This window comes from Equus przewalskii, chromosome 9 (assembly GCF_037783145.1).
Source record: "Equus przewalskii isolate Varuska chromosome 9, EquPr2, whole genome shotgun sequence".
NCBI lineage: Eukaryota > Metazoa > Chordata > Mammalia > Perissodactyla > Equidae > Equus > Equus przewalskii.
The window spans coordinates 19,702,656-19,767,536 of NC_091839.1; the positions used below are offsets into that span (position 1 = coordinate 19,702,656).

Here is a 64,881-nt window from a genome sequence, read left to right on the forward strand (position 1 = left end):
ACTGAGGAGCCAAGGGAGGGCGGGTCAGGGTCAGCTCCGGATGTAGAAAGACTCCTGGGAGGACGGGAGGAGAGATGGAGGACCGAGGAGAAGCCCAGAGAAAGACCCGCCATCAGGCATCAGCTTGACGCTTTTGCGAAACCGACTTCCTCCAGGAGCCGCGGACCGACGGGAAAATGGGCCAGCACCGCCCCCGCGTGGCGGCTCCGAGTTCTGCACCCGGGGCTTCCCGCGAGGGAGACCGTCCTCTGTCCACACGCAGGAGGAGGGACCAGGGCGTCTGCAACCCTCCAGCGAAAGTTCCAGCGACGCCGTGAGTCTGTTCCTAACGGACGTTCGCGACGCCTTCCCCGGAAAACGCAAGAGTTCCCGTCATCCTCTTCAGAAGCTGCCTTTTCGGATCGTGAGCGAAATGAAATTGTTTCTCATCAGATGAGAAAGTGGGTGAAACTCAACCAAAGGCTGGGGTGTCACCCGGGGCGTCTCCCACCTGCTGGGAACGGAGGCAGGGGGTGGGGAGGAGCGAGGGAGCTGGTGACAGACCCTCTGTCTGGGGGCCTGGATGTTTCTATAAGATGGAGGCATGGATGATGGTATTGAGGGTTGAATAGGAGTTTGCTAAGAAAAGAGAAAGACGTGTTGATATGATATAACGGTGAAGATGATAACGGCAGACCCTTTGCAGCTTACACATTCCATTCACGTCTTTGATCTCGGGCCGGCCTTGCCGTGGCCTCTGGGGCCCATTGGACAGAGATTTTCACTGTTGTCTGGCCGAGAAGAAAACCGGGGCTCAGAGAGAAGGAACGGATCTGAAGTACCCAGCAGTCCGTGTGGGTACCAGGTGAATCGGCCCTGCTCTCTCTCTCCTCTGTGCTCTTGCACCCAGAGTTGGAATGTCCGTCCCCCATCTCTAAACGCTCCTGACAGACTCCTATGCATCCCTCAAAACCCAGCTCAGACTCTGGGCCCCTAGCCTCAGACCTGAGAGTCCAGGCCCCCAGCCCCTCCTCCCTCAGACCCAGGAGTCCAGGCCCCAGCCCCTCCTCCCTCAGACCCGGGAGTCCAGCCCCAGCCCCTCCTCCCTCAGACCCAGGGGTCCAGACCCCCAGCCCCTCCTCCCTCAGACCCGGGAGTCCGGGCCCCCAGCCCCTCCTCCATCAGACCCAGGGGTCCAGACCCCCAGCCCCTCCTCCCTCAGACCCAGGAGTCCAGCCCCAGCCCCTCCTCCCTCAGACCCAGGGGCCTGGCCCTGAAGCAGAGCCGGCGAGGCTGTGACGGGTGGGGCAGTGGGATGGAGCACGGTGTGCTGATCGGTCACATTTATTTGGTCTCAGAGGCCGGAGTCACGGTCCGGGGCGAAGGCCGGGCTCTGGGATTGGGGAATCCTGTGTCTTCTCATTGCTGAGCCTGAGAGGAAGAGAGACAGAGACACACAGAGACATGAGCGAGAAAGAGAGACCAAGACGATAAAGTGGGGACCAAAGAGACAGACCCAGCCCGCCACCGCCGCCCTCTTCCCACTCACCTTGTTGAAGAAGTAGATGGAGGCGAGGATGGTGAATACGGCCATGGCCAGGGTTACATTCTGGGGGGAGGGTTCAGAGGTCAGGGCCCACCCCTCCCTCCCTCCCCTCCCCCCTAGGCCTCCCCCACCACCGCTGGACCCCTCCTCACTTCCTGAAAGTTCATGGCCATGGGGACTGAGCCACACGCGTTCATTCACGTGACCTCTCTCTCCCTTTCCTGGGTCTCTGAGCTAGAGAGGGGAGACAAGCCACCAGAACCTGAGAGGGGTTGTCTGGGAGACCAGAATGGTGGCCATGGTGACAAGAGAAAGGCATTCTGGGTAGAGGGGACCTTGGGGCAGAGGCTTGGGGGAGAAGAGGAATTGGATGCAGAATGTCACATGCAGTATCTGAATTTGGGATTGGGACATTTGAGATGGGACAGCCCAGACCTCCAACACCATTCCGAGCAGTTTGTCTCCCCTGAGGGTGCTTGGGAGCCATGGCGGGGCTGTGAGCAGGGGAGGCAGCAGTCAGCTCTTAGTGCCAGAAATATCCCGGAGCAGGAGGAGGGTGAGGCTGGAAGAGAAGGTGAGGTGGCCCAGGCCGAATTTCCGCCAGCAGCGTCTGCCAGAGCAAAGTTAAGAGACACGGCGCTGGCTAGACTGGGCATCCCAGCGCCTGGTCACCAGCTGTGGGGGTGGGAGTGGCAGTTCTAATGGTAGAAACCGTGGTAGTGGCAGCAGCTTCCAGCGGTCCCTGACTTTTACTCCGCCAGCCCTCCTGTTACTATTGCAGATACTTCTTTTTGTCCGTCACGCCTTTAGAATTAACGTCCAGATTACCAGAAACACAGGAGAGAGAAACAAGTACAGTCGACCCTCTCTACCCGCGGATTCCATCTTTGCGAATTCGCCTGTTCGCTAAAAGTTATTTGTAACCGCCCAATGAAGACTCGCGGCGTTCTCGCGATCATTCGCGGACATGCGCAGAGCGGCTAAACTTTGGAGTCGGTGGATGCGCGCATCCCCAGCTGAGGTCAGACAAGGTGGTGCTCTGCCCTCCTGTCCCGGCTCTCAGCAGAGAGACGCCCAGAGAGGGTGCCTGGAGTGGGGCGCTGCTGTGCGGGGAGCTCCCACCCTGGGGCCAGCGGGAGGCGTTTGAATCCCAGCTCTGGTACCTGTGAGTGGGGCGGCCTCAGGCAAAGTTTCCAGTTTGTAAAATAAAGAAAATTGAATTTCCGTGGATGAGTAGTTCTTAGGATTTAAGATTATAATCTATGTGAGAGACATATACATATAGATTTTTATATATATACTTTTTTTCTTTTTTTTTTGGTGAGGAAGATTGTCACTGAGCTAACATCTGTGCCAATCTTCATCTGTCCTATGTGGGACGCCTCCGCAGCATGGCTTGACGAGCGGTGCTAGGTCCACACCCGGGATCCCAAACTGCGAACCCCAGGCCAGCAAAGCGGAGCACAGGAACTTTAACCCCTATGCCACCAGCGGGCCCCTCTGGGGTCTCTTGCATAAGGGCACTAATCCCATTCCTGAGGGCTCCACCCTCATGACCTCATCACCCCCCAAGGCCACGCCTCCTAAGACCATCACATGGTGGGTCAGGATTTCAAGATAGGAATTTGGGGGGCGCTGAGTATGAAGATGCATCTTTACTTATTTAAAGAAATTGCCCTGGGGCCAGCCTCCAAGACAGCCCCCAGGGATTGTCCCCTCCTGGTCTTCACCCCCCGTGTCCCCTCCCTCATCGGATAGGGCTGATCTGTGAAAACAACCAGATAAGGTGGAAACGGGTGACTTCTGAGGTGAGGCTATAAAAGGTACTGCTGGGGGGCCGGCCCGGTGGTGCAGCGGTTAAGTACACACGTTTCGCTTCAGCGGCCTGGGGTTCGGTGGTTCGGATCCCAGGTGCGGACATGGCACCGCTTGGCAAGCCATGCTGTGGCAGGCGTCCCACATATAAAGTAGAGGAAGATGGGCACGGATGTGAGCTCAGGGCCAGTCTTCCTCAGCAAAAAGAGGAAGGTTGGCAGTAGTTAGCCCAGGGCTAATCTTCCTCAAAAAACAACAACAAACAAACAAACAAACAAAAGGTACTACCAGCTCCTGGGTCCCTGGCTCTGGGGGGAAGCCAGCGGCCACGTTGTAAGGATGCTCAAGCAGCACTGAGGACAGGCCCACGTGGGGACCGGCTGTGGCCTCCTGCCGGCAGCCACGTCCCTAAGCTTGGAAGTGGCTCTACCTGCCCCAGTCAAGTTTTCGAACGACCGCAGCCCTGGCCTGTAGCTTGACGGCAGCCTGGTGGGAGACTCCAAGCCGGAATCTGCCAGCTCGGCCACTCCCAAATCCCTAACCCGCAAAACCCAGGGATGATAAACAGCTGCTGTCTTCACCCAGCAAGTTTTAGGATAACTTGTTACGCAGCAATCGATCACTGACGCCGTTTGGCAGTTACTCTGCCAAACCCGGCTCGGAGTACCGACTATATTAGAACTCATGAATCCTCAAAGCAACTCTCCCAGGTACAGATTGTGCTCGTTCCCAAATGAGGAAATTAAGGCACAGAGAGGTGCCGCAACTTGCCCAAAGTCACACAGCTTGCAAATGGGAAAATTAGGGTTTGAACCCAGCCTGTCCAGCGCCAGGGTCTGGGGGTTCGACCACTGGGCCACGCTGGCTTGGGCCACCTGGAAGAAGGTGACATCTCCAAGAAGGCCAAGGGAGCCTCAAAGAGCCCTGACATTGAAGGGAAGCGGAAAGGAAGAACAGACTCAGAGGGAGGGGAGGGGAGGGAGGAGAGAGCAGACAGTGGGAGTCTAGAATGTGGGGCAGGGGTCTCTCTCCCTCCTGCTGTGCCCAGCTTTGCTACTCACTAGCTGAGTGCCCTCAGGCAAGGGACTTAACCCTCTGTGCCTCAGTTTCTCCGTTTTCAGGAAAGACGAAATGGGTAAATCCACGGGTTAATCCAAGGCGCTGGGGCCCCTGCGTCCCGGGAGGCTGGCGAGGAGGCATGTTGGGACGTGCTGTCCTGGGGCGCTGAGGCTAATGAGCAGCTGGGGCTGTGGTGCAGACTGCGGGCTGAGCTCAGCGTCTGGGCTGTGTGGACATGGCCGGCCCGGGGTTTTGGGGCCACCCAGCCGGTCGTCTCCTGCTGCTGCTGCTCCTGCTGCCGCCGGCCCTGATGGAGGGACCCCTGGTGTTCGTGGCTGTGGTGAGGAGCGCCCCCAAGCCCGGCCTGGCCCCTCTCCCGCCCCAGGCCAGCCCTGACCCCGTCCTGTCCCCAGGTGTTCCGCCACGGCGACCGCGCCCCTCTGGTGTCCTACCCCACCGACCCACACAAGGAGGCCGTCTCCGCCCTGTGGCCGCGCGGCCTGGGCCAGCTGACCAGGGTGAGGAGCCGGGTGGGGTTGGGGGGGGGTTGGGGGGAGGGGCCTGCTGAGTCTGCCCTGTCCCCAGGAGGGGGTCCGCCAGCAGCTGGAGCTGGGCCGCTTCCTGAGGAGCCGCTACGAGACCTTTCTGAGCCCCAAGTACCGGCGGGAGGAGGTACTGCCACGCGGACCCTCACCGGGCCTCCTGACCTCCCCCTCTGACCTCCACGGACTCAAGGCTTCCCTTGGGCCTCCACCTCTGGCCTTTGACCCCCATCCACATGACCTGTACCCTATGTCTGATCTCGGACCTCCAAACCATCCACTCAGTCACATTGACCTCTGACCCCATCTCAATCTGAGTCGCATCTTGACCTCTGACCTCCATCAACTCTGACTTTATTTTCTGGCCTCCACCTCTGTCTTCTGACGCCGACTGACTCCAGCCAGACCTCCTGACCTCCGGCCTCTGACTCCAAAGCTTGACTGAGTCTGTCTTTGACCTTCATTGATTCCACTTGCCCTCCTGACCTCCAACCTTTGACCTCTACCCTTCATCAAATAGGACTTTCCTTTCCTATCTCCTTCTCTGTCTTCTGACATCCCCCAGTCAGGATTTCCTCCTAACCTCTGACCTCTAATCCCTGATAGATATGTCCTGAACTCTGACCCCATGAACTCATCTTGACCTCTAACTTCCAGCCTCCAGCCATTCTCGTTTTCCTGACCTTCATTGACCCCACTGACCCCCTTAATCCTACATGTCCACCCAACTTCTGACCTCCAACCCAGCGGCTCTTGACATTCACCTCTGACCCTTGGTCCCAGCTTCCAACATTGAGGGCCAGACACTTGAACCCGCCCTGAGTTTTGACCCCCAACACCCGACTTTCGACCCAGAACTGAATCTGAAGCTTTCGGCTTGCCGCTGTAGCTGACCTCTGACCCCGACCCTGGTCCCCTTGCCTGCCCCGTCCCCACCCCCCAGGTGTACATTCGCAGCACAGACTTCGACCGCACGCTGGAGAGTGCTCAGGCCAACCTCGCGGGGCTGTTCCCCGAGGCTGCCCCGGGGCGCCCCGAGTCCGCCTGGAGGCCCATCCCCGTGCACACGGTGCCCACCTCTGAGGACAAGGTCAGGGGCGGGACAGGGCCAGAGGGTGGGAGGGCTGGAGGGAGACAGAGACGCAGATGGAGGGAGCCGGCGTCTCTCCTGGCTGCGCGGCTCCCTGGAGCCTGAGCTGCTCTGAGCCCAAGACCTTCCTGGGGGCAGAGCTGTCCAGATGGGGTGAGCCGGGGTCCCCACGCTGCACAGCCAGCACTGGGAGAGACCCTGGACCAGAGAGCAGGGCCCCACGGACCCGACTCCCCCGCCGGCTGTGGGGCCCCAGTCATGCTACTGTCCTCTCTGAGCCTCAGTTTCCCCCAGCTGCTGAGGTTCCCCATGCGCAGCTGTCCCCGATACCACGAGCTGCTGCGGGAGGCCACGGAGGCTGCCGAGTACCAGGCGGCGCTGGAGGGCTGGACGGTGAGCGGGACCTGCGGGGCGGGGCCAGCGGGATGGGCGGGGCTTCAGGAGAGGGGCGGGGCCGGAGGGGGGCCTATGGAGGGGGCGGGGCCTGCCGGAGGGGCGGGGCCAGCGGGACGAGGCCAGTGGGAGAGCCGGGGCCTGTGGGGAGGGGCGGGGCCACCAGGGCCTGTGGAGGGAGCAGGGCGGGCGGGCGGGGCCTGTGGGAGGGGCGGGGCCTGTGGGTGGGAGGGGCGAGGCCAGCGGGAGAGGCGGGGCCTGTGGGGAGGGGCAGGGCCAACGGGAGAGAGGGCCGGCGGGTCCAGGTCTGCGGAGAGGGGTGAGGCTAGTGGGCGGGGGCCTGTGGAGAGGGGCGGGGCTTGAGGAGAGGGGCGGGGCCTATGGAAAGGGCAGGGCCTGTGGGAGGGGCGGGGCCTGTGGGAGGGGTGGGGCCAGCGGGACGAGACCAGTGGGAGAGCCGGGCCCTGTGGGGAGGGGCGGGGCCACCAGGGCCTGTGGAGGGGGCAGGGCGGGCGGGGCCTGTGGGAGGGGCGGGGCCTGTGGGAGGGGCGGGGCCTGTGGGGAGGGGCAGGGCCAACGGGAAGGCGGGCCGGCGGGTCCAGGTCTGGGGAGAGGGGTAAGGCTAGTGGGCGGGGCCTGTGGAGAGGGGCGGGGCCTGCGGGGAGGGGCGCGGAGATCTGCCAGGCTCACCCTGCGCGGTCCATCCAGGACTTCCTGATTCGCCTGGAGAACTTCACCGGGCTGTCGCTGGTCGGGGAGCCCCTCCGCAGGGCGTGGAAGGTTCTGGACACGCTGATGTGCCAGGTGAGTCCCCCGCCCCACTCACCCAAGCCAGGTGGTTAAGGGCACTTTGGTTCACATCCCAGCTTTGCTGCTCACCACCTGTTTTCCCTCAAGTCACTTAACCCTTGGTGCCTCAGTTTCCCCATCTGCACAATGGGCTTGGCGACACCCGTGTCAGCACCCCCTGGGGTTGCTGTGAAGATCCAAACGGTGTGATCCACGCGATGCGCTCGGAACAGCGCCTGGCACGCCGTGAGGCGCGCACGAGGGTGTGCGGCCACGTGTTTGCAATCCCTCCTGCGCATCCCGCTATCGGAAAAGCGCCGAAACCAAAACTTGGGCAGCAGGGGCTGACCCGGGGCGGGGTGGTGCTCTTCCTTCCCCCAGTTCATGGAGATGTTCCCAAAGGCACGGCGGGAATAGCAATGCGTACCATTAAGGGGGCTGCCGCACTCCCCACGGGCCGTGTTCTGAGGTACAAGGCATTGGCACCATCGGACCCTTCTAAAATCGAAAACGTCTGCATTCTGAGACCCCTCTGGCGCCAGGGGTTTCAGATAAGGGCTTCTGGACTGTGGACTGATGGTCATTACTATTGTTAATTAATATTTGCTATTGCCACCCCCCCCCCCAACTTCCTGGCCAGACCCAGACCATGAGGGGGTCAGGTGAGGGGCGGGAGAGATGATGGCAGCCAATGGGGACAGCACGGGCATTGGGAGAGCCTGAGAGGAGCATGACGAGCTCGGGATGACCCGGTCACTTTATCCTCTCTCCCTCTTTCTCCCCAGCAAGCTCACGGGCTTCCCCTCCCATCCTGGGCCTCCCCGGATGTCCTGCAGACTCTAGCCCAGATCTCGGCTTTGGATATTGGGGCCCACGTGGGCCCACCCCGGGCAGCAGAGAAGGCCCAGCTGACAGGGGGTGAGGTGTGGGGCTGGGAGGCCAGGAGGCTGAGGACCCTTCCTCTGGGGGCTTCTCCGCATTCTGTTCTTGCTCTCTCAGGGATCCTGCTAGATGCCATCCTTTCCAACTTCTCTCGGGTCCAGCGCCTGGGGCTGCCCCTCAAGATGGTTATGTACTCAGCTGTGAGTCTTTGGGGAGGGAGGCAGTGCCATGTGGGCACAGGGATGAGGGGGGTGGTGATTTGGGTGAGGAAGAGCTGGTGGTCTCAATGGAACCTCAGTCTTGGGTAACTCCTATCTCCAAACCATACTCTTGGGCCATATCACTAGAGGAATAGACTCTGGAAGGAGGGAGGTGATAGTGTTATGAGAGAAAGAATTTACTTCTTCTGGAAAGACAGGCTGTGTGACTGAGCTGGCCAATCATATCTTGCGTCCATTTGACCAACCTTTATTAAATGATCACCTGTAACTGGTGGGCCTGCCTCCAGGGCGAGCAGATGGGGTGGGAGGGTTGGTGCTAAGAGGTCCGGGGGACCTGGATGCACCAGCCTAGAGTTCGGGAGAGGAGACATCCGGAGAGGAGCCCTGTCTCAGCCCTGGGATCCACCTGCAGCACGACAGCACTCTGCTGGCCCTGCAGGGGGCCCTGGGTCTCTATGATGGGCACACCCCCCCATACGCTGCCTGCCTTGGCTTCGAGTTCCGGAGACGCCTCGGGGACCTGGACGAAGACTCAGGGTGAGGAAGGGGGTGGCGCCTGGGAACAGGTGGGAGAGAACTCTGGAGAGGAGGGACGGGTGCCCGGCCCAGGTGGGTCAGGATGGCATCAGCAGGTGGACACATAGGAGTCAGAAGCCCAGTCTCTGCACTGAGCTGCTCTTCTCCAGATTGAAGGTCGGGGGAGGGAAGGCGAGGAGGGGCCTGCGTGCCACCCCGTCCTCTCTCCCTCCAGGAACATCACCATCTCCCTCTTCTACCGCAACGATTCCGCCAGCCCGCCCCTGCCCCTCCGCCTCCCCGGGTGCCAGGCCCCCTGCCCGCTAGGCCGCTTCCACCAGCTGACGGCCCCCGCCCGGCCTCCGGCCCACGGGGTCCCCTGCCACGGCTCTCGAGAGCCTGCCGCCACCGCAGGTGATGGCCCTCGGTGCTGGGGTGGGAGTGGGGGGGGCACGTGTCGAGATTCACACCCCCGTGTTCTCCCCGCAGCCACCGTGGTGCCCCTGCTGGCCGGGGCTGTGGCCGTGCTGGCGGCGCTCAGCATGGGGCTGGGCCTGCTGGCCTGGAGACCGGGCTGCCTGCGGGCCTGGGGGGGCCCCGTGTGAGCCGGGGAACCGGGTACCCCCTCCCCATGGCTGACGCTGGACCCCAACACGTCTGCTCACCTGCTGCTCTGGCTTTCTGTGATTTCCTGCGTGTGCCTGTCCGCGTGGGGGACACGGGGAGGGCTCCCTGGCCTGGAAGCCACAAGTGGTTCTCTGTGTGCTCAAGCGTTCATGTGTGTGTGCGCGTATCCACGGGCCTGTGACAGGCTGTTTCTGTGTACGCGTGCACGTGGCACGTGTGTGCATGCAGTGGTACCCGCACACGGACATTCGTGTGGACGTCCCTGCACTTGTCTGTGCATGTGCGTGTGTACAGGTGGCTGCACACGTGGGTAATGTGTTTAGGCAGTTTATGTCTAAGTTTCCAGGCGTGCGTGAGAGCGTGCAGTATATGGGCGGGCACATGATGTGCAATGAAGCTGTGCCTGCTGGGCAAGCCCCTGCTCTGTTGGGACCCGGCTCTGGTGCCCGCTATTGAGAGGAGACCTCAGAGTACAGGGTTCAAAGCCCGGCCCCACAGCCAGCCAGCTGGGACCAATCCCGAGACTGTGTGACTCCAGGCCAGTGACTGGCCTCTCTGTGCCCCCATCTCACTTGGCAGAGACAAGATTCCTCCCTGAGGCTCCACGAGCCCTGAAACTAACCTCATGGGGCCCAGCAAAGCAGGTGGGGCTGGGGACCGTCCCCAGGGCTGCCCAGCACAGCACACGCTGCCGTAATTTGGACCGGACAGGTCACCACCTGAGTGCTGTCCAGTGCAGCAGCTACTGGTCACCATGGGACGGTTTAAATTACATACAATGTAAACTGGAGGTGCCAGTCACAGTGGCCACAATTCAAGTGCTTGCTGGCCGTGCATGGCTGGGGGCTGCCCCCTGGGCAGTGCACAGTTTCCACTACCGCAAGTGTTCTCTGGGACAGCACAGTAGGTAAGGACAGCCACCACACACCTGCTAAGCCAGGAGCCCAGGCACTTGTGCTCCTGCACCCCAGAAGGGGGCTCCACCCTCCTCACATGCCGGGTGCTGGGCAGCAGTCTGGGGGCTGCCTCCTCTCGGTGTGGCCCTGGCCAAGGCACCAGTCCCAAGGGTCTTGTCCCTTGTGCACAGCACCAACGGCTGTGCCTGCACCATTGGGCAAACGTGTGAACACCCACTGGACTACCCGGGGAGAGCCTGGTGTACAGCAGGCACTCAGTAAGTCACTTGGTGCCCGTTTAAAGGGGTAAGAGGCTCAGAGGCAAGGGGAGCTTGTGACCAGAAGCAGAGCCACTCCTAGCCACCGGGACCCCTGGACTGTGGGAGGGAACGGGCCGGGGCCAGCAGCCTTGTCCTCATATCCAGAGAGGCAGGGACATCCCTTTTCCTTGTTGGGGCACCAGCACACCCTCCCCACAGGCCCATCCACTCCCAGTGCCATGGGGCGAGGGAGCCTGCCATGGGCCCCCCAAGTAGCCTCTTGTCAGGAGCACCCATCCCCAGGGACCTGCAGGGGGTGCGGGGTGGTCCCGGGGCCTCCGTGGACAGCAGCAGCACCCAGGGAAAGCCTCGGATACCCTCTGCGCTTCCTGGTCCTGGGAGTGCGTGCAGCTTCTTGCTTAGAGATCCAGGAGAGACCCAGAGTTCTGGCAGGTTCCCTCACTGCTGTGAGCGGCTCCCAGGGGCCGACAGAGCCCAGCCCGCGGGGAGGTGGCCACCCTGTGTCCCACCTGCCCCTGCCCCGGGAGGGGCCTGGATTAAGCTCCACCCAGGACTGCACCAATACTGCAGTGCACGCGCAGCGCCAGGCGCGCTCTGTAGCGCGCAGAGTGTGCCCAGCACTGACTGCAGGGCTGTCCACCCTCACGAGGCTGTGGTTCCCGACACTCTTAACCCATGTGACAAACACTGGCTGGAGGCTACACAGGCAGCTGGACAAGCCGGATGGGAACAGCCGCACCTTCCCCAGGTGAGTAAACAGCACGAGTCCACTTCAAAAGGGAAAGCCATGGCCAAAAGGTTTAAAAAACACTTACAAGAGAAATGAGTGCCCCTAAAACTAAGTGTCATCTATGCTTAAAGCGCTAAGTAAAAACAGTGCATTTGAAGAAACCTTAAGAAAAAGGGCACAAAATTCAAGAGGCTTACATGCCACGGACCATGGGGTCTCCCCGCTTGGCCTGTAGTGCTTTGCGGGCCCGGGTGGGAGAGGGGTCCACCCGCCATGCCCATCGGGCTCCAACAGACAGACTGAAACGTGCCGGGCTGTGTTGGGCTGGCTCACCCAGAGGGGCCACCACACCCGGCAGCCACCAGCCAGCCCCTTCCCCTCCACAGTTCTGGCCGGTGATGCCCGTGGGGTGGCCGGGGGCGAGGACCCCTCTGGGCTCCCCCAACACGCTGTCAGGGGGCCTGCCCACAGTAGGCTGGAGAACAGGCGGGCAAATGGTCCCTCAGTCTGTCCTGGGGACGTGCAGGAGACTCGTGGCCCTTGAGGTGCTCGCCCCCTGCCCTGTTGGCTCCCCAAGAACGTGGCCTCCCGCCTCCTCTCCGAGGGCCATGGAAGGCCAGGCCTGGGGGTCCTAATTGCGATGCACCGGTGGCGGCGGCGGCGGCCAGCGGTTGTCCCCCAGCACACAGGCCGGGTGGCCACGGCTGCGCCTGGCCTCTCTGATGTAGAGTTCCATCAGGACCTTGGTGGGCTGCTTGTCCACCCTCTCCCTGGGCACGCCGTGGCTCAGGAGCCAGCCCAGGAGGTCCTTGTGCGTCGGGTTGGGCCCCAGCACGAGCTTGGCGCCGCCCGGCTGGCTGTGACGCCAGAGCAGGCCGACGTCGGCGAGGGCGTGGATCTTCATCATGGCCTCCAGCACCGTCATGCCCTTGACCAGCAGGTTGACCAGCGAGACCCGCGCCTCAGAGGGCGCCGCCGTGAGCAGGCGCTGCTGCAGGCCGGGCGTGAAGGGCCCGTCCTCGGGCGTGGCAGGCAGGGGCGGCTCGCTGTAGATCCAGTCCAGCATGCCCAGCTCGCGCACCAGCTGGATGCCCTCCTCCATGGTGGTCCAGGGCTGGAAGGGCAGCTCGGTGGAGTCGAAATGCAGGAAGGACTCCCAGTGCTGGCGCCAGGCCAGGAGCAGCCAGGCGAGCAGCGGCTGGCGGCCGCCGCGCAGCGCCTTGCAGCGGTAGTTGAAGACGGTGTCGCTGGTCAGGTCGCCCAGCAGCGTCAGCTCCCCGGGGCTGAGGGTCAGGGCTGAGCCCCCCTGGTCATACACCCGCAGGATCCAGGTGATCATGAGCTCGCTGGGGTTCTGCTTGAAGCGCTGCAAGATGGCCAGGAGCTCGGTGTACGTGTACTGGCGGTCCCCCCGCCCCACCTCCATGGGTGCCAGCGCGCCCTCGGCCATGGCCACAGGTGCCCCGGGCGGGAGAGGCACAGGAGCCTGAGGCCTCGGCCAGAGGACCTGCAGGAAGGACACCAAAGACATCAGGCGGGGAAGCGGCCCCGCCCCCGTCTCTCCAGAGCGGCCCCTCAGAGCCCTCCGGGGTATCAAAGGGCCCGGAGGGCACCATGTCCTCACAGGCGGTGAGAGGCCAGTGCTGGACATTGCGGGGGACAGCCCGTTCAGGACCCCTGACACAGGATGTTGGCTGTGACCCCCCCAATTCATAGGGCAACGGTGGAGATGAAATGAGTCGAGCACTTAGAATGGCTCCCGGCTCAGAGCAAGCGCTCGGCACCTGCCTGTCGCTGCCACGGTCTGTAAGGTTTACTCACTACAAACTTAGAATAAATTTAATGACTAGCATGGTATTAACAAGAGAGAGCTTCTGTCCTTACCGAAGGACGGTGGGGCTGCTCCAGTCCTGGAGAAAGCACTTGCAGACGGAAGGGTGCCGGAGTGGTGCTCCAGCCAAGTCCAGGTTCCTGAGGGAGGGACAGAGTCGCGGCAGTGAAGGAAGAGACGTGAAACTTGAGTCGGTGCAATCAAGTCTGTCTTTACTGTGCACAAGTGTCGTTTTTATGTTTTTCAGATTAGTACAGAAATAGCTCTACAGATGTTCTGAGAGAGATAAGGAAGTACAAAGCGAGCACAAGAATTTTTATTAGCATTCCATTCTATAGAGCACGAGGTTAACGATCATCTTTTCCGCAATTAACGATTATTTATTGTCTCTAAACTAAAGGAGATAGGTAGCTTAGCATCTGTTGTAGTGGAGTATGTTTAAATTTAACTTCTAAACTTTAAAGGGTATAGAAATGACTTCCTCTACTATTTTGGGACGAATATACATTGACGTCAGGGATGGGGTCTATTTGAATCTTCTATTCTTCACGTATGGATTTGTGGGTTCAGAAACAAAGGTAATTTATGGTAAAGTTAGATCAAAGGCGGAGAGAAGGTCCAGACATCCAGACAGGACAGCATTCCATCTGTTCACGTCCTGGGGGAGCTACCCCTGCCCCCATCGATCATCTAGTCATTGTTCCGATGGTCAATGGGAACAAAAAGCAACTCCCGGGTATCTTATCCCCAGGACTATGTGCGTTCTCAGCGGATAAACATCTTTACCTTCCCGCGCCCCTTAGGGGGTGAAAGCATTCCTTTGTCTTTCAGGGGGTAGGACTATTTGTCCCTTGAGCACACTGCCCGGAGAAAATATCATTTTGCTAGTAAGGCATCAGACTGAAAAGCTAAGTTAAATTATCTATCTTCAAGAATGAAAAGCAGAGACAAGTATAGTCAAACCTTGATAGAAAGCATGCATACATTTCAGAAAATATCAGGGGTGACGGTCGGCCATTCTCCACCGAGGGGCGTCCCTGCGCCCCTCGGCCCTTCTCAGCCCGGACCCTGTCAGATGGCTGTACAGGCGTTGGTAACATGGCTCCCGGCAGAAGGGGAGGGTGGGGGCGTGGGGAGAGGAGGTGGGTGGGGTGCAAGGCACCCACGGGCCCCCATCCCTCATCCCCAGAGCAGGGCCCCTCAGACCCCCGGGTGTCAAAGGTCCCGGGGGGCACCGTGTCCTCAGGGCTGGTCGGAGCCCAGTGCTGGACATCACGGGGGCCCCGCGTGCAGCCCCTTTAGCACCCTCTGATGGAGCACCCCCCTTGTCTTACATTCCCCCAGCATCTGCGCGGTGGACTCCACGTCACGGAGGGGATGGCAGCTTCGGGGGCCGCAGAGGCTGGCGTCAACGCTCCCCCCTCTGCCACCACCTGGTGATCCTCAGTAGCACCAGCTGAGCCCTCGGCCACCAGCCCGGGGTCTCCCCAAGCCCTTGTGTGGCCAGCGGGGGGCAGGCAAGTGCTTACAACCAAGCCTGGCTCAGCAAATGCTCAGCATTTGTCTCTGTTAAATTAGTATTACCATAATCTAGAAATTTTTAGTTTATAAATTTTATTTATAAACAATACATTTATAACATAAATTGAATATGATCATCATGGTATTACTAAGAGGGAGCCTCTTCTGTTCTTACAAAGATGGATGGTGGGGCTGCTCCAGTCCCGGAGGAAACATCTGCACACAGAAGAGGGGGAGGGGAAGAGGAGGTGAGTGGGGCGCAGGGCACCCACGGCCCGCCAGCCCTCCCTCCCCCACCCAGAGCAGGGCCCCTCAGACCCCCGGGTGTCAAAGGTCCCGGGGTGCACCGTGTCCTCAGGGGCGGTCGGAGCCCAGTGCTGGACATCACGGGGGCCCTGGTGCCCTCATCCCCCTCCTCGCTCAGGTCCCAGAGTCCCTTGCCTATAGCCCTAAGGGGATGACACAGACAAGAGCTCAGAGACGCAGGCGGGACAAATGAGCAGTATCTGGTCCCTGGGAGGCCAAGTGGCAAGCCTCCATGACTCACCTTCCAACAGCATACCTGCGCCCCCAAGCCCCCCTAGACCACCCCTCCCTGCCTGGCTCCTCCCTGGGTGTCACTTCTTGTACGACCTGCAGCCACAGAACTAAGTGCCCCCCGCCCCGCCGGCTGTTTCTTCCTCTGGAAAATGGAACAGATCCGCCGGGCAGACAGGCAGTTGGCAGACTCCAGTGAGACGAAGGCGGCCTCCCCCGGGCTCAGCTCCCCGGCGTGCCGAATGAGAACACCCCACACCTCTCGTCTGATTTCCCAACTCTTCCCAAGTCTCTTGTTCGGCCGTGATGATTTATTTTTTTTTGGAGGAAGATTAGCCCTGAGCTAACTGCTGCCAATTCTCCTTTTTGCTGAGGAAGCCTGGCCCTGAGCTAACATGTGTGCCCATCTTCCTCTACTTTATATGTGGGATGCCTGCCACAGCATGGCTTGCCCAGCGGTGCCATGTCCACACCCGGGATCCGAACCAGTGAACCCCGGGCCACCGAAGTGCAATGTGCGTACTTAACGGCTGCACCACCGGGGCCGGCCCCGCAGCCGTGGTCTTGAGACAAACTGGCTGGGCGGGACCCACATCACTGCAGTCATGTGCTGTATCCCGTCTCGGTCCATGACGGACCCCATAAACAGTGGCGGTCCCATGAGACCAGCACTACAGTGCCCAGGTGGCTCTAGCATCTAGGTGTGTGCAAGCACACTGGATGTTCACACGACGACGAGCTCGCCTAATAACGCCGTTCTCCGAACGTGCCCCGTCGTTAAGCGACGCGTGGCTGTACTCCCTTGCTCTGTGATTTGGGGAGGCGACTGTGAAATGGGGAACGGTTATGCCTCTCACTGGGACCCCGGGAGGACTCAGAGAGCAAGTGCTCCCCAAGTGTGGGCTACTATTTAGCAAGCACAAACCCTCAAACCCATGTTTTGTGTAGAAATGCACTGTCCAAAGACACAGCTGCTACTTATAGGTACAATTTCAACATCTAGCTCCCAGTTGCACTTGCTGTTTCAGGTACTCGAGCCACGTGTGGCAGGAGCTACTGGAATGGACAATGTAAGAGAGGACGGGCACGTCCTGACAGCTGTCGGCCAGCACTGCCTGAGAAATCGACAGATGTGACACACTCCTCAGGTCTTCCCTATCCTGCTGTCACATCTTCCCTCTGCTTGCTGCCACCCCCCCCACCGCCACATATCACTGCCCAGGCGGCCCCTTGCCTGCGCCACGCTTCCCCAGACATTCCCTCTCAGCCCGCGCTGACGGCTCAGAGCTCTACAGAGGACCCCTCGCCTGAGCCCCTCAGATGACCCACGATCTGAGCTCACCCTTCCCAGAAAGCAGCCGCTCATCCCTAAACGCTCATCAGCAAGAGGCGAAACCTGAGAATCCCGGAGAACACACTTTCAGTCCTATTTCCCCGCAGCCCCCATTCTCCCGGCTCCTTGGACCGGAAAATCCCCCCTAGAGCTGAGAACTCTCTTTTCTTTTTGGAGGACACGCAGATCTCTGCCCCTTTGATGATTCAGCTCTTTGAAAGACTTGTGAAACGTTCTCCCGATAATCTGTGTCATTTTAATAAGGGCTGGTGTGTAAAGTAAGGGCAGCTGGAATAACTGTATCAGTTTGTAAGCACAGGATTCATGGGAGGCTGGCTAAGCTTTGCTGAAAGGTACACTGTAGCCAGGCTGTACAAAACCCGCAGTGTGAGCGATGACAGCTGCCAGCCTTTCTGCTTCTTTTCTTCTGCTGAGTTTGAAAATTAGAGTTCTCCTTAGTTGTCTTGCCCCAAACCCAAACACATCCGTATTCTTTCCTTCCACAGCCCACACATTCTGTCTTATTCAACACTTACCTCTGAAGGCGGGAAACCTCACGGCCCACCACCCGCCGTGTGGAGGCCTCGGGCCCATCCACCCCTGATGTGTTGGGTCCACTCTCCAGACACAGAAGCTGAGGCTCGGGAGAGCAGTGTCTGACTAACACTACCAAGCCATCAACAGTGGAGCTGGGATCTGGCATAAATCCCAAGCACAATGGTTGGCACATAAATTAGGTCCCAGAGATACTGGGTATGAAGTCACCCAAACAGAGGGTGAGGTGTTTTCGATGTGGGTGCATGAGGGAGTGGGAGCAAGGGTTCTTACCAAGAGGGGGTGGTGGTGGGTGGCTCCTCCGCTTGAAGACACACCTGTAAACACAGAAAGGACTTGGTGAGGGTGGGGGGGAAACCGTCTGGGGGTACAGAGACTATCAAAACCAGGGCTCCTCAGATCCCCAGGTGTCAAAGGTCCTGGGGGGCACTGTGTCCTCAGGGGTGATAGGAGCCCAGTGCTGGACATCATGGGAGCCCTGGGCCCTCTGCAATCAGGCCCCAAGGCCACTCACCTTCAGGGACAGAGGCCAAGCTGAGAAGAGCACTGAGACTGGGAACCACGAAATCCATGAGGGTGAGAATGCCCACAGCTCTCCCTATGGAGACGGCAGGATGCCCCCACCCCCCCAGCGTCCCAGGGAACTGTCCTCAAACCCACTCTGTGGAGAGAACCAGGGGTCCCCGCGCCCCTACCCACTTTTGCACATTCTCGGCACTGGCTATTCCTGCTAATAAGCCTACAGTGAAAGCTAAGATGCAGATCTCTTGGAAGAACCTGTTGGGAGGAATGAGGGGGCTATTCTAGGAAAAAAAAGCCAAGATACAAGGACCACGAGCAATGACTGGAGACTCTTCGCAGCACCCATTTTTGAAAAATCAGCCGTGAGAGACATTCTGGGGATGTCTTAGGAACCGTGACCACAAAGCAGACAGGGGACGGCGTCACTAAGGGATCAGTCTCATTAGAGGTGACAACAGCACTGTCGTTCAGAAGAAAAATTTTACTTTAAGAGTCACAACGGTTAACTATTTTGGATGAAATAAATTTACTTTCAAAACACTAAATACACAAAAAAACAAACAAAGTTTCACAATGGTACCACTTGAACTTATGTCTATTTCCCTGTAGGAGGGTTTTAATAATAAGTTAAAAAAATAAGCTACGAAAAAGGAATATATTGGACAACGGCGAAAGAGGGCATGCCAATGATGGATGCCGGAGAAAAAGTCTTCCACCGAAGACATGGCGATGGTGAGGATAAAGTCAAGGGTTTTCTAGGTGGCTGCCTGAAGAGAGGGACACAGCCAGGGGGGTTCTTCCTGGGCCGTGGTGGGGAGACAGAAAATCAGCAAGCTGCCCCGGGCTGGGCCTCCTCGGCAGGGGTGCGGCCTTGCTCGGCCATCAGGAAACGGATGATCAAGACGACCTTAAGCACCAACCAGCCCAGAACTAACCTTTAACAAGACTGTGATGTTGGAGTGACCACAAAACTCTGATATTTGGAGTGACCGTGTCATAACGATTCCTGAAGATGAAATAAGCCCCCGGTTGGTTTCTCCTACGACCACTCCTGGCTGGTTCTCAGAAACAACCCCGTCACTCCCGTAGAGACCCCCACTCCCACTTCTTGCTTAGCCATCCCCGAAATCTTGCCTCCACCTGCCCCATAGGATGTGTTCGGGCTTGCACAAAAACGTCAGCCGCCCGGAATCGAAAAACACAAGTGCGATTTCCTAAAGAAATCACATGCCTAGCACGCGGGTGGGAAACCTCAGAAACTGAATGTCACCACCCCCCACTCCTGTCCCCCAAGAAGAAGGGCCAAGATGGCGGAGACGTGCAACGTGGGCCGCAGAAATGGCGCGGCCGGGCCGCGGTGCAGACACAGGACTAGCCCGGCGCCCCCGTTTGCTGGGGCAGCAGGAGACCCCCCTGACCCTCGGCGGCCGCCACCACCGCCCCGCAGGGAGCCCCCAGGCTCGCCTCGGAGCGCGCGCGAGCGCCGGGTCCCTTCAAAGGCCCTGACCCCACCCAGGCGGCGACGTCGCAGCTTCGCCGCCGCCCCGGGCACCGCCCGGACCCCAACCCCGCCGCGCAGACAAAAAAGTACCAAAGACGAACAGCACTTACCCTCCACTCATTCTCTTCAAAGCGTGCGCAGGCGGGCGCGCGTCCCACTTTATACTGCGCGCCGCTCGCAAGGTCCGCCCACCGGCGCCAGCTCGGGCTCCGCCCTGAGGCGTCCAGTGCATACGCCGGTGTCGGAAACCCTGCTTTCGTGCTTGGGGAAGGGAAGAACGCATGTTTCCGCGAGAATCTCCCTGAGCAGCGATGAGATGGAGGCAGAGCAAAAGGAGTAGGGAAATGTCGGGGCCCATTGTCCGGTCATGGGCGTCAGGCAATTCTTCGGACGGCACTCAAGGCGGGCCGTGGAGGAGAAGGACCCCCCGGGAATGGGCGGGGCCAGAAAGGGAAGCCGCAAGAATTGCTCTCGCGGCAGGGGCGCGAGCTGAGGCTGCAGGGGCGGGGCCGAGCCAGGCGAAGTCCCGGCACAGAGCGGGAGGCGGGGTCAGTGCGGAGATTGACAGGGGGGCGTTTCTGGGAAAGCACCCACGTGGCGCAGACTTGGAGGCTGATTCTGCGCAGTGAGAGGATGGGCCAGCCCTCGAGGGAGGGACAGGAAGGCTGGACTTCGGGTCTGAAGGAGGAGGGCGCCGGGGACAGGACTCCTGGGGCTAAGGGAGGACCGGATTTGGGGCTCACCCCCGGTTTAGATCCTCTAAGCCCTGGGGGCTTGGATTCTTGGTAGGGTTGGAGATTGAAGGAGTGTCTTGCAACTGATGTGACTGTAAAATTTTTTTTCAGAGATGAAAAATGAAACTTCTCTACTCCAAACCCACTCACCACAATCGCCACTGTCAACAGTTTTTTACTTGATGGCTACACAGACACACACACACACACACACACACTATGGGTAAAGACGCTTTTTGTCCCGTAAGTAGTCTCCCCCAACATCAGTATGTACAGAGTGACCTCATTCCTTGAACAGGGGCAAAGTATTCCTTTGTGTGACACAACACACTTTGTTTAGCTGGTCCCCTGGACCTTTGGATGGCTGTCTTTCTTCCAGTGAGGAGACTCGTCTCGTCAAGGCTGTGGTCTGGATTAAAACTAAACTCCTCTCTTAAGAATGTGGGAGACTTGTCCTTCACTGGCTCCTGCCTCACTCAGAGTACAGCAGAGTCCTCACGGTGGCCCACAAGGCCTGGGGTGACCTGGCCCCTATTCCTCTCTCTCTCCCTCACTCAGGCCACACTAGTACGCTGGCCTCCCTGGCCATCCTGGAACCTGCTCAGGACATTTGTACCTGAGGCCCTTTGCATTTGCTGTTCCCTCTGCCTGGAACTCTTCTCCCCCAGCCCCCAGTCTACCCGCACGGCTCTCTTCCTCTCTTCAGCCGTGTCACTGCTCAGGTGTCACCTTAGCATAGAGCCCCCTGTCCCTTCGCTCTGTATAACGCACCCCGTCCTTCCCGGATGGAATTTCTTTACCCTCCTTTATTTTTCTCCTATCATATCTGTTTGTGGGCATATACTTTTGCCTCCCTGCTGAGATGTCAATTTCATAAAGGCGAGAATTTCTGTCTGGTTTGATCACTGCTGTAGACCCAGTGTCGGGCGCCTAGTTGTAGCTCAATTTCTGTTAAAAATGAAAATATTTGAGAGCCTTTTGGGGGAGACATGAGGAAGGGTTATTGTAGCAGTACTCAAAGAGCGCATACTCTGGACCAGGTGTACAGAGTTCATTGACCCTCCACCCCTCCTTCCAAGGACACGGGGCCTGGGCCCCACACAAAGGAATGTTTCTGGGCTCGGGGCCAAAGATGGCCACTTCGGCCTTGACTCTAAGGCACAAGTTACACAAAATACGTCCTGCGTCATGTTACTTGTCTGGCCTGGCCACCCCGACGGGCACCTGACAGGACTTTAGAAACATCCCATCCATGGGAACAAAAAAGATAAAAGCACCCCATCCGTGAGAACAAGAAGAAATAACTCAAAGTATCCAAATGTCTGAAACCCTGAGTCGGAACACAGAGAAACCTTAGGATAAAAGAGAGTCACAGGCATAGAACAATTGGCAGTCTCGCTGAGGAGAGGACGCTTTGCCTCAGACCCGGACAATCGGCACTCCCATCTGCCCTACAAACTATTGGGACTTCCCTGGCTGATTGTGGTGTGGATGTTGTAAGCACCAATTTGTTGTTCCCCTTTATGCCTGCTCCTCGTTCTGTTTCCCTTTATCAATACTCTGATTGCTTAAACAACCAAGTAGCCTTGGCGGTACCTGTCATTCCTTGCCCTTTGCCGCTGCAGGCGACACCAGGCATGTGTTCAACTCTGTCTAGATTGAAGTATTCTCATTATCCTCCTTTCACAGATGAGGACACAGAGCCGGATGGGTTCAACACTTTGTCACAGGTCACAGAGCTCGTAAGTGGCCGAGCCCAGACTCAAAACCTGGCAGCTTAACCCCTGTGTGAGAGGGAGACGGATGGGACCCCCAGGTCCGGGCCCTGCAGGAGGACCCCAGACACTGATGTAACTTTGTACTTGAGTTGCAACCCTGCCCTGTTCAGTAAATGACTCTGTTAGCCGCAAATCATCGGCTACACACAATGGCCTTAAGAAGAAAGAAGGAAAGAAGGAAGGAGGGAGAGAGGGAGGGAGGGAGGAAAGAAGAAAGAGAGAAAGAAGGAAGGAAGGAAGGAAGGAAGGAAGGAGGAAAGAAAGAAAATCAGAGAAGGAAGGAAGGAAGAAAGACAGAAAGAAAGGAAAAAGGAAAGAAAAAAATTAGAGAAGGAAGGAAGGAAGAAAGAAAGAAAGAAAGGAAAAAAGAAAGAAAGAAATTTAGAGAAGCAACGGGACCCTATAGAAAATAAACAAAGTTTTTAAGAAAAGAATAGCCTTGTGTTGGGAGATTTGGGGAGAAGAAAGAGGAAGTGGTGGCAGGAGCTGCTGGTAATGGCAGCAGGTGAAGTGTGGGTGCAGGGAAAATTCATCACAGGAGGGGGAAATTATTGGGATTGCAAACAGTAAAAGTATGAAAAAGCACAAAGATACAGAATGACGTCCAGAGAGCTTGGGGAGAATGAGCTATTCAGCAAACATTGATTGAGCACCATCTGTATGCCAGGAGCCATCGGCTCAGCCTCTTTGCTGACCTTGTGCCTCGAGTCTCTTTCCCCTGAGCCCCTTTCCTCACCTGTCCCTCTAGCCTAGAGGGCCTGAGGGATGGCCCCAGGGAGGGATGGCATTTCCAAAGAACATTTACAAGGTACTGAGCTAAAAGAATATTTTGGGCGAAAAATACAGATTATTTAAAAGTACAAATTATTAATCTGAGTTGGGGAGGGATTCAGAAGAGACTGAAAAAGAGTCTTCTCCTTTTTCAAGTCCTGCCAGGTGCTTGGCAGTGAGCTGTGGGAGCAGGTCAGAGGCGGGGTCATTCCCACGTCCTAAGTCCAGACAGCCTGGATCGCCAGGATGGACCAGAAATTCATGTAGTTGAGATAGGACAAGAAACCTGGGGGGAGGAAGAGAGCAGAGGGTGTGAGATGCAGAGGTCACCGGCCCGCCCCTGATCCCAGTCCTCTCCCCATGCCCAACCACACCCCCTACCGAGTCCTCAAGCCCATCCCTAAACTCAAACTCAATCCCATCCCCTACTCTGTCCCCAACCCATTTCCAAACCCAGCCGCATGTCACCCTCTACCCTGTTCCCAAACTTGTCCCTAAAGCTGAACCCAATCCCTCTCCCTATACTTTCCCCAACCCCCACCCTCAAACCCAAACCCGAAGCCATCCTCTACACTGTCCTCAAGCCCAACACCATTCCCAACACTGTCCCCAACCCATTTCCAAACCCAACCCCAAACCCATCCCTACACCCAGCCCTACGCCCAGCCTGTCTCCCAACTCAATTCCATCCTACTTAACCCTGTCCACAACCCCAACCCCACCCCAAACCCTGTCCCACCAAGTCCCCATCTGCATCCCTGAACCCATGCCCAACCCAACCCCACCCCAGCCCAGACCAGTCATCATGAAGAAGAAGACGCTGGTCCATGCCAGGTAGAAGCTCCGCCCCAGCCTGTAGGTCATGCCTTCCTGCAGGAACTCGTCAGCCTGCAGCAGGTAGCACAAGACACCCAAGATCGTGCTCGTCCCTGTGTAAGTACAGGTGTTAGGAGGCCAGGCGTCAGCTGTGTGAGGACCCCTGTCCCACAGCTGTGTGGCCGCCCAGCTCTTGCTCATTATTTTCCCACTTTCTTTTACCTCCCTGTACCTCTGCTCACGAGCAGGAAAATGGGCTCCCACAACGTCATGGTAGAGGACATTGGAGCCTTGGTCTTTAACCAGGTGATGGTGGTGTCTAAAATCACAGGTTGTGGGGCCAACAGACTGGAGCTCTTGTCCTGCCTCTGCCACCCAGCTAGGGCAGCAACTCCACCTCTCTGAGCCTCATTTCCCTCATCTGTAAAGTGGGCATAATCATGGGACCCATCTCCTTGGGCTGTCATGGGGAATTATTGAGATTGGCTCATGTCCTGGCACACAGTGAATCCTCAAGAATTGAGATTGGTTATTATCACTATATTGGGTCTTTAATTTTGGGGCTTCTGAAGCAGTGGACAAGGAACCCAGTCACTCTGGATATTTTAACTTTATTTTGAAATGACATGAATTAAAGCTAATTTGTGAAAAGGAAAAGACTTGGTTTTAGCTCGGGTCGTCGAAGTACTGGGTAATTTTTTCTTTATGTTATCGAAAAATAATATTGGAAGTGTTTTCCATTTCATTAAGAGGCGAAATGGACAAAAATGATTTTCTTAGAGAAAAATGTCCCATTTAAGATGGCATAAAACTGAGGTGTTTTCTACACTTTGTATCTCGTATCTAAACAATCAGGAAGAGCTGCTAGACAAATTGGATGAATACCGTTCACTAACAGGGAAACAGGAAGTTGAGTGCTCTCCATTCTTGGCCTCATTTTCACTCTCCAAGAACGTGCTTCCTTTGATGCAACTGAAAGTTAGGGTCAATTACTACCAGAGATGGGAACGCAATATCCTTCATTTCCAAATTAAAGTGCTCCCCATCTTCTTTTCTAACAAAAGTATGACTTGGCTTGCCAATGGAAAACTAAATTATTCTAATCACAATATCAATTTTGAGTTATTTGGGTAGGGGTGGGAGGATTATCACCATAAGGATTCGTGCAAAGTGAAATAGCTACCATCAAGTACCAACATTTTCTAATTCAATCCTCATGACATCTCCGCGTGGTAGGAAATTTTATCCCCATCCTTCAGATGAGAAAACTGTGGCTCAGAAGGATTGAGTAGCTTGAACAAAATCACCCAGCTAGTGGAGGTGGGGAGACAGGATTTGAGATGGGATTGGAATGGGAAATGGGGTTGGATATTGGGTAGAGGTTGAAGTTTGAGTGACAAGGATGGAGGCTGAGTCTGGTGCTGGGGATGAGGATGGGTTGTGAGCAGGGATGAGGATGGATTGGAGATTGATGAGAGGATGGAGTTGGGAACGGGTTGGGTTGAGTTTGAGAGTGAGGTTCACAGGTGAGAGAGATGGGATTGTGTTTGTGGTTGGGCGTGAGGTTGGAAATTGAGAAGAAGATGGGGTCACAGATGGGTTGGGGTTGAGTCTGAAGTTGAGGTTCACAGGTCATAAAGTTGGGTTGGATTTGGAATGAGTGTTGAGGAGAGTCTGGCATGGGGTTGAGTTGGGTGTTGAGATTTGTAAAGGGGTTGGGGATGGTTTGGAGATTGGATAGAAGATAGAATTGGAATGGAGGTAGGGATGGGGATGGGTATCACAGAAGGGGATGTGAATGATCTTGAGATTTGTTGGTGATGGAGATGGGAGGTGAAGTGGAGGCTGGTATTGGGGCTGGAGATGGGGTTGGGTTGGAAGCTGACATTTTTATTGGGATGGGTTGGAAATTTGGAGGGAGATAGGACCGGGATTAGGGATGAAGGTGAGGATGGGGATGGGACTGGAGTAAGGTGGAGGGGGGTTGGGTATCACGATAGGCACTGGGCCGGGTACACCTCGCCTTGGGTCCTGAGGGAAGGATCTCAGTGCCATGCCTGTCAGGATGCTGAGGACGATGTTGGTGAAGTCCAGTGCTGGCATGTTGGACCAGCTGAAGAAGTTCATGTTTATGAGGATGATGCAGAGGCAGACGTTGGTGATGCTGGCGATGATGAGGAAGGCCCAGGAGAAGTCCAGAAAGTCTGGGAAAGAAAGACAATCAGGGACACCAAGGCAGGCCCTCAGGTCATGAGCTTGTGGAAAGGGTCCCCAGTGAGTCTAGGAGTATTTTTAAACCCTCTCCTTTGCAAACTCTTCATCCTCATCTTAAGAAAATTGAAACTGGGCTCTAGAGAAGGGATACTGAGGCAGATGCCTTCGGCATTGAGGATACACCTCTGGGTCAGTCAAAACAGGTTCTCGGGCAGTGAGAAGTGGGGTGGACATTGAGCAACCAGCTTGATAAACTGAGGACAGATTCCCTGGGGTGAAAAAGCCTCAGGAGACTGTGTAAGCTCCTAGGGTTATGAGGACTCTGAGGATGGGTAGCACGCAGGTGAGGATGGGCATAGCACAATGAGGATAGTCCTGGGGCAGTGAGGGCCATCCCGAGGGAGAGGGGACAATCTAGGGGGAGTGAGAACCATCCCAGGGAAGGCAGAAAGGGGTCTCTGAGACAAAGAGAGAAGACGAGTCCCAGGAATGGTGAATAGAGGGCAGGCCTTACAAATATCCTGGTTGTACTCATGCAGGCAGGAGCTGTCAGGGCACTGCATAAAGAAGATGGTGCTGACGGGGATGGTCAAGGGGCCCGCAGGGTCCCAAGGGGGCAGCAATGGCACCTGGAAGTGGATCCAGGGCTGGCCCAGAGAGATGAGACCGATGATCACCATGCCAGCCAGGCTCAGTGCCAGACTCAGCAGGCGGCTGATCTTCTTGGCCTCATGCAGCAGCCGCCAGCCTACGGGCAGCGGTGAACGGCTGCGTTTATACTTGTTCTGAAACCTGCAGCAGATCACCCCCCACCAATGTCAGCACTGAGTCAAGCCACTCAGCCCAGACACCCCAAGTCCAGCTGCCAGAGCCCGTCCCACCCTGTCTAGCCTTTGGACTCCATCTTCCTTCTCTGGATCCCCCACATCCTGCCTCTAGGACATGCCCACCGGGGTTCAGCCTCCAGGCTCCCTTGCCTCCAGATCTAGCTTCCTGCCATCCCCAATTTAGTCTCTAGGTTGAATCAGAGGTCTAGCCTCTATACCCTGCCACCCCTAGGTCCAACCTCCAGTCTCTGATATGATTCTGGTCTCTCGCCTTTCACTGCTGCCCGTCCCGCAGAATTCTAGCCCTGAGCCTGGCCTACTGCCTGGACCTACTTCCTCTCACCTGCCAGAATTGACCTCAAAGTCGTGGCCTGATGGTGAGCTGAGGGTGCTTTTCTCTAGAGTAGTTTGGTTGAATTGGGAGCTGTCCGTAGAGCCTTTGAGACTCTCCTGGGAGGCCCAGGTAATCGATTCCATGCTTTTGATACTGGCCTCGGGGCTGTCAGTAATTGAAGGGGGGATGTCGACTTTGGCCCGGATTACCGGCCAGATGCCAGTTTTTGGCCGGTGGTCCGGGAGACTGACTTCACTACTGTCGTCACTTGATTCTATACTCCTCAGGGTGGTGTGCGTAATCAATGGAGGGCTTTGGACGCTGGGGCGGCGAGTTTGGAGAACTGGTAGAAGCTCTTGGCTATTGACCCAGCGACTGTAGGTAAGTGGCGGTGTGTCTTGGGTACTGACTCGGCGACTGTTGAAAATGGATGGTGTGTCTTGGGTACTGACTCGGCGACTGCTGAAAATGGATGGTGTGTCTTGGATGCTGACTCGGCGACTGCTCACTGGTGGAGGGTCTTGGATACTGACCCGGCGACTGTGGCTAATGGGCAGGGGTTCTTGGATACTGACCCGGCGACTGTGGCTAATGGGCAGGGGTTCTTGGATACTGACCCGGCGACTGTGGACAATCGGTGGAGAGTCCTGAGTACTGACCTGGGGCCTGTAGGTAAGTGGCGAAGGGTTTTGGGTCTCATCTTGGTTGTTATTTGGAGATTCTGGATGGAAATCTGGCTGGGTGCTCTCGTGGCCAGATTGGGGCCTCTGGGACATGAGGAGACGCAGGGCAAGGTCAGTCCCCAGATGCACTCAACAGCCTGCCAACTGCCTCAGCCCCTCCTTGCAGGCACCTCCATGGCTACCTGGAAGTCCGTTGGTCTCTCTCCGGGGTTCAGGCCCTGTCCCTTGGCCTTTGCATCTCTCTGTCCCTTCTTCTGTGTTTCTTGGTCTCTCCTGCTGTCCACAGGCAGGCCTCCAGGCTGCAGTGTGGCCTGCAGTTGGGGGCAGGGGGGAGGTTCCATGACAGTTGGGGGAGTTCCAGGAGGTTGAGACGTTGGCCATGGACTCATCCTCCGTCCTAGCTCCACGTGAGTGACAATGGGGCTGAGGCTGATCAGGACGAGTTCAGCGTGGGGTCTGAGGAGGGTCAGGATTGGGTCAAGAAGAGGTCACTGCTGGGTTAAAGCATCAGGGCAGGGCAGGGGTGAGATGGAGGGTAGGGAGTAATCAGGGTGGAGACAGAGCAGGGTCAGAGAGGGGCCAAGGTGGGGTCAGAGTGGGGTCAGGGTGGAGACAACAGGGTCAGAGAGGGGCCAGAGTAGGGTCAGGGCTAGGCAGGGCTGAATCAGGGCTGGGTCACTGGCATCTGTGAGATCACTTCTTGCAGCTTCCGGAGGGCCTGAGATCTGCATTTATAATACCCTCCCCCTACATGCCCCCACCCGAGGCCCTTCCAAGATCTTCTCTGAATCAGTTTTATCCCTGTATTCCCTTCTCTGGTTCCACATCTATCCTTGGTCTCTTTCTTTCTCCTCCGTCTCTGTCTCTCTTCACCTTTCTCTGAGGCCTCAGGGATCCAGAGAAGATCGGGCCCTCAAAGACCTCCAGCTGGGTTTGGGGAGAGGCAGACGCAGCCACAGCTGGAGAAGGGCTCAGGAGAGGCCAGCAGGGGTGCGGGCACCCACCCAGTAGGTTCACTCTTTCCAGTCAAGAGAGGCGATTTTTCACACGGCTGCTTCCTCCACCCTTTCCTTTGGCTTCTGTGACGACCTTTTGAAAAAACAAAAAACCCCACAAACGTTTACGTCTTCAACGACATGAATACCTATTTAACTGCTCTGTGCCTCTGTTCCCCCATCAGTCAAAGGAGATAATGATACTTCAGAGGGTTGTCATAAGGATGAAATGGGTTAATAACATGGAAAAGCACTTAGAACCCGTTGCCATAAAAACTTGTTGAAGTTTACACTTCACAGATATTTATTTCGGTTCTAAAGGTTTCTTTCTCCTTGCTGAGTTCCAGACCCGTAGACCCAACTTCCCCTGAAATCCACACTGAGATGGACCACAGAAGAAGAGAAAGGCGTTCTTACCAGTGGATACGCTAAAGCATCCACCCACGCATTGATTCACACATTCATTTTGTTGCTCCTTTCCTTCAACAAATAGCAAAGGCTTTGTGCCAGGCAATGAGGGCGCAGCCAGAGACAAAAGGGATTTGTCACCTACCTTCATGGAGATCTGTTCGGGAAGGCTTGTAGGGAAAAAAGTAATCAGTGATGTGATGAACCACAAGACTCTAGGACACCAGCGAAGGAGAATTGCACATGGCACTATGGGAGCATTTGATGGGTGATCTGACCAGGAACCGAGGCTGGGGGTGGGGTGGGGGGCTCAGGAAAGGAGAGGTGGAGGAAGTGACATTGGAGGTGAGGTGATTAGGTGGGCAAAGCTGGGAACAGAGTGCCCCAGCAGAAGGACCATGAACTGAACTGTGTGCAGACCCCAAGGTAGGAAGGCTCTTGGTGTGTGGGAGGGACCCTGTGACGTCTAGTGTGGCTGGAGGTAAGTGGGCAACGTCCCCACCAGCTGGGAAGGTCGGAGGATCCCAGTGGTTGGTGAATGTTGGGTGCACCACCTGTGTTCATTCTTTTAACACTTTGGGTCTTGGCCTCATGAACACACTTTGGGACCTGCGTCATAGTTGTGTGTGTCCTGCGTTGGGATTTGCCACAGGGATGCAGATAAGTGGATGAGGTTGAGGGCAGAGATGGGGCTGGGGTTTGGGGACTAGAGATTGGAGGATGGGGTTGGAGACAAAACAAGTGGGTTTGGGCTTAGGATAGGGTAGTGGATGGGAGATGGGTTGGGAATTAGGGTTAGAGATGAAAATGAGGATGCGTCTGGAGCTAGAGATGGGGATGGGGTTGTGTTTGGGGTTTAGGACAAGGAGAATATGGTGGATGGCTTGGGGTTGTGGATGGTGCTGGAGGTGAAGTTGGAGCTGGCTGTGAGACAGGCACAGATGTGGGGACGAGGACGGGATTGGGAGATGTGTGGGGATGGAGATGTGGCTGTGGCCGGACATGGAGACTAGGATGCAGGTGGATCTGGGCCCCCAGAACCCTATTCTTTCCCGGTGGACGCAGCCTCTTCCTGGGAGGAAGATCGCAAGTTCGTCCTGCGGGCCTGGTGTCTCATCTTCAGCATCCTCGCGACCCTGATGGCGCTCACCATGATGGACGGGCGTATGGCCTACATGCAGGGCTCTCACACTGGCTATGTGGGCATCTGGATTGACTGCAGGAAGCACCAGTGTGCCATCCCGGGCCAAGTCACCGGTCAGTAGGAGCCTGGACAGGCTACGGGGTGCTCTGGAGGGGGGCCGTCTCTGGAGATTATCAGGGGTTGGAATCTCTGGGGAAATCTTTTTGGGTGTTCTTGGGGGGAAATCTTTAGAACTCTCCAGAGGGTCTCTGGGAACTCTCTGAAGGCCTTGCGAGGGAGTCTCCTGGAGTTGTATATGGCTTGTACGGAAATGGGACTGTCTAGCTCATGGGAAGGAGAACATTACACTGGATCAAAAGCCAATCCAACTCATGATTAGATGGCTAAAGACACCATCATCCTCTCTCTCTCTCTCACTTTTTTTTTTTTTTTTTTTGGTGAGGAAGATTGGCCCTGAGCTAACATCTGTGCCCATCTTCCCCTATTTTCTATGTAGGACACTGCCACTGCATGGCCTGATGAGCGGTGTGTAGGTCTGCACCTGGGATCCGAACTTGTGAACCCCAGGCTGCCGAAGCAGAGCATGGAAACTTAAGCTCTATGCCACTGGGCTGGCCCTCTCTCTCACTTTTTAAAATAGTTGGGTTTTTTTTCAAGATGACAGGAGGCTCCCAGCTTCTTCAGAAATGTTTTGCCTCCTGGTGGGTCTCTGTGCGTTTCCAGGGCTTCTGAGCATGGCAACAGGGGGTTGGAATCCTGGCTCAACTGCTTGGTAGCTGGGTGATCTGGGGCACCTCTCTGTGCCTCAGTTTCCTCATTTCTAAAATGGCAGCGATGGTAGTCCCTCTTCAGGGACTGTTTGAGGAAAAAGTGAGTTAAAACATGCCAAAGAATTAGAACAGTGCCTGGCACATATTAAGTGGGACAACAGGGTTAGCTATTTTATTATAAGGATTTTCCCCCCAGCCAATGCACCTGCCTTTATTTCAGATCTCAGATAACTGCTTATGAAACTTCCAGAACACTGTGTAGTGTTAATCTTACTTATTTATTTTGGAGGTCTCTTTCTCTTATACTTTCCAAATTCAAGTTAGTATAATTAAAATGAACATGGCTTTAAGTTATGGAAAAATCCAGAGGCATGGATGTAAGTGGGTTCAGGTACTGCTGGATCCAGGTGCTCAAAGGGTGTGAGTAGCAATCTGTCTCTTGCCATCTCTCTGTGACAGCTTCCTCTGTGTTGGGCCCTCAGACAAGCTGTGCTCACGCTGTGGCAATGGGGCCGTCACCAGTGCCCAGAGTCCCTCCTTTCTGTAAACAACCCTGGGAAAAAGAGGACTGATTGCCTTCTGTGGCTCTCAAGCGAAGGTCTCAGGATTAACTCCAATGGGATCAGATGCTCTTCCCTGGCATTTCTCACTCCTCCCAGTTGCTGTGGTCAGGAGAACATCATGCTGTGACTGGCTGGATCTGGATCACATGCTTTTCTTAAAAGTCAGTGGAGCGGTCCCTTCCGTTAGGAGCACAAGGACAGACGGTGGCTGGAGAGTTCCTCGGAACAAAATCGAGTTGCTGTTGCCAGAAGAACAGGAACGGATGCTGGGTGGGCAGAAACGACTGCGCACCATTTCCCCCTATATTTGTGATTCTTTATTTGAGCATAATTCCTTTGGGGGTAAGATTCCCAAGAGTGGAGTAACCGTGTTTCAAAAGGGCTGGTGAGATTTTGTAAGCCTTTGATAGACACTCCCCAGAGAGGTCAGGATTCTCATGACAAGCAGCAGGAGCCAATTCAAACTGGTTTAAGCAGAAAACAGATTTATACGGGACGTCTGTCGGGGAGCTTGTGGGATCTCTGGGAGGCGAGAGAACTGGGCTGCGGGGGTCGAGTGACCAGGACCATACCCAGAGATGCTCTGGAGGACTGGCTGGCTGGGCACACGCCTTGCAGCCTGCCCTGTGGACCCCGGCCTCTCCTGGCCTGGTCTCCCCTGGGGAACCCTTTTCTCCGCTGCCTCAGGACCTTAGAGATGGCTGCGGCCGCTCTGACCAGCCTGCTTCTTCCGGCTGCCGATTTCAGGGCGTGGCTCTGTTTTATTGGTGGAGCCTGGTCACGTGCCGAGGTCCTAGCTGTAAGGGAGGCTGGATTCCTTCCTGGGAGAGGTGGATGCCTACGATGGGAAAATTCCCCAAATGCGGGACTGCTGTTCAAAGGTACTGAGAAGACGAAAAAGGTGAATGTTCATTACATTCCCCGTTTATTCTAAAACGTTAACTTTGTTCACGTGACTTCAAAGTTTTTCTTTATTTGAAAGTTTAAATGACTTTTATTGAATTTGAACCTGTGATATATTTACACGCTTTAACATTTTAACAAGTGCAAATGTCTGCCCGTCATTTCCGTCCTCCTTCCCTCCCATCTCCCTTCCTGGGGGCTTCTGATGTCACCAAACCATTTTTAAGGTCTTTTGTGTTCTAGCCATATTCTCTCCACGTATGACAAAATGGCTATATATTTATACTTGCATATGACTATATATACATATACAAACATAGACATATACACACACACACACATAGGTTTGTGTATATGTATATATGTTTATTTATTTACCATTTTAAAAACACACATAGGGGTCTGGCCGAGAAGCATAATGGTTAAGTTTGTGCGCTCCACTTCAGTGGCCCAGGGTTCGCGGGTTTGGATCCTGGGTGTGGACATATGCACCACTCATCAAGCCATGCTGTGGCAGCAACTCACATACAAAATAGAGGAAGATTGGCACAGATGTTAGCTCAGCAACGATCTTCCTCAAGCAAAAAGAGGAAGACAGGCAACAGAGGTTAGCTCAGGGCCAATCTTCGTCACAAACACACACAAAAAACCCAAAAAACAAAAACACAAATGGCAGTATTGTAGTCTCTTTTTAAAGTAAATCACCATTTATTGAATGCTAGGACTGTGCAAAGCTTTATGGCTGGCATAAAGATGTAACATGTAAGTTATGAAAGTTTTTTTTTAATAAGGTGAAGAAATTTAGAATTTTTATGTAGTCTAATTTCTCCACCTTTGCCTCTGTGACCTTACCAATTGCTTCTCAGCTTTGGGGAGTTCTCCTCGCTCTAGATTTTTGGTGAATATTGAATTCTGGCTGTGTGTGTGTGTGTGTTTTAGGGTTTGACTGTGATTTTGGTGGCTGGTACGCAGGCAGCATTGACCCCTGTGTTCCTTGCCAACCTATGGAATACCTTGAATTAGGAGTTTTTGGGTCACAATGACAGAGACTCTAACTTGAACTAGCTTGGGTGAAGGAATTTACGGGCTCGCCTCAGTGAAAAAGGGTTGGGGTAGGAGTGCTTTCAGGCATGGCTGAACCCAGGAGTCCAAGTGATAGCATCAGACATTTCGGTCTGTCTGTTTCTTGGCTACTTGAATTGGTTTCATTCTCAAGGCTCCATGTAGTGGCAAGTCAGGATCCAGCTAGGAGAAGAAATCATTCTAGATGCTTCAGAGGGTAGTAAACGTAGGGAACTGGTTTCACGGGTCACAGAAGAGCTGAGAAGCCAAGTAGGGAATGATGAGGCAAGGCAGGGGTTAGCAACTCAGCAAGCTGCTAGTCCCTAGGCGAGAAGGACAAAGGGAGGACGTGGTATGACCAGAACCCAGAAGCTGGAGCCATCTGGAAGGCACTGACTCATGGTGGGATTTGCTTAGAGGTGGCTACATTCACCGAAGAAATACAGCTACTCCTGAAGACACCCACTGAAGCAGAGAGAGGGAGATAAATACCCTGGCTTGTCCCCTCCTCCCAGAGCCAGTCTTCTCCCAGTGCTTCCCATTAGCCTAACGTAGTGATAAGCCAGGAAGCAAAGGAGGCTGGGAAATGTAGTTCTTGCAATACAGACTAGGGAAGGACAGGGAATGGATCTGAGAGCAGACAACGACCGGCCGAACTCCTAACCTTGGGCCTCAAGTCGGGCAGGAAAAAGAGCATGAAAATTTTCTGCAAAGTCCTGTGTGGCTGGGTCACACGGGTACCCCAAACCAAGCCTGGTGGCTAGAGCATTGCAATGTACTGATTGATTAGCTTGTAACTGGGGCAGAGTAGGGAACGGGCGGGAGGGTGAAATGCATGTTGGTAAGGTAAGCTGCAAATATGGACTGCTGACCAAAGCACAGAGTGGCCCGGTCTGTGGGACGACAAGAGCCAGGAACTTGAGTGTCATCTCAGCTCTCTTTCTCTCTTTTTCTGGTCTGCCTTCCCTTCTTAGTTTTGCTCTCTCAGAGCTCCTTCCCTTATGAGGCTGGATCCAAGGCTCAGGCAGTTGCAGGCTCCTTATCTTCTTGATTGGAGGAGCGAGAGCTCATCCCTGACAGCTTTAGTCAGAAATAAGTCCCAGGGCAGAGCCTGATTGGTGGGCTTTGGTCATGTGACCCTCTTTGGGCTAATCACCATGGCTGGGGCATGGGGCACAGTGATTGGCTCAGCCGGAGTCACATGAGTACCTCTGTGGTCCCAGAGGGCAGGGTGTGTCTTGAGAAGCCCTTAATCAAGACAGTGTGATTGACCCCGAGAGCGCTATGGTCATTCTGTCTCTATTACTAACCTCCCGCTTTCTGGTTAGGTGTTAGAGACATGCAGTTTGCCAGAAACGAAGCAGAGGGAGTCTTAGCTCATTTGGCTCAAACAGTCTTGCATTGTTGAAAAGCAGACTCAATAGGAAGAGCCAAAAGGAGGAGACGTAATTCTCAGGAGGGGCTGAAGCTCTTGACATACTGAAACGTAAATTGGATAAATATCCGTTGTAAACGGAGTGTGATTGCATCTTTTAGGTACGTTGGCATTAGAGTATTTGATTGGAGGTTTTCCTTGTGTATACGTGTGTGTGTGCGCTCTGGGGGACGACGGGGGTGATTCAGAGAATGTGGGGGGCTCTGGGGTGTGAATGGGGATGCCACTGCGCTACCCAGGGAACTTCTGGGGCTGTGAATGGGGTGACCAGGGGACCTTAGGGTGGGAGTGGCAGAGACTTTAGCAGAAGTAGGGTGTCTGGAGATGACTAAGGTGTCTTGGGTAACTTTGAGGGTGCTATTGGGAGTGTCCAGGGGTGACACTGAGGGTACGAATGTGAGTGGCTGTGGGACATCTTTTGGAATTATGAGTGGGGTGATTTTGGAGCTGTACGTGGAGGTGACTCTAGAAATGGTTGAGATGCTTCTGTGGAGTGACTCAGGGTCATCTGTGGGGTGGCCTTGGGGGTGTGGGTGGGGTTGATTATGACGTTCTCTCGGGGCTGACTGTGGAGTAAGGTGGGTGCGATTTGAGACAGCTCTGAGGGTGTGAGTGGGGATGACTTTGAACAGACTTTACGGGGACTTGGGGATGATTTGTGAGTGAGAGGAGTCATTTTGGGGTTTCTAGGAGGTGACTTTGGAAATGCAAGTGGAGCTGATTTTGAGGATGTCTGTGGCTAAACTTTGGGGGTGTCTGTTTGGGATGCTGCTCGTGGGTGTCAAGCGGATGAGTTTGGAGGGTGACCTTGGAGAGCGTCTGGGGATGACTCCGGGGCATCCTCCCCCCCGCCCTTTGCCCCCCAGTTCTCATCCACATGAGCATGGGCTGCATGATGCTGGCCCTGATGCTGTGTCTGGTCCTCCTCCTCACCATGGGCATCTCCTTCTGGCCAGTCTTCCGCCGCCTTAACAAGATCGACCTTGTCTTCAGTTCCCTCAGCTTCAGCGTTGGTAAGTGTCGGCTTGGGGGAAGGGGTGCCCTCCCCCCTCAGCATCTCTCCCCGGGGCTCTCTTTCCAGCTTTGGGGAGGTGTATCTCAGAGTTTCTGTCCTGCTGGCTGCTGGGTCTCCGTCTTTGAATGTCTCTTGGGATCTCTGCTCCACCTCTCCCTGGTGCATCTGTTCTACTTTATCTTTCTCAGTCGGGGTGTGAGGGGTGTCTCTCACTTTGCCATGTTTCCCTCTTCTTTCCGCCTCTTTGCTGGTATCATTTTAGTCTATCGTGTGTGTGTGTGTGTGTGTGTGTGTGTGTGTGTGTGTGTGTTTGTCATGGAGGCGGGGAGAGGATGTCTCTGTCTCTTCTCTTTCTGCGAGTCCCGGGGTCCCTGTCCAGCCTCGTGTCCGTCTCTGGCCCCACCCCAGTGCAGGGTTCCTGATTGTCCTCAGCCTCACGCTCTTTGTAGTCAACTGCGAGACACTGCGCCCGAGGCCACAGGTATCCTACCTGGTGACCACCTACCTGTGCTGGGGCGCTGCCGCCCTGATGCTGTGGGCCGGTGAGGGCGGGGCCTCGGGAGGGAGGGGCGGGGCCTCGGGAGAGAGGGGCGTGGCCTGGGCAGGGGGCGGAGCCGAGGCAGAAGACGAGGCAGGGCCCGGGGTCGCATGGGGCGGACCCGAGGGGCATGTGTGCCTCGAGGGACGGGGCGGGGCCTAGGGCGGGGTTCCGAGTCCAACGGCCCACCTAGCCCCCGCCCCCAGGCACGCTGAGCTACCTAAACCAAGTGGGCATGTGGAGCAAAGGGACGTACAGCCGGGAGCGGTGGGTGAGCCGCCGGCGGGTCACGACCCAGAGCACCCCAAGGCACGTATCCGACCAGCAGTCAGACGCAGACCCCTAGCACACCGTGGACCTGCCCAATTCACTCACCCCCCCAGGTTCCCCCCCAAGCCTCTCTAAGCAATTGCACTCGAGCTTCTCGGATCATCTTGGCCACGAGTCCAGCATTACACCTCCCTTGGGGCCCGCTCTCTAAGAACAGGCCACGCCCTGGGAGGACACTCTCGAGCTAGGGCCCACCCCTTGCAGCTCTGTTCCCGCCCACTGAGTCCTCGCCCCGCCCCCACCCCGAAGTCCGACACCGCCCCCTCCAGTTGTGTGCAGCCCCAGGCAGCGTGGCCAGTTGGTGCGGCCCCGCCCCCAAGCCTAGCTAGGCCTCGACCCCAGAGCCACACGCCATCACGGGAAGTCCTCCCTCTCCGAGGTCCAGCCCCACACCCGGGTGTCCAGTCTGGCCGTGGGGGCAAAGGACAGCGCCCAGCATTTGGTGTAGTCCCGCCCTTCTGCGGGACAGTCCCCTCCCCAGGAAGGTGTGGCTTGCAATAACCTCCCTCTGTCCCCTTTCAGGCTTCCCAGACACAATAAAACGTGGGCGCCCCCCAACCTCTCAGAGTCTGACCCTCTACTGCCCTCTCTGCCCCCAGGGCGAGCTCGGGCCCTGCGTGTGCGAACCGGTTCCGAGTCCTTGCCTCGCCCTTTGGGGTCTGAACCTTTCTCTGCCTGTTTACACCTGTCTCAGCCCCTCCCTTCCCCTTCGCTCATGGCTCCAACCTGGGCCAGGTGGGTCCCGAGCTTCCAAGTGCCCGGCGTCTGGAAGCCCAGATGATACCAGGACTTGATGCGAATTCGGTTTTACTGGGGGTAGGGGACAGGGTGGGGGCATTCAGGGATTGGCTGCTATGGTGTCCTGGATCCACTGCACATGGGGTATCAGTTTGGTGTAGACGGCGGGCTTATTGGGCCTGCCACACGGGATGTGGCCCCAGGACGTGACTCCTTGAAACACACCATCGCAGATCAGCGGGCCCCCTGAGTCACCCTACAGCACAAGGGGGAGAGAGAGAGGTCCGTGAAGCCCCGGGTTCTGCCTGCGGGGCCCCAGCTCTCAGACCTGGGCTCACCGATCACACCCAGCGACCCCCCAGCTATGGGGAAAGAGACAGTTATCCCCAGAGTCCACTCCCAGAGAAGGGAAGCCAGATTCCAGCAGAGAGGACAGTGCCTCGAGTCCTGGCCCATGGGGATGGGTCTTCAGGGTCCAGGTTCTGCACATGGGGCAGGGTCCAGCAGGACAGTACCTGCAGACAGGTCAGCGCAGAGGAGGAGCAGGATACGTGTATGGGACCCGTCCACCCTTGGGGTCATCTCAGATGTCACCTCTGCCAAGAAACTTTCTCGGACTGGACAATAAATATGTGTCAGAGGGAGGAAGGGGTGAACTATGATGTGGAAGGAGATACAGGGATGTCTGGATGGGGGTTTGGGAAAGCGAGGGGGCACGGGGAGGGAGCTGAGGCACGGGGGCGGGGCTACAACTGGGAAAAGTGGGACAGATGCCTACTTTGCTCTCACACCCAGTCCGGAATCTGAGTCCCCTCCCCGAAGACTTCGAAGCCCTGGGGGCACAGGCTCACTTACCACGCATGTGTCCTTGCCGCCCTCCAAGTGCCCAGCACACAGCATGTACTCTGTCACGTTCTGAGAGTGGGCGTTGTCACACACATCGTTGGACAGGAGTGTGAGGTCCACACACCGGAGTTCATCCGGGTATGTGACTATGGGCCAGGGAGATAAAGACACGCAGGTGTCCTCAGCCCTCCTCCCTCAGACCCGGGAGTCCTGGCCCCCAGCCCCTCCTCCCTTAGACCCAGGGGTCCTGGCCCCCAGCCCCTCCTCCCTCAGACCCAGGACTCCAGGCCCCCAGCCCCTCCTCCCTCAGGCTAGGAGTCCGGGCCACCAGCCCCTCCTCCCTTACCCCCGGGGGTCTGGGCTCCAGGCTGCAGGTCTGGCCCCCGACATACACTTATCTGGTTCGATGCTGCCCCAGCCGGAGGCATAGCAGGTGCTCCCCAGTACAGGTTCCTGGGTGGGCAGGGCCAGGACCTGCACGGCGACTGTTATCTGGGCGGGCTGCGCCAGCTGGAGCAGCATGAGGTCGTGGCTGTAGTCCTCTCCTGGGAGGCGGTTGTTGTTCTCCAGGAGGCTCAGATTGAAGTCAGGGTGTGGGAAGCTTTTAGCGACGAGGAAGAACTGGGCTGTGTCTTCATCCTCAAACAGATTGTGGCGCCCCAGCCAGATCTGGTAATAGCTGGGGAGAGAGGGGGATGGAGGGAATGAGGAGAGGGGAGGCGGGAGGGGGGTGGGGCAGGGGAGCCTGGGGGAGGGTCCAAAACGGAAAAGAAGAACAAGGAGAAAACATGAGAGAGGGCGAGAGAGAGAGAGAAGGAAAGATTAGAGTCATGGAGAAATAGAGACAGTGAGGAAAAAAAGAATGTGACAGCGTGAAAGGCAGATCCAGGGACAAAGAGAAACGGAGTGAAAAAAAAGAGCTTAAAAAATATAGGGCATGAGGAAGGCAGGGGAACAGTGAGCTAGAGAGAGCACGGACGGGGAGGAGACAAGACAGTGAGACTCGTCACAGCAGGAGTGAAAAGGCGGAGAGGCAGGAGAAGGAGAAATGGAGTGAGTAGGCACGGAGGAAGTCAAGAGTGATTGAGAAACAGGACAGAGGGAGGGGAGACAGAGTGAGAGAGAAGGGGGGCGGGAGGTGGGGCAGGGGAGGAGGGGAGGCCTGAGGCGGCTCACCGGCAGCTGGGGCTGTGGCGCTGCTTCCCCAGCAGCTGGGTGGCCTGGCCCCCACCAAGGCCAGCGTCCCCTCCCTCCCCAGCACCTTCTCCCTTTCTCCTTCTTCCTCCTTCCTCCATTGCCCCCACCCAGTACCAGCTGAAACCAGCCCTTCCCTGTGTCCCACTGAATGAACGACGCCCTGGAGGGAGGGGCTGGGCAGCGTGAGAAGTCCCCCCCCCATACATGTTGAGGATGATCCCTTCCTCTTCTCTGGGGGTCCCCTGCAGTCCCATCCTGGGGGACAGTGTGCTCAGCAGTGATGGGGGAGAGGGAGTGAGGCAGAGACACAGAGAGAGACCTACAGAGACAGGGATGGCAGCTGAGAGACCCAGAGATGGACAGAGACAGGGAGAGACACAGAGACATGGAGACAGAAGACAGAGGAAGATAGAGACAAATCAAAGTCACACAGAGAGACACACAACAGAGCCAGGTATGGGAGAGACACAGGAAGACAGAGAGCCGGTTGCATGGGGAGACACAGAGAGACCAGGCAGCCATGGCAGGGCTTCCCTGGGGTCGTCCAGTCCCAGCCCCGCCTCTCTCCCTGGGCCCTGGACCAGTGCCATCCTTCTCTCCCTCAGCCCCCAGCCTCCCTGAGGTTATCCCAGGAGAACGGCCCTGGCTGACCATTCCTGTGGGAGCACAGACACCACCCTCCCCAGACCCCCTGATCCTACTTACTTGTTCTTTTCTTTTTCTTTCTTTCTTTCTTTTTTTTTTTTTTAGGAAGATTGGCCCTGAGCTAACATCTGTGCCCATCTTCCTCTGTTTTATATGTGGGACACCTGCCACAGCAGGACTTCACAAGCAGTGCATAGGTCCACACCCGGGATCCAAACCCGTGAACCCCAGGCTGCTGAAGCAGAACGCGCAAACTTAACTGCTTCACCACTGGGCTGGCCCCTACTCACTCGTTCTTGCAGTGAGCGGCTGTGAGCACCCACTGGGGGTCCACCAGGACGCCCCCACACTGGAAGCTGCTGTAATGGTACACAGCCGCCTGCCAGGGTTTGGAATGGTTCTTACACTCCCAGCCTCCTATGATCCGAGACTGGATGGGGGGCGCGGCACCTGTGAAAGGGGGGCTGGGTCAGGGGTGGGGGCGAAGGCTGACAGGAGAGGCCAGGGGACTGGGCTAGGAAAGGGAGCTGTGCTGTGGGGTTGGGGGGACATGTGGGCAGAGGACCAGGCTGGGGGTCTGGGGACATGGGCAAGGGGTGTTGGGAAGGACCCGGAATTCTGGAGCCGTCCTTGGGATGGGGGGTGGGTGGCTGGTCCTGGGTGGGGAGAGTTGATGCTGAGAGCGGAGCTGACCCCAGGGATCAGGATAGGAGATGACAAGACAGCACTGGGGCAGGCATCGAGGGTGGGGGTCGGGTGGCTTGGGGTCTCGGACAAGGGGCAGGAAGCTGTGCGTTCAGAGGGGAAACAGAAACCAGGAATAAAGGCCCCAAGGGAGAGGTTCAGAGCTGGGGGAGGATTCGGAGGGTTGGGGGCTACCAGGTGAGGAAATGGTGAGGTCCCGGATGGAGTTTTGGGGTTCTGGAAAGGATACAGATTTGGGGAATCAGGTGTGAGAGGCCAAGGAGAACATCTGGGCTGGGGAATTTGGGGGTCCCCGGATTTGGGACTGGAAGGGGCCAACTGGGCTCCGAGAGTTGGTAGAAGTTGGGGTTGCAGGTCAAGAGCGAATGAAAGGGTTAGGCTGGGAGAGGGATCCTGTGAGGGTTTGGGGTCCTGCAAACCAGGGATGGCATTGTGAGGGCTCTGGGAGCAGGTTTGGGGTCAAAAGTGGGTTGGGCTCAGGAGGACAGAGAGCCGGATGATAGTCATTCTGGACCAGGTGGTTCCATGGGGATGGGGTTCATGGTCTGAGGGTGCTGGCAGGATGTGGGGTTCTCTTGGGAGCGGTGCCAGGACACGAATGGCAAAGGAGGCATATTGGGCCAAGCAGCTGTGGGAACACGGGGAGGACCCCTTCATGTGGGGCTTTAGAATCACATGTTGGGGCACTTGGGGGAGGCAGGGCAGGACAGCTGGGCTGGAAGGTGTTTGGGATCCTGGGGATGGGATCCCAGAAAACCAGAGCTGTACAGGAGGATCTCGGCTGGAGAAGGGCTGGAGTTTGAGAAAGGATGGAAATTCTACAAAGAAAGGAGCATGTGGTTGGGGGTTCTGGCTGTTTTTCGTGGGGGAGAAAGCTGGGGGTACTGGATGTGAGCTCTGGGGCAAAGAGTCAGGAAAGGAAGAGACATTCACACAGCCCCCAACCAGGATGGGGGGCCCACCAGATGTCATGGACCAGAAAGTCTGTTTGGGAAGAAGTGTAGCTGTCTGGTGGTATTTGGGGGTCCTGGGAGGATTGGGGGAGACCAGAGGCCACAATCTGGGGGACCTAATTGAGAGCTAACAGCTGGAAGGGAAGTCACCAGGGTGTGGTAGGATATGGGGACTCAGGAACCAGACCATTGGGTCATAAAGAACCAGAGGGTAGGAGCAGGTGGTCAGGGTCCCAGGGTCTGGTGGGCTTGGCAGGGTGGGGGGTGGGGGCGTCCTTGGAAGAGCTGGAGTCGCCCAGAGACAGAGATGGCCCAGGACCTGCCCCTTTGGTAAAGGGACTGGGGGCAGGGTCTGAGTGGGGAGGAGGAGAAAATTCTGGGAGATCCTGGGAAGACCTAGTGGAGGAGTGAGGCCTGTGAGGAGGGGCTGGGGTAGGATGTTAGGGTAGGGCTGGGAGAGAAGAAAGAGCCTGCTACCCTGATCTGGGGCACAGTCTAGGGTGAAGGGTGACAGGGGAAGGACCTATGGGGGGGAGGGAGAGGGCAGAGTGAGAGTCGGGGCCCGCTCCCCCGCCCACATCTTCCCCACTTCTCACCGGTCCCCACCAGGGACAGGGCAAGGCACAGAACTGGGAGCCACATGGTGACAAAGGCGTCCAGGGGCAGCCAGGCGGTGAGCTCGGAGCTGGGGAGCTTCTCGGAGGAGCGTTTTAAAGCCTTCGTCCCCCCGGGCCCCGCCTCTGCCCTGCTGGCAACCCAGACGCCCCGCCAAGGCTCTGCCCCTGCCACCTGGGAGCCGGACACCTCCTCCCACCCCAGGAGGAAGGGAGCGCGAGCACCTGTCGAGCTGCAGGCCCTCAATCATGCTAGAAGCAGTCCTGGGGCCTGAGGCCAGACGGGGCAGGGCCTGGAGCTCCTGGGGCCTTGCTCTTGGGGACAGAGCCAGTGAGGGGAGGGGAGAGTGAGAGGGAGCAGAGACTGCTCCCTAATCCCTAATCCAGACCCCATACACCTGAACCCCAAGTAAGGCCATGCACCCCAAGACCTGTGCACCCTCAAATACCAACAGTGGGGCTCATTCTCTCCTCCCCGCACCACTTAGAGCCAAGATGTCAGCTTCCCAGCTTCCAGCTCCCCCTGAAATAGCTTTCTGATTCTTGTACTCCCAGACTCGGATCTAGGTCCCCCAAATTCCTGCTCCTCTCATGATAAAAGCTTAGGGTACCCATCACCACCATCCTAGCATCCTGGATCCAGAACGTGGAATTTCAATGGTTTCCCTGGATAAGTTCCCTAGATTTCAAAATCAATCTTCCCGCCAAACAATGTTGGGTTCCCATTACCATCCCCCACTCCTTATTCTCCAAATCCGGATGCTCAAGGTTACGTCATCCAAAGTCCCAGGAGTCCCAAACGATCTCCCCTCCAAGGTCAAGAGCGTCCTCTCCTCAAATTCCAATCCACCCCCACAACAATAAATTATTTAGGTCTGAGGAGCCAAGTTCACGTACTTCAACACTGAGTGACCTTGAAAGTCATGTATTTGGGATCTCTGAAGAGAATCAGGAACTGGATTCCTGCAGCCTCAATGGTAAACCCATGGGCTTGCGACAAGTTCCCTTGGCTCTTCAGTAAGATCCAAGCAGGTTACAGGGTCCCAGCCTCCGCGGTAGGTCAGGAACCTGCCTAAGCAAAGGAGAGTATTTGCCTTTTTGCTATGGCTACCAGGAAGCCCAGAACTAAGTCTTGAAGAAAATGAAGTCATTCTTGATAATTTATTGTGTGGTGGGTCCTTTCACCAGAGTCCACAGATATATAGTGTTTTCCCAGTGCCAGGCATTATTTGAATCACTTCATATGAATTTCCTCATTCAATCCTTACAACCCTATGAGGTAAGCAATACGATCCCCGTTTTACAGATGAGGAAACTGAGGCTGAGTGGGGTTGGGTCTTTTGCTGAAGATCACACAGCTGATCCTACGTGCTGAATGAACAGAGTCCTCCTTCAAGCCTCTTCTCTTCACCTAGGGATTAGGGCGGTAGGTGAAAAGGAACAGTGTTCGGTGGCTCTGAGGTCCCCACCCAGCCTCTGTCCCCCATTTCCCTTCACCCTCAGAAGAAAGTCACAGAAAAATTTGCATCAGCACTCTCTGTTATGTTGGTGTTAAACAGGTGGCCTTGAGCGCCAGCTCTGGCCTGAGACGGGACAAGTCCTTGGCTAGCATCTGGGCCTTGGACAAATGGGGTCTTGGGGAATGGCTTAATTCTGTCCCAGGTCAGGACGGGTCTGCTGGCCAGCCGTGGGAGCTTCTGCTCAGTCAGGGACACCGGCGGTTAGGCCAGAACAGTCAGTTGCTCTCCATGGTTTCCCTGATCCACTCCAAGTAGCGGCAGACTTTGGTATAGACACCAGGCTTGGTGGTAGTGTCGCAGGGAACGTCACCCCAGGACACAATGCCCTGCAGGACGCCCCCACAGACCAGGGGTCCCCCGGAGTCACCCTGTGAGAAGAAGAGGAAGCTTGAGTGGGAACCTTCTGGATCCAGTGCCCTCATCCCCATCCTAATCATCATGCACAATCTCAGTCAAAATCCAGTCCAACGCCACCAACTCAACTCAGTGTAACCCAAACCAACTCAACCGGAACCCAACTCAACTCAACGCGACTCAGCCAACCCACGTCCAACCCCACCCCATGCCACTCTAACTCAACCCCACATCTTCCCCATTTGAAATTGAACCAGAGCCACGCCCATCTTCACTTCCAATACAACCCACCCCAGTCGTCACGTGTTTGGCATCCCAAACAAAATTTACTCCCATCCCCAATTCAACCCTGACACATTTCCCACCTCACATCAAACCAAACCCGTTCCCCTTCTCCACACCAGCCCGCGCCATCCCAAACCAAGCAACACTCCACACCACGCACACAACCCACCCCTATCACCGTCTCTAACCCCAACTCCAATCTCACGCCCATTCTAACTGCTCTGCTTTCTCCATCCCCAAACCTACCCGTCGGATCTTCTCCGGCCCCAAGCAGGCAAAACGCGACCCCATCCCAACTCCAGCACCTGTTCCCCTCCCCGCTCCGTCTCCCCTCCGGGCATGGCCCCCGGGCTCTGACCTCACAGGAGTTCGTGCCTCCGCCCTCCACGCCCGCACACACCATGGTGTCCATCAAGCACCCCGGGTAGGCCTTGTTGCAAGATGCGGCCGAGATGACGCTGATGTTGGCACAATGCAACGTATCCGGGAGACTCACTGGGGAGGACAGTGGGCTTGGAGCGAACCCGTACATTTTCAGGCCCTTGTCCCCTCCGCCCAAGACGCCTCGGGAACATGGTCCTTAGGGGCCCAGCATCCAGCTCCATCCTTTCACGCACCTTGGGGCACCGAGCTCCCCGTGGTCCTAGGCCCGCCGCCAGACACCAGGCCCCACCCGGACACCAGGCAGGCGTCGCCGGGCTGAGGGCAGCGCGTGGGCAGCGCCACCGGTCGCACTTGCTCGGAGATGAGCGCGGGCCGGATTAGTCGCAGCAACATTACGTCATGGATATGGCCGCGCGCTTCGTAGCCCGGATGTACGATGACGCGAGAAACAGCCCGCAGTTGCTCGGGGCCATCGCGCTTGCGCAGATTGTGCTCGCCCAGACGCACTCTCATGGAGCTGTGCGGGCGAGTGTTTTAGCCGCAAGTGGAGTGAGGAGTAGACAGGAAAAATCAGAGAGCGGGCAACCTGGGGTCCCCTGACCCTTTAGGAATCTGGATATCCGTTCCCCTCTCCCCAAGGCCCTGAAGCCAATAGTTCCAGCCTCTGCTCTTCAGGGACCAAGGTGTCCAGAGTCGTGCACACACCTGGAACTCACTCCCTGGCTCCAGCTCTTTCTTCCTCAGAATCCAAGATCCTCAGCTCCCTAGACCCTTCCCGCCATGCCCCCTCAGGACCCTGAGCCCTGCCTTCATACCGGGTTTGGCAGTGGGCTGCAGACAGCACCCAGCGCGGGGAGATGAGGGAAGCACCACAGTTAAAACGTCCACGATGGAAGAGGGCCGCTTGCCACGGCTGGGAGTGGGGTGCACACTCCTCATCTTCCAGCATCTTGTCACTGTCGTCCTGTGAGGCTGGGAGAGGGGGGAGAGGAGGATCCCTGAGGACAAAGTACTTTTCCTCGCACCCTGCCCTCATTACATATTTTTTCACCCATGTCTTCCCCCAGTTTCTTAAGATGTCCCTGCTGTTGATTTTTAAGCACTGCTTTCTTTTAGCTTTTACAGCTGCTGCTTGTTTTCTTTAGAACTGTCCCCCTGCCCTCGGCCCCACTCCCATTTGCTGCAGGACTCTGGGAGAGAGAGGAGGGGAGAGGACCAGAGGACAAGAAGTCCTCTGTGATTGGGAGTGGAGGCAGGGACAATGGATACAGGTCCAGACAGATGGCCCCTTCAAACAAGTCACTCAAGGTTACTGAGCTGTCACAGACATCAAATGGATGTGGCCATTCCATAGGTATGACACACAGTCTTGGCTCCAGAGTCTGGACAGCTCAGCCAAAAGCAGTGTGTCATACAAGGACACAGATGTGGCCGCACAAGGTCATGGGGAAACAGACAGCCACAACCAGTCTTGCAAACTCAGGAACTGCTATGGACAGTGTTTTACACAGAAACTCACTTGCGTGTTCATGGGTTGCAGCTTCAAGAATCATAGCACAGACGTGCATATGGGGGTATGAACATGGAGAGTTAAGACGTGGGCGTGCACACACACAGACACGTTCACAGATGCAGATTTGGGCATGGAAGCTCAGACCTAAATTTATAGTGTGGGTCTGCATATACCAGGTCACAGACGCATACACTTGTACATGGGGTCTGCACACACAAGGTGGGGTCCTTAATAAAGGTACATGGGGAGAGACACCGATATGCACTCAGGCCCCCTAAGACTTGTTCACAGACATCAGTCTATAATATCTTGGTTAAAAACCTGGAGTGATAAAGTCCCCTGGGCCCAAACATATTATCCGTGAGACTTTGAGCAAACTATTTGACCTCTCTGTGCTTCTGTTTCCTCATCTGTAAAATGGGGTTGTTGTAAGAATTGAATAGGAGTCTGTGTGTGTGTGTGTGTGTGTGTGTGTGTTTCTGGCACATTGTAGCTGCCTAATAAATCTTAGTTATTTTAAACAAAGGAGAATAGACTTGGTTATGCAGACATGCACAGCATATGTGGATGTTCAGGTTGTGGACTCAGATATGGCCAAGTTAGCCAGACACGTGTGCAGACCCAGATGAAGATAACCAAGGTCAAAACTGTAATTCATCCCCAAGCCTCTTTGTGGAGATTCAAAGGTATAACCACCGACACAGAGGCCAACACTGGATGTGGAGCCACTAGATCAGACCCCACAGCGACACCTGGACCCACGGCTGGGCAGTCAAGGTCAAAGACACATAGCTAGAGACACAGGCAGCCAGGACGGGACGTATTTATCCATCTCTAGATCAGCCGCCAAATCAGTCACTTGATGTCCAAGGTCACTCATCCGGTTTCGTGTCTGGGGACCTGGTTCGTACAGGTGTGCAAAATGTGGACACACAGGGCCTTGCACACCCACCACACACACACACTGACAGAATAGCACCATGCACAAGGACATAAACAGGGATGTTTCAAGGTCACAGGACTATGACTCCCTACACTGGGCAATGTAGATATGTCCCCTCAAGGTCACAGCCAGGTACACAGACACCCACACTGGGGCAGGATTTGCACAGCTGGACCAAATGCCCACACTCTGCCCACAAGAGTCAGGAACTGGGCCAGGGGCCCCCGCAAGGCAGGGGGAAGGCGGATGTGGTGGACAAGGGGCTTAACAAGAAAAGGGTGGGGTGTCCTGCGAGGGACAGAGGATGTGGGTTGAAGAGCTGGGCACCGAGGCCGCGCTTGGCCAGTCCAAGCCGGAGGAGGGCGGAGGCCCCAGCTGGGTGCAGCAGGCAGGCAGGAGGCAGGGAGGAGAGAGCACGGAGAGAGCCCGAGGGGAGGCTGGCGGCAGGCTGAGGGAGATCCGAGGGGCCCCCAGGGACGAGGGTCATGTGAGGGGGGGGTTAATGAAAGTCTACCTTCAACTTCTCCAGGGTACAGGCATCAAGTTACAATTAATTTGTCCACGGGTGGTGGCTGAATGGGGTCTGGAGTTTTCCTGCCACACGGGGTCACCTTGACCTAGTGGCTGCCCCTTTCTGAGCCACAGCCCCCTCCCCTGTCAATTGAGGCCAGTAGAGCCCACCCATAGAGGATTAGCTGAGCATCCTAGCACTGAGCACTGTGCCTGGTATATACTGAGCGCTCAGCAATGCTAACACATCCGTACAGGGCACTATGCCCAGCTAGGCACCTTCTAGTGCCTCACGCGTCTGTTGTCATCTCCATGGTACAGTTGGAAAACCTGAGTCACAGAGACGGTAAGTAACTAGAAAGTGGCAGAGGCAGGATTCAAACGCAGAATCTGTGTTCTTGGCCTCTCAACGCTTGTTTAATGCTTATTATGAGCTTTACCTACATTATGCTGTTGAAACCTCATCATCCTACTCACAGGTAGTGCTGTCTGTCCTTCAGAGAAGGCACTTGAGGCCCAGAGAGGGGAAGTAGTTTCCTCAAGGTCACACAGCAAGGAAGAGGCAGCCCCAGAACTTGAACTCAAGTCTGTGTCACCCCGGGCTGTGCTCCTTGTCATGGGAACTCCAGAGCAGCCCCAGGCCCCTGACAGCTGTTGGGGTGGGCTGAGGACTCAGGAAGGGCTGGTGGCTGAGGTGGGGGTGTGAGTGAGGGAGAGATCATCACATGGTCTCCGGGTCAGAGAGGGGCTGGCAGATTGCAGGGCCCAGATATTCTCAGGATGGGGGAGTTAGGGGACATCACGCTCCCATAGCCCCGGACCCAACCTGGCCAAGCTCACCTGCCGATGTCAGCAGGAAGTAGAAGGTAAGGAGAAGCCACATTGTGCAAGAGGGATCAGGGCTCTGCTGAAGTCTGAGGAGCGGAGAGAGCGAACCAGGGTGAGGCTGGACCCTCCTGCCCCCACCTGGTCCCCTCCAGACACAAACTCATCCCACCTGTTGCTTAAGAAACTTCCTTTCACCATCTTTGTTCTCCACCTCCAACCTGCTCTTCCTCTTGCGTTCCCCATCTCTGAAGGATCTGCCATTTCCCCAGGCACCAGAAGAGGCCCCAGCACCCTCCCACTTGCCTCCTGGATCTCTCTCGATCCCCAAAGCCTGGCTTAGGATACATTGTCTCCCCTGACCCTGTCCCAGTCTCTTGGGTAGCTTCCAATCTGTCCTTCCACTCATGTTCGCACCCCCTAGCCTGTCCCCCTGTATGGCCAGAGTTGGCCATATTCCCACTCACCGCCCTCATGGATCTCCAGCACCCCCAGTATAAGATTCCAGCCCCACTTTTGAGGACAGGAGTGGCTTTTCCCCTCCTAGCCCCTCTGGCCAGATCATAGCCAATTCTTCCATTTTCCTTCTTGCAATTTCATGCCTCTGTGCCTTTGCTCAGGTTGTTCTTTCTCCCAGGTAGGCCATTCCCTTCAGAATCCACTTCCTCTTTGAGGGCTTTTCTGAGCTCCCCCTCTCAGTGATGCCCACCTCCCCCACCAGACTGAGGACTCCCTGAGGGCAGGCTCAGCCTGACTGGACTCTGGATCCCCAGCATGGCCTGGTGCAGGGTCCCACCTTCAGCAAGCTTTGGGAATGAATTAAAGTCCTTCCTCCCTCCCCCTTCCAAATCCATATTTGCCCTCTGAGGTTCAGCCCCCCCCCCCACCTCTTCTGAGAGGCCCTGATACCTGAGCGGCATCTCTTCTGGGTCCCACAGCACAGATCCCCAGGAACACTCATGTCGGGGCTTTTCTATGTCCCCAGTACTGCCCAGCCTGGGGCCTGGCACACAGGACGCCTCAGGAAGGGTGTGCTGAGCTGACCGGAACCTCTGATAACTCCTGACCTTGTTCTTGGCTCTGGTACAACCGCTTTTGGGGATTCACGCCCTCCCCCACCCCCCGCGGGTCCTTCTTGCATCTCCAGGACATTTTCTTGGTTTGGGTTCAACTTGGGGCCTCAGTGAAGGACACACAGACCTACCCAGGTGCCCTTGACACTCAGCTCCCTCAGGGTGATCCATGTTTGTCCCTTAGGATCAGGGCATCGGTGTCTCCACTAGACCGGGGCAGACTTGTGCCTCCCAGCCCCACCACTCCTGTCTCAAAGATCTTACCCCCTTCCAGATCCTCCAGCAGCATCTGCGGCAGCTTGGATGCCAGAAAAAGGAGAGCAGGCACCTGAATGCCTGCCTTTATAAGCTCCCAGACCCACCCCGATCTGGGGTGGGGTTGGGTAGGATGAGGTGGGAGGTGACTGAGAGTTGGGTTTACAGGCAGGGACGCCTAGGTGGCTGGTGGGGCGGGGGGATGATGCCTATTGAGCATTTATTAGTCTCAAGCTTTTGTCTGAGTCTACAAGGTGGAATTCTCTGCCAGGGGCAGGGGCAGGAGGAGGAGACAGGAGGGAAAGAGCAGAAAATAGGAGGATATCAAAATATAAAGCCCGGAGTCTAGAGGCTGTAACCTGGAATTTGGGGTCTGGAGTGTTGAAATTGGATTCTAGAGTCATGCTTCTTGTGTCTGGAGGAGGATTCTGGATCTTGGATCCTGGACCTAGATCTGGATCCCTGATTCTGGATGCTCAATTCTGGATTCTAGACCTCAGATCTCTGATTCTGGATTCTGGACAGTGGATTCTGGATCTAGACCTCTCAATTCTGGATCTTGGATTCTGGACCTCCCAATTCTGGATTCTGGATCTGGATCTATGGTCCTGGATTCTGGATCAAGATCTCTGGTTCTGGATCTTCAATTCTGAACCTCCAATTCTGGATTCTCAATTTGGGGGTCTAGATTTGAGCATTCATGGCCTGAAGTCTAGAATGTGGATTTTGGAGTCTGAGTTCTGGAGTTTGGGTTTGGAATCTGGATCCTGGAATGTGGCTTTTGAATGACAAGTCTCAGGCTTGGATTCTAGATCCTGGGCCTTCACATTTAGAGTCTAGACTAGGAGTCTGAAGTCTAGTGTTTGGAATCTAGGACTTGAGATTGGAAACCTTCACACCTGCTGTGTGAAGCCTGGGGCCTGGAGTATGAATGGCAGATTTTGGATTCTGAATTTTGAGACTTGGATTCTAGAGTCTGGGTCTTGATTCTGAGGTTTCATGGGTTGACTTTGGATTGTGAAGTCTAGAGTTTCAAATCTCCATTGTGCATTTAAGAGGCTGGATGGGGAGACACGGGCCTTGCTTCCGTGATTCTGAGATTCTTAGAATCTTGACTCTAGAGCCTGAATTTAGAGACTGGGAGACTGGAGCCTTCATTCTGGATCCTGCAGTCTTGATTCTGGCTTCTGAGGCTTAAAATCTGGATTTTGCTTCTTGAGGCTGGATAGCATCACTAAGATGACCCAAGGCTCTGGGAATTTGAAGTTGTCTTCCAGTATCTTGGGTCCATGGAGGGCCCTGAACAATTGTCTAGAGTCTATCCTGACTCGTTTAACTAGTGAGGATACACAGAGAGCAGTAAGAATCAGCCTCAGAACACCCAGTGAAGGATGGGTTCTGTTGTCAGTATGGCCCCTCCCTGCATCTGGAAAGCCATCACCTTTATGGGAAGAGGCTGCATGATTAGGGCTGACTGTTCAGGAGATCAATGGCCAGTGCCTAGGGGTCCCTGGCCCTTGACTTCCCCACAGATAATATGGGGCAATGATGGTCTCTAAACTCCCAAATGTCTTTCAGACCAGAACCACAGGCCCTCTGTTATTCCAGAACCCTAGGGTTCCAGTCATTCTAGAACCATAGATCCTCAAAATCTCTAGAATACCAGGCCTTCTAGAATCTCTAGCCCTAAGACATTCTGGAAGTCTAGGTCCTCGGACGCTCTAGAACGCCAAGATTTACAAATAATCTAGAATCTCAGATCTCCAGGCATCCTAGAACCCTAGATCTTCGGATGTCCTGGAACCCCCAGACCTTCAGACATTCTGGATTCCCGGGCTGGGAGCTATTCTAGAACTCCTCTCTCCCTTCATCTCGCCGTAATTCTGTGTTCAAAGTCTGTGGGCGTTACAGAGGGCCGCAGCTTCAGCTGAGCCGTCCCTGTTTCCATGATCTCATTTATCCTCCTGCAGCCCTGTGAGGTGGTTATTATGGCTTCCTCCCTAGTACGGAGGGAACTGAGGCCCAGAGAGGGGCGTCACAGGCAAAGGTTGCAAAGAGGAACCCAGTGTCTTGACTCTGGGAACACCTGGTTGGCCCTTCGCCCCCACCCCTTGAGCCACCTCCCTCTTTTGGGGCTGGGCGGTGGCGAAGGGAAGATGGTGAGCCAGTGGGGTGGCTTCCCAGGTGCCAGGATAAGCATTTTCCATCGCAGTCGCACGTGCTCCTCCCACTAACGCCCAGAGGCAGGTACTGCCAGAGTCTCCGTGACACAGATGGGGACACTGAGGGAGTCCCCGGAGGCAGCGCAGCCCAGGCTCACACTCACACGCCCCGAGCGCTCGGGGGCTCCCCGGGAGGGCGCCCCGCCCCCACGCGCTGACGTCAGCGCCCCTCCTCCCGCTCACTCTGGCGAGTCAGACCTGAGCCGTCGACGTCCTCCCGGGCATCTCCTCAGATGTCCTTCACGTCCACCGAGGCCTCAGTCCCGCCTTCTGTCTTGTTCCTGCTCCTCCCCAGAGTCTTTCATCAACTCTCTCGAACTTAAGCCCCCACTAGGCAGCTCTCCTCCGTCTGACCCTGAGCTCCTGCCTGGGGCAGCCACCTGCTCCTGGGAGCCCCCCTCCCCAGTGTCCCCAGGCCCTTCTCACTCACTGTGTCCTAACTCATTTCTCCTTTTCCCCATACCCTCTGCTTCCCATGTTTCTCATCTCAGGGACAGCCTGGCTGTCCACCCAGCCATGTGGCCCGACTCCCAGGGCGCCCCCTCTTCCCCTCATCCCCTACCACCCAACAGTCCCCAGCCGCGCCCTCTTGCTTCTGCCTCTTTCTGCCCCGTTCCCTCCTCTCTGTCCCTTGGGCCTGCGGGCGCCCTCCTCTGCCCCTGGACCCTCACCCCAGCCTCTTCCTGTCCTCCCACCTTCCAGTCTAGGTGGCCTCAGAGGGTCTCTCTACACTCAGAGCTGACCCATCCCTCCTTTCCTCACTGCCCTTCTGTGATGACTCCCCATTGCCCCCCGGGCAAGGTCCCGGCCCTCAGCCTGGCATCTGAAGCCCTTTGGGACCCTCCTACTACCACAAGCCTCATCTTGAGCCCCCTCCCCCAGGCAGACAGTCACTGCGTCCTGCTCACCCTGGGAGGGGCACTGGGCTCCTGGTGCCCGAGCGAACCCCCATGTGGCATCTGCCCTCTTCTCCTTTCGTCTCACCACAGCCCCCATCCCTCATGGGGCCAGTCCAGGGTGCTGGCTCTGGAGTCAGACGGCCTGGGCCCCGACCCCTGCTCCCCGCTTGCTAATTTGGGAGATCCTGGTGTCTTCCCTTCTCTGTACTTCAATTTCTCATCCTTAAAATCGGATAATCAGAGGATCCTCTGATAAAGTTTTTTGAGGAGTAGCTAAGGGTTAGTGCGTGTAAGGAGCTAAGAACACGGAGTGAACCACGACTGTTAATCCCACCCCGTTTGACGGGTGAGCAGGCAGTGGGGGAGGGGCGGGCCCCAGTCATTCAAGGTCACCCGGGCTGCAGGAGCTGAGGGGGCAGCCAAGTCCTGTCGCCCCTTGGGCGTACAGCACCACCTCTCTGGTTATGAGGTGCTCGTCTGTGAAGGGGTCTTCGGGTGGGGTAGCTAGGGTTGGATGAGGTAATCCACATGGAGCAGGTGTGTAAATCGTAAAATTAGGCAGCCGCTTGAAAGACCGGTTAATGCAGGACGTGATTCAGACCACTGACTCTGGAGCCAGGCCTGGGTTCGAATCCTGCCTCCAACATATAATGCTGTGTGTCCTTGGACAAGCCACTTGGCCTCTCTGTGCCTCAATTTCCTCATCTGTAAATGGGAATGATAGTCGTTTCTGCCTTGTTGGGGAGTTTTGAGGTGTTAATGCCTGCAATCCGTGGCTGGCACGCATTCAGTGCTGAGTAATCCTGGGCCATTATTATCAGTTTCCCCTGGGAACAGAATCCTGGGGAGGGGTGGTCGTGGGGTCTGTCTCAGATGACATAGCCTGGCAGTGGCAGATCCGGGACTTTGAGAGGCAAGGTCTCTCCTTTTCTGAAACCCCCTTATCAAGACAGATGGAGAAACTGAGGCCCAGGGAGAGGAAACGGATGCGTGAGGCCCTAGTGTGAGTGTGACACCGAGCAGGGAGACGCCGGACGACGCAGAGCCTAGTTTTTCTCTGAGACTATTTCTTGGGCTGTGCTGGGCGGAGCAGGAGGGAACGGAGCCTGAAAACCCGCCTCTCTCTTCTTGTCGTGGGAGTGTCCCGCCGCTAGACGGCGCAAGTGTGCGCCTGTCTGTAGGAGGTTTGCTCCCGCGTCTGAGGGAGGAGGGGCTGGGGGCCAGGTCTCCTGGGTCTGGGGGAGGAGGAGGCTGGAGGAGGAGCTGGGGCTCCGGACTCCAGCGTCTAAGGGAGGAGGGGCTGGGGGCCTGGACTCCTGGGTCTGAGGGTGGAGGGGCTGGGGGCCTGGACTATGGGGTCTGAGGGAGGCGGGGCTGGGGGCCTGGACTGTGGGGTCCGAGGGAGAAGGAGCTGGGGGCCCGGGCTCCAGGAGCTGGAGGAGGAGGGGTAGGGGCCCGGGCTCCTGGGGGTGGGGGAGGAGGAGGCTGGAGGAGCGGCTGGGGCTCCGGACTCCTGCGCCTGAGGGAGGAGGGTCTGGGGGTCCAGACTCCCGGGTCTGGGGGAGGAGGGGCTGGAGGAGGAGCTGGGGACCCGGTTTCCTGGCTCTGAGGGAGGACTGCGCTGATTGAGAGGGCTGGGGGCGGGGACTCCGGGGTCTGGCGGAGGAGGGCTGTGGGAGGAGGGGAAGGACTCAGAATTCTGGAACTCTGAGGAGAGGGGTGGATCTTGGCGGCAGCGGGGAGGGGAGGCTGGAGACGCCTTGGTCCTGGGATTCGTCCTTAATCGGCCTGCAGGAGTTCCTGGATCCAATTGCTGAACGGGGACATGTTTGTGCCGATTTTTTGGCGTGTCGGGTTCCTCACAGGGACGCCCTCGCGTGGGCACAGGCCCGGCAGGATCCTCCCACCCCAGACCAGAGGGCTCCAGCATCTCCCTGGGAGAGAGGGAGAGGGGGACCAAGATTCCAGTCAGGCGGAAGGTCAAAGGTGGGGGAACAGAGAGAGATGGAGAAGAGAGGAAGCGGGAGAAAACAGGACAGAAGACAAAGGCAGGCAGGACAGATCTTTCCCCCCAAACCCAGCCCTCTCCCACTTCTACCCCCCACCCCCGAGAGGTCCCGTCCCAGAGCCTGGGCGCCCTCTGCCCGCTCAGTTGCTTCCTTTTCCTGCCCCCCTCCCGCCCGAGCTGTTCCTCCTCCGTGTGCCTGTCCTTGCTCGTCCTGAAGTTTAATCTGTGCTGTTCTCAGCGTCCCGCAGTGTTGGTCTCTCTCTCGCTGTTTCTTTATTTTACCTCTGGTTCCCTCTGTTTCTTTGTTTTCCTTACCCTTTTCCCTGCCTCTCTGCGTCTGATTTTCTCCCTTCCTCCATCTCTCTCCATCTCAGTTTGGGCATCTCCCTCCTCCTTTCCCCTTGATGTCCCTCATTTCTCTCCATCCCACTGTCTCCATTTTGTTCTCTCTTTATGCCTCCAGCCTCGCGCGTCCCTCTGCCTCCCACTTCTCCTCTCTCTTCCACCCTCTTTCTCTGAATGGGGCCTCACTCTCCTTCTCTTTGACCTCCCCGGGTCTCCATATTTTGTGTCTCTCCATCCTGGGGTCCCGGTTCTCACTCTCTCCTTCTCTCTGCCCCACTCCCGTCTCCCTGTGTGTACAGGTCTCCTCCTTTCTCCCCGAACCTGCCTTTCCCAGATCTGACATGCAGGGCCCCTCGCCTTTTGGCCTCTGCTGGAACAGAACATGCCCGGAGGGCAGAGCAATGGGTAGGTGGCTTTGCGGACCTTCTCGGTCATCTCCCGCACGTTGACACACTGCAGCACTGGGGGACTGGCCTGGGACACACCATAAGGAGAGCAGAGAGTCAAGCACAGAGACACAGTGAGGGTCAAAGTCAGGGCTCCCTTTTCCTCCTCCAGCCCCAGCTGGGGATGAGGCAGGGGGCACCCGGCCTGGTGCACTGGGAGGTGATGCAGAGGGAGCCGACGCAGTCCGACTCGGTGGTTGTGGCATTCAGCTTGAGTAGCATGAGGTTGTTGATGTTGGTGGAGCGGCTGTATGCTGGCGTGGCACGGAGCACGTGGCCTCCATCACCTGACAGCCCGGCTGTAGGTTGAGGTCAAGGCCCTACAAACTCGGGCTGCTGGTGGAGGAGCTAAGGACCAGAGGGCAGGTCAGCTCCGCAGAAACTGCATCCGCATCGCCATCCCCATTGCCAGCCCAGCTCCATCCTCAGTCCCAACCATCTCCAGTTACATCCTCATCCTTTGCCTCAAGGATGAGGGATCAGGGCTCATCAAGACACCTTGCCTGATCTCACTCACTGCCTGAGAGGCTGAGCTGGGTTTCGGACCCAGAGCAGAATGGGTCTCCATCACAACAGACTCCACCCTCTGCCCTACTCTCTGGGTCCTCATGTCCAGGTTCAAATCATTCCCTCCATGCTAAGTCTCCATAGCTGGGTCACCCGCCCTCTCCTGAGCAGAGATTTGACTTCTTAATTCCACAGCCTCGGTCTAGAACAGTCCACAGAACAAGTGTAGGCCACGCCCCCATCCCGGCCCACTAACAGAGCCTAGGCCCCGCCCCTGCCCAGTCCCGCCCACGGAGCTGGTACCACGCCCCCATCCCGGCCCACCAACAGAGCCTAGGCCCCGCCCCCTGCCCAGTCCTGCCCACGGAGCTGGTACCACGCCCCCATCCAGTCCCGCCCACACAGCTGTGGCCACGCCCCTGGCCCAGCCTTGCCCATGGTTCTGGGACCACGCCCCCATCCAGTCCCGCCCTCGTAACCAAGGCCACGCCTCCAGTCCCGGCTGTGCGCGGGTCATAGAGAGCAGCTCACGGAGTGTGCCCAGGCCCGTAGAGTGCAGGGCTCTCCGCTTGTAACATTTCCCTGAAGTGACCACAGAGGCAAGGGCAGCTCTGAGATTGGAATAACCCACTGGGGCAGGTGGGGGATAGTGTAGAGCGGGAGACAGGGTCAGGAGCCTGTGTAGAAGGCTGGAGTGAGAACAGGTGGGAACAAGGCCACCTGTTAGTGGAGTTAGTGCAACAGAGAGGAGGGGGCAGTCAGTGAGAGTCAGGGGACAGGAGGGACCAGGCTTGGGGACTGATGGGTCGTGGAAGGGAAGAAAAGGGGCGGCCCAGAGACTGCGGGGCTGGGGGGTGAAGTGGGAATGAGTTTGGTGGAAAACGCTGGGCTCAGGTGGCACTTGGTGGGTGTCAGGGGCTGTGTGTGTGCGCGCACATGTGTGTGTGGTGGGGGGTGTGAACGTCTCCTTGGGGCTGCTCAGCTGACACTCAGGCCAAACCTCAGGATCATCCTTAGTCCTCGCCGCCTCTCACTCCCACTTGCACTCGGTCAGCGAATCCTGTGGGCTCCCTTTCGAGGTACCCAGAGTGGACCCCATCTCCCCTCGTCTCTGCCACCACCCTGGTCAGCCTCATCCTCACCCCCCCACCAGGCCCCCTGCCTCTCCTCACCCCTGGACGCTGACCCCACACGGATGCCACAGGGACCTGTGAACACCCAAGTCAGACCCTGTCCTGCTCCTGCTCAGCACCACCTGCCCCTCCTGGGTCCCTCAGAGGAAGAGCAAAGTCCTCCCCTGGACCCAGGGAGGCCCCACAGGACGGGCCCTTTCTTCCCCGAGCCGTCACCTCCCGCCCTCTCCCCTGCTCGCTGGGCTCCACCCACACCGGCCTCGCTGGGCCTCACACACACCAGGCCCACATCCCTCGGGGCCTCTGCACCTGCTGTTCCCTCTGCTCTTCCCCCAGACAGCACGCGGCTCACCCTCACCTGCCGCAGGTGTCTGCCCAGCCTCACCTTCCGCACGAGGTCACCCCTCTCATCACACCAGCCACCTCCCTGGCTCTGCTCTCTCTCCTCCCGCCCCCAGAGCTCCCTCACCTCCTGACAAGCACCACCACTTCTGTGCCATGTTCACTGTGTCTATCTCTCTGTCTCCCCTCCCTAGAATGAGAGCTCCACGGTGGAGGTTGTTCTCCGTCTGATCACTGCTGTCTTCCCAGGGGCTGGGACAGTGCCGGGCACATAGCAGATGCTCAGTAAGACATGTTGCATGGAGGACGGAATGAAGGATGACGTGGGGGCATGAGATGCAGGTGGTGCCTGGGTCGGGGTTTGGGAAGGCGAAGGCAGCACAAAGGAGAGAGCTGAGGCTCGGGGCAGGGGCTGAATGGGGGAGGGGTGAAGCGGTGGAGACATATGTCTGCTGCGCTCTCACACCCCCGCCTTGAATCTGGGTCCTCTCCCCCGCCCAGGTGGTCGACCCAAGGGGAGAGTCTGGCTTACCAGGCAGGTGTCTTTACCATCCTCCATGTTCCCAGTGCATGGCATGAATCTGGCACCCTGTGGACATGGGCCCTGGCACATGTCATTAGACAGGAGTTTGACGCCTTCACTTGGGAGATCCTTTGGCTTCCTGGCTGTAGGAATGGAGGAACGGAACTGTTGCTGACCTCGGTTGGCTCCTCAGCCCCTTCCCCTAGGACCGAGGAGAGTCAGCCCCCAGCCTCCTTCTTTTTTGGATCGAGGAGTCCAGATCTGTCCCCTCTTCAGTCAGACTCAGGGGTTCCCACACTCAACCCCCTCCTCCTTCAGATCCAGGTGTCTGAGTCCCAGCCGGCAAGGCGGCCTTGACATTCGTTTTCTGAGTCATTGTCCTAGCCAGTGGTGTGGCAAGGGCTCCCCACTTTGGGTTCCTGGCTGGGCTGGCCCAGGACCTTCACGGTCGTGTTGACAGGCTCCGCCAGGTGGAGCAGCCTGAGGTTGTGGCTGTAGTCGTCCAGGGAGGGGGCCAGCGTCTGACTTCAGTCCACTGCTCTTCGTCTTTGTGCTTCAGAAGGCTGTGCTGACCTAGCCAGACCTTGTAGCTGCTGGGGAGAGAAAAGGATGCAGGGAAGGAGGAGAGAGGAGGGGGAAAGGGAGATGGGGCAGGAGGGCTTGGGAAAGGCCCAGAAGAGAGAAGGAAACAGTGAGGAATACAGAGAGAGAGAGAGAGAGAGAGAGAGAGAGGGAGGGAGGGAGGGAGGGAGTAACATGAACTCATGGAGAAACCGAGACAGTGAGAAAATAAATGAAGGGGAGATAGAGGGAGAGTGCGAAAGAGATAATGACAGGAAGAAATGGAGTGCTGAGGGAGCATCAAAAGTTAGAGAATGGTAAAGGCTGAGAGAAAACAGTGAGAGATGGAGTAAAGAGACAGCATGGAGGAAACAGGACAGAGACAGTGAGAACTCATCCCAGGAAGGAGCAGGAGAGAAAGAACAGAACAGGCAGGAGAATGAAAAATAGATCAAGTGAGGAAGGGATGGAGGAAGTAGAAAGAGAGACAGAGGAGATGAGCTGAACGGTGATGGGAACACTTCTCCACAGCCCTCTCGCCTTTCCGTGTGTCTTCTCAGAAACTCATTAACTACTGTTTCTTTCTGGGCTGTCTTTTCAAGGATATTCACATAGAACACAGAGTATGTATGTTCACCATCCTGGATGATTAAAGATAATGTCCCTCCATAACAGATTTATTTATTGTCCGAAATATATAAATATAGTATGCCCCATTCAGAGCAGGTCTGTCCAAGATAATAAAGATACTATCTCCCCCCTGTACAAAAGTCAGACAAGTTTCTTCCCAGCCCCCTTCTAAGATGAAGGATCTGCAAGCCTGGGTTCCCCAGCAGTAGCACAAACGCTGCACAGCATCCACGTTGAACCCCTCTGATCATCCTGTAGGACTTGGGGGTCAAGGCGAGCCAGTGTGAACCCGGAGCTCATGCTGCCCGCTGAGTCAAGAAAGGAAAGTCCTTTCCCAGACCCAGGAGTCTCAAGTGTTCTGCCAGGATCCGTGGAACTGTGACAGGTTAACCTATTTGACTGCAGGCAGGTAAAATCTCAGGTCCTTCACAGTTCTGGACAACACAGGGCTCTGAGGGTGCACCTGGCCAGGTGGAGCCAGAGTAGAGCGGGGGCCTGAGCTGGGAACAGGGGCCAGGTGGGAGCTGGAAGGAGAGAGGGGCAGAGAGAGCCTGAGGGGAGGTTGGGAGCCTGAAGGAGGTGAAGGATCCCCCAGAGATGAGAGTGGGTGCTGATTTCAGTCCACTGTCACCCTCTCCACGGCGTGGGCATCACGTCACAGTTAATTTCTCTGTATGTGGTGGCTGATGGTGGGGGCCAGAACCCCTGCATCCAGGTGAACTTGGCTGACTGTTATAAAAATGAGCCAGCGGTGGATTTTGTATACTGGTGTGTACGTTTATTTCTTCACAGCAGGCTGAGACCCATCAGCTCAAAAGCCTAGGATTGCAAACTCAAAAATTTACATATCCAATAATTTAAAAATAGCCCAAACAAACATACTTTTAGCCATTTGCTTTGAACACCCCAAGAAACTTCATCTGCCACCTGTGCCCTATGAATACAGGCCCTTTGCACTGTGGCACGTTGGAGCTCTCTTACCCATGGGCTTCCCAACTTGCTGGGCGACATCACCAGGGAAACCTCCTCTCTGAGCTCCCTCTCCTCTAGAAGCTCCCTGGACCTGCCTCCTCTCTGCCCTCTGGATGGTGGGCCCCTGGAAATTGGTCCACTGGAACGTCTCATGTCATGGGGGAATCCTCTAACCCCCCACCAATGCAAACCAAATAAACATCCAAATAAATCTTGTGCATGCTACTGCCACTTGCAGTAGCCTCCAAATCCTGGAACTCATTCCCTCCACCTAGTGGCTGCCCCTTTCTGAGTCACAGCCCCCTCCTCTGTCAGATGAGGCCAGTAGTGCCCACCCCGTATAAATATTTCAAGGATTAGATGAACATCTGTAAGGATTAAGCCTCCTGCCTGGCATATAATAACTGCTCAGCGATGCTAGGAAACACAGGGCACTACCTTTCTCACCTCCTTTTGTGTATACATTTAAAAAATATTTTCTTACTGTTAATTGGAGGGGTTACGATTAACATCTTAAATTTGTAACAACCTGATTTGAATCGATACCAACTTCACCTCAAGAGCGTATGAAAACTACACCTCTGCTCCCCCTTTATGTCATCGTTCTCACAAATTACATCTTTCTACGTCATGTGCCAAGTAAAACAGATTTATAATTACTTTTCATGCATTTGTGTCTTAAATTCTGTAGGAAAGAAAAAGCGGTGTTACCATCCCAAAATGTAGTATTACTGGTTTTTGTATTTACTTATGTAGTACCTTTCCGGAGATCCTTATTTCTTTGCATGGCTTCAAGTTTCTGTCTAGTGTCCTTTCATGGCAACTTGAAGGACTCTAGCATTTCTTGTAGGATGGGCATTCTGGTCACCTCCTCCCTCAGCTTTTGTTTTTCTTGAAATGCCTTACTTTCTCCCTCATTTTTGAAGAAATGTTTTGCCAGATGTAGAATTCTTGTTTGATGGTTTATTTTCTTTCTGCACTTTTAATATGCCATCCTACTGCCTTTAGGTGTCCTGGTTTGTGATGAGAAATTGGCTGTTGGTCTTGCAGCAGGTCACTTGCACGTGACCAGTTGCTTCTCTGTTGCTGCTTTCAGGATTTTCTCTTCGTCTTTGTGTTTTGACAGTTTAATTATACGTCTCAGTTCAGATGTCTTCGAGTGTGTCCTACTTGGAGTTATTGAGCTTCTTGGATGTGTAGATTCATGTATTTCATCAGATTTGGGAGGTTTTTGGCCATGACTTTTTCAGACATTCTTCTGCCTCCTTTTCTGTCTGTTTGCCTTGTGGGACTCCCATAATGTGTATGTGGCTTTAGTTGATGGTATCCCACATGTCCTTTAGGTTCTGTCCACTGTTCACTGTTCTTTTTTTTATTTCTGTTCCTGAGACAGGATAATTTCAATGACCTTCCTTCAAGTTTGCTGATTCTTTCTTCTGGCTGCTCAATTCTGCTGGTAAATGCTTTTTTTTTTTTTTTTTTTTTTTTTAAGATTGGCACCTGAGCTAACATCTGTTGCCAAACTTCTTCTTCTTCTTTTTGTTCCCTCCCCAAAGCCCCAGTACATATTTGTCTAGTTGTAAGTCATTCTAGTTCCTTTGTATGGGATGCCACCACAGCAGGACTTGATGAGCAGTGTGTAGGTCCACACCCAGGACTTGAACCGGTGAACCCTGGGTTGCCGAAGCAGAGCACACGAACTTAACCACTTGGCCACAGGGCTGGCCAGCCCCAAGTGACTTTTTCATTTCAGGTATTGTACTTTTCATCTCCAGAATTTCTGTTTGGTTCCTTTTTTTTTTTTTTTGATGAAGATTGGCCCTGAGCTAACATTGGTGCCAATCTGCCTCTATTTTATGTGGGATGCTGCCATAGCTGGCCTTGACGAGTGTTGCTAGGTCCCACACCCAGGATCCAAACCCATGAAGCCTGGGCTGCTGAAGTAGAGTGCACAGACTTAACCACTATGCCACTGGGCCAGCTCTGTTTGGTTCCTTTTTATAAGATCTATCTCTTTATTGATACTCTCATTTTATGCATTCATCATTGCCTGATTTCTTTCAGTTCTTTGTCCGTGTTTTCCTTTAGTTATTTGAGCAAATTTGAGACAGTTATTTTAATGTCTTTGTATAGAAGTAATCCAATGTCTGTGGTTCCTCAGGGATGGTTTCTGCTACTTTATTTAGCTCCTTCGAATGGGCCATATACTCTTGCTTCTTTGCATGCCTTTTTTGTTGTTGAAAATTGCACATTATAGCATGTTAACCATAAAAATAAGATTTCTCCTTTCCCTCAAGTTTTTTTTTCTTTTTGACTGTAGTAGGCTGTAGTAGTCCATTGGTTTAATGATATTTCAAAACTTTTTTTTTTCCTACAAAAGACTTTATTCCTTGTTGTGTGTGGTTACTGAAGTCCCTGTTCCTTTAGGTTGCATTCAGTTAGTGTTTTGATGGACATCTCCTTGAGCATCAGGAGGAATATCTACACCTGTCCCAGCCTTTGTCGATTGGCTCAGTGTTGCGTTACTCCTCTGACTCTTAGCCAGGTTTTTAAAATAACCCAGCGTTTGTCTTCACTTCCTCCTGGTGCTCAGCCTAGTGATCAGCAGGAGATGAAAGCTTAGGGACTTTTCAGGTCTTTTCTGTGTATATGGTCTGCCCTTGGCATGAGTGTGGCTTTCTAAATTCCCCTAGTGTACATGTACCCTTTGAAATGCCCCAATTTGCCAAAAATATTCTCCAGTTTTCTTTCCAGGCTTCAGATAGTACCTTTTATGTTGTAACTACAATCTTTTGTCCCAGGCAGCTGTGGGGTTTTCCTTTTCCTGGCGATGTTTTTGGACAATGCCTGCCACTTTTCCTCCCTGAGTGAGTTCTGAGTTGGGGGAATAGAGACAAGCACCCTTTGTCAGTCCTTCAGGTTAACCAAGACAGGTAGGAATAGACAAACACAATAATTTGTGTATAAGATCTGCTGTGCTCCCTTCAGAATCAGAGACCACGGTCCCACCCTGGGAGTGTAGGCTGCCATCCTCAGGACTACTGTCAAACCAGGGAGGCGCCAGATCTGGAGCCAATAAAAACTCTGCAAAGCTTTTCTCCCATTTCTAAGTTGCCTTTTTTCTTGACTCAGCATTTGCTTGGTTGCTGTAAACCTTTGACTGTTCCAGAGTTCTGACATACTTGGTTCTGACGGTGTCTGCTTGTTTTCAATCTTTCTGTTGATTAATGGGTGTCTGTAGCTGCCTACTCTGTCATTTTGCTGATGTCTCTCCTGAGGCTGGTTTTTTAAAGGGAGGGTGACCAATGCTGCCTCTGTTTACAAACCTGTCTCTCTTTCCATGCCTGGGTCTCCGTGTGTGTCCCTGAGTCTTTGTCCTTGTGTATATTCGGCTGCCCTGTTCCTTCTGAAAGTCTCTCACTTCAGTGACTCACTTCCCCTCTCACTCTCTCCCAAGGGTGACCCTGGGGGCATCCTGGACTGTGATAGTTTCCTTCAGGGCTTCATATCCTTGGGACGATTTCTGTGTGACCTACTCAACAAACTCAATGTGTACACCAACCTCTGCCAGTTGTCTGACTGGATACAACAAAGTGGAAGCCAACTAAAGATAAGCCCAGAGCCTAACCCCTGCTCCTTGTGAATGTGACCATACTTGGAGACAGGGGCCTTTGTAGATGTTATGAGTTAAGATGAGGTCATCCTGGATTAGGATGGCACCTAATCCAATGACTAATGGCCTTGTAAGAAGAGAAAACAGAGACGAGGATGCAGTGGGAAGATGGCCATGTGGACATTTAGAGAGAGACTAGAGTTATGCTACCATAAGATGAGGAATGCCAAGGAATGCTGGAACAAAGGGAGCCTAGAAGGAGGCGTGGACAGATTCTGCCTATGAACCCCTGCGAAGGAAACAACCCTGCCAATACCTTGGTTATGGAGTTCCAGCCTCCAGAACTGTGAGAGAATAGATTTCTGTTGTTTTGAGGTACCCAAGGTGTGGTACTTAGTTATGGCAGCTCTAGGAAACCAATATAGCCAGGCTTTAAGGTCCATCCTTGTTGTGTGTGTGTCTGGTGCATCTCACTCCCAAATTCTGCTTATTGCTCCATAGGAAGCATCTACCACATGTCACTGTCCACTCTCCCAAAATGGACACCTGTCCTGCCTCCATCCCTCCACCGCCACGGAGAACGTGGCCATCCACCTCCTTGCCTGTGTCCTTGCAGAACCTGTGGGAGAAATGTCTCCAGACACTGCCAATGTTTCCCGAGAGGGAGGGACAAAACTGTGTCCATTTGAGAACCACTGGTCTACACCTGTCTCTGACTCTTCCTTTCTCCCCACCCCTGACTCCACAGCGCAGGACACACATCAGGAGGGCTGGGAGGGTCTAGCCTTGGCCAGGTGGGTCCTGAGCTTCCGGGGGCTCCACAACTAGAAAAGA

The 64,881-nt window shown here is 55.6% G+C and overlaps 6 protein-coding genes and 4 non-coding genes across 23 annotated transcripts; 2 read left to right on the forward strand and 8 right to left on the reverse strand.

The window, feature by feature from the left end:
- Positions 1 to 233: 233 nt before the first annotated feature.
- Positions 234 to 9,502, forward strand: ACP4 (acid phosphatase 4). 2 transcript variants are annotated; one of them, XM_070633269.1, is made up of 13 exons: positions 234 to 440; positions 686 to 844; positions 1,338 to 4,739; positions 4,813 to 4,917; positions 4,985 to 5,071; positions 5,885 to 6,031; positions 6,326 to 6,424; positions 7,133 to 7,228; positions 7,999 to 8,131; positions 8,213 to 8,295; positions 8,729 to 8,853; positions 9,068 to 9,246; positions 9,322 to 9,502. In XM_070633269.1, the coding sequence occupies exons 3-13, from the start codon at positions 4,635 to 4,637 to the stop codon at positions 9,435 to 9,437; spliced, it is 1,275 nt and encodes a 424-aa protein (XP_070489370.1). In that variant the 5' UTR covers positions 234 to 440; positions 686 to 844; positions 1,338 to 4,634; the 3' UTR covers positions 9,438 to 9,502. The 2 variants fall into 2 exon arrangements, with proteins under 2 accessions (XP_070489370.1, XP_070489369.1); XM_070633268.1 differs by lacking the exons at positions 234 to 440; positions 686 to 844 and having other exon boundaries at positions 4,525 to 4,739; positions 9,068 to 9,502.
- Positions 9,503 to 11,407: 1,905 nt separating this feature from the next.
- LOC103540874 (Friend virus susceptibility protein 1-like) lies at positions 11,408 to 19,601 on the reverse strand. Of its 5 annotated transcripts, XM_070633270.1 has the most exons (6): positions 19,277 to 19,363; positions 18,601 to 18,671; positions 17,417 to 17,460; positions 14,532 to 14,934; positions 13,251 to 13,337; positions 11,408 to 12,873 (listed from the first exon to the last, which is right to left on the reverse strand). In XM_070633270.1, exon 6 carries the CDS (start codon positions 12,814 to 12,816, stop codon positions 11,998 to 12,000), a length of 819 nt encoding a protein of 272 aa, XP_070489371.1. In that variant the 5' UTR covers positions 12,817 to 12,873; positions 13,251 to 13,337; positions 14,532 to 14,934; positions 17,417 to 17,460; positions 18,601 to 18,671; positions 19,277 to 19,363; the 3' UTR covers positions 11,408 to 11,997. The 5 variants fall into 5 exon arrangements, 4 of the variants coding, with proteins under 4 accessions (XP_070489371.1, XP_070489373.1, XP_070489372.1 ...); XM_070633272.1 differs by lacking the exon at positions 18,601 to 18,671 and having other exon boundaries at positions 19,277 to 19,595; XM_070633271.1 differs by lacking the exon at positions 18,601 to 18,671 and having other exon boundaries at positions 13,251 to 13,473; positions 19,277 to 19,595.
- LOC139073771 (small nucleolar RNA SNORD88) lies at positions 12,935 to 13,028 on the reverse strand. Its single transcript, XR_011522759.1, has one exon. It is a non-coding gene; the product is annotated as a small nucleolar RNA SNORD88 (small nucleolar RNA).
- Positions 14,391 to 14,481, reverse strand: LOC139073769 (small nucleolar RNA SNORD88). Its single transcript, XR_011522757.1, has one exon. It is a non-coding gene; the product is annotated as a small nucleolar RNA SNORD88 (small nucleolar RNA).
- LOC139073768 (small nucleolar RNA SNORD88) lies at positions 15,024 to 15,114 on the reverse strand. The gene has a single exon (XR_011522756.1). It is a non-coding gene; the product is annotated as a small nucleolar RNA SNORD88 (small nucleolar RNA).
- Positions 17,532 to 17,622, reverse strand: LOC139073770 (small nucleolar RNA SNORD88). The gene has a single exon (XR_011522758.1). It is a non-coding gene; the product is annotated as a small nucleolar RNA SNORD88 (small nucleolar RNA).
- Positions 19,602 to 20,876: 1,275 nt separating the features above from the next.
- LOC103540876 (transmembrane protein 202-like) lies at positions 20,877 to 27,900 on the reverse strand. Of its 2 annotated transcripts, none has more exons than XM_008507546.2 (5): positions 26,650 to 27,900; positions 25,994 to 26,271; positions 25,323 to 25,469; positions 23,247 to 23,378; positions 20,877 to 22,735 (listed from the first exon to the last, which is right to left on the reverse strand). In XM_008507546.2, the coding sequence occupies exons 1-5, from the start codon at positions 27,414 to 27,416 to the stop codon at positions 22,668 to 22,670; spliced, it is 1,392 nt and encodes a 463-aa protein (XP_008505768.2). In that variant the 5' UTR covers positions 27,417 to 27,900; the 3' UTR covers positions 20,877 to 22,667. The 2 variants fall into 2 exon arrangements, with proteins under 2 accessions (XP_008505768.2, XP_070489383.1); XM_070633282.1 differs by having other exon boundaries at positions 22,292 to 22,735; positions 25,994 to 26,227; positions 26,650 to 27,642.
- On the forward strand, positions 27,625 to 37,044 carry LOC139085516 (uncharacterized). 4 transcript variants are annotated; one of them, XM_070633275.1, is made up of 5 exons: positions 27,625 to 27,730; positions 29,792 to 29,983; positions 35,470 to 35,616; positions 36,032 to 36,160; positions 36,363 to 37,044. In XM_070633275.1, exons 1-5 carry the CDS (start codon positions 27,703 to 27,705, stop codon positions 36,500 to 36,502), a joined length of 636 nt encoding a protein of 211 aa, XP_070489376.1. In that variant the 5' UTR covers positions 27,625 to 27,702; the 3' UTR covers positions 36,503 to 37,044. The 4 variants fall into 4 exon arrangements, with proteins under 4 accessions (XP_070489376.1, XP_070489377.1, XP_070489378.1 ...); XM_070633276.1 differs by having other exon boundaries at positions 27,653 to 27,730; positions 36,032 to 36,099; positions 36,350 to 37,044; XM_070633277.1 differs by having other exon boundaries at positions 27,653 to 27,730; positions 36,032 to 36,099.
- Positions 37,045 to 37,276: 232 nt separating this feature from the next.
- On the reverse strand, positions 37,277 to 42,320 carry LOC139085517 (kallikrein-1-like). Of its 2 annotated transcripts, XM_070633279.1 has the most exons (5): positions 42,167 to 42,320; positions 40,203 to 40,362; positions 38,463 to 38,749; positions 38,080 to 38,216; positions 37,277 to 37,480 (listed from the first exon to the last, which is right to left on the reverse strand). In XM_070633279.1, the coding sequence occupies exons 1-5, from the start codon at positions 42,210 to 42,212 to the stop codon at positions 37,325 to 37,327; spliced, it is 786 nt and encodes a 261-aa protein (XP_070489380.1). In that variant the 5' UTR covers positions 42,213 to 42,320; the 3' UTR covers positions 37,277 to 37,324. The 2 variants fall into 2 exon arrangements, with proteins under 2 accessions (XP_070489380.1, XP_070489379.1); XM_070633278.1 differs by lacking the exons at positions 40,203 to 40,362; positions 42,167 to 42,320 and adding an exon at positions 39,247 to 39,380.
- Positions 42,321 to 43,331: 1,011 nt separating this feature from the next.
- Positions 43,332 to 49,955, reverse strand: KLK15 (kallikrein related peptidase 15). Of its 4 annotated transcripts, none has more exons than XM_008510916.2 (6): positions 49,856 to 49,955; positions 48,534 to 48,607; positions 45,543 to 45,699; positions 44,961 to 45,244; positions 44,702 to 44,838; positions 43,332 to 44,072 (listed from the first exon to the last, which is right to left on the reverse strand). In XM_008510916.2, exons 2-6 carry the CDS (start codon positions 48,574 to 48,576, stop codon positions 43,920 to 43,922), a joined length of 774 nt encoding a protein of 257 aa, XP_008509138.1. In that variant the 5' UTR covers positions 48,577 to 48,607; positions 49,856 to 49,955; the 3' UTR covers positions 43,332 to 43,919. The 4 variants fall into 4 exon arrangements, with proteins under 4 accessions (XP_008509138.1, XP_008509139.1, XP_070489382.1 ...); XM_008510917.2 differs by having other exon boundaries at positions 44,744 to 44,838; positions 49,856 to 49,943; XM_070633281.1 differs by lacking the exon at positions 49,856 to 49,955 and adding an exon at positions 49,428 to 49,578.
- Positions 49,956 to 64,881: the final 14,926 nt, after the last annotated feature.

What these genes read in the sequence shown, in the direction of transcription:
- ACP4 (XM_070633268.1), top strand. Translation starts at nt 4,635, where the DNA reads ATGGCCGGCCCGGGGTTTTGGGGCCACCCAGCCGGTCGTCTCCTGCTG. An exon ending in TGCCCACCTCTGAGGACAAG is followed by an intron (nt 6,032 to 6,325) that starts GTCAGGGGCGGG and finishes AGTTTCCCCCAG; the next exon opens with CTGCTGAGGTTCCCCATGCG. An exon ending in CGGCGCTGGAGGGCTGGACG is followed by an intron (nt 6,425 to 7,132) that starts GTGAGCGGGACC and finishes CGGTCCATCCAG; the next exon opens with GACTTCCTGATTCGCCTGGA.
- LOC103540874 (XM_008507545.2), bottom strand. Translation starts at nt 12,816, where the DNA reads ATGGCCGAGGGCGCGCTGGCACCCATGGAGGTGGGGCGGGGGGACCGC.
- LOC103540876 (XM_008507546.2), bottom strand. Translation starts at nt 27,416, where the DNA reads ATGTCCCAGAGGCCCCAATCTGGCCACGAGAGCACCCAGCCAGATTTC. An exon ending in TGAGTACAACCAGGATATTT is followed by an intron (nt 25,470 to 25,993) that starts GTAAGGCCTGCC and finishes TTTCTTTCCCAG; the next exon opens with ACTTTCTGGACTTCTCCTGG. An exon ending in CTTCTTCTTCATGATGACTG is followed by an intron (nt 22,736 to 23,246) that starts GTCTGGGCTGGG and finishes TCCTCCCCCCAG; the next exon opens with GTTTCTTGTCCTATCTCAAC.
- LOC139085516 (XM_070633274.1), top strand. Translation starts at nt 27,703, where the DNA reads ATGGACTCATCCTCCGTCCTAGCTCCAC. An exon ending in CATCCCGGGCCAAGTCACCG is followed by an intron (nt 29,984 to 35,469) that starts GTCAGTAGGAGC and finishes TTTGCCCCCCAG; the next exon opens with TTCTCATCCACATGAGCATG. An exon ending in CACTGCGCCCGAGGCCACAG is followed by an intron (nt 36,100 to 36,362) that starts GTATCCTACCTG and finishes CCCCGCCCCCAG; the next exon opens with GCACGCTGAGCTACCTAAAC.
- LOC139085517 (XM_070633279.1), bottom strand. Translation starts at nt 42,212, where the DNA reads ATGTGGCTCCCAGTTCTGTGCCTTGCCCTGTCCCTGGTGGGGACCG. An exon ending in CCTGTCCCTGGTGGGGACCG is followed by an intron (nt 40,363 to 42,166) that starts GTGAGAAGTGGG and finishes CCCCTTTCACAG; the next exon opens with GTGCCGCGCCCCCCATCCAG. An exon ending in GCCGCTCACTGCAAGAACGA is followed by an intron (nt 38,750 to 40,202) that starts GTGAGTAGGGGC and finishes CTCTCTCCCCAG; the next exon opens with CTATTACCAGATCTGGCTGG.
- KLK15 (XM_070633281.1), bottom strand. An exon ending in CTTCCTGCTGACATCGGCAG is followed by an intron (nt 45,700 to 48,533) that starts GTGAGCTTGGCC and finishes CCCCTCTCCCAG; the next exon opens with CCTCACAGGACGACAGTGAC. An exon ending in GGGGAGCTCGGTGCCCCAAG is followed by an intron (nt 44,839 to 44,960) that starts GTGCGTGAAAGG and finishes TGTCCTCCCCAG; the next exon opens with TGAGTCTCCCGGATACGTTG.